A 72089-nucleotide genomic window follows, 5' to 3' on the forward strand; every position below is an offset into this window, starting at 1 on the left:
GTCGGCGTGGAGTTGATTTTATAAAGTGTGGTGAGCGCAGCGAGCCACCGAGCCCGAAGCGTGGCGAGTGCAGCGAACCCCGCGAGGGACCGTGGAAAACGAGTCTGGAGTGTGGCAAGCGAATGCGATGCAATCTCATTACGCTGAATAGGGCACTAAGCTATTTGCTTAGTGGGCGCCGTAATCATACACGAGTACCATTTAGTTACTATAAAGGTTCTTGGTTACTAGGACAGAGAATAGAAATCATTCCATCAGACATTAATTATCAATAGCAAACAATCAGAACTGATCTATGCAGAGGTAATTGTCTGTGCAGAGAATACAGGCTCCCAGCTGGCAGGTAACAGAATGATACATGAGCACTGGGTCCGTGTGTGGTGCAGGGAACCCAGACTAATCTTGCCTGTCACTCATCCGCCATGTGGGCAATGCACAGTGTATGAGGTGCAATGCTCTGTATAGGCTCAGTGTATGAGGTGCAATGCTCTGTATAGGCTTAGGGGGTTATTTTGCATTGCAAGTCCACCAAACCCCGCCTTGCGAATGGTGGCCAGCCGCCATCCATTCGCAATGCAAATTTGCTGTAACATTAATTCGCTGTAACATTAATGCTGCCTCATAGCCACCTGCCCTACCGCCTCATAGCCACCTGCCCTACCGCCTCATAGTCACCTGCACTACCACCTCACAGCAGCCTGCATTTCCACTTCATAGCTACCTGTGCTGCTACTTCATAGCCACCTGCCCTGCTGCTTCATAGCCAGCTGCCCTGCTGCTTCATAGCCAGCTGCCCTGCTGCTTCATAGCCAGCTGCCATGCCGCCTCAAAGCCACCTGCCCTGCTGCTTCATAGCCAGCTGCCCTGCTGCTTCATAGCCAGCTGCCATGCTGCCTCATAGCCACCTGCCCTGCCACCCTATAGCCACCTGCCCTGCCACCTCATAGCCACCTGCCATGCTGCCTCATAGCCACCTGCCCTACTGCCTCATAGCCACCTGCCCTGCCGCTTCATAGCCATCTTTCCTTACCACCATATAGCAGCCTGCCCTGCTGCCTCATACTCATCTGCCCTGCTGTCTTATAGCCACCTGCCATGCTGCCTCATAGCCACCTGCCCTACCGCCTCATAGCCACCTGCCCTGCCGCTTCATAGCAACTTGCCCTGTCATCTCATAGACACCTGCCCTGTTGCTTCATAACCATCTTTCCTACCATCAGTAGCCATCTGCCCTACCGCCTCATAGCCACCTGCCCAACTACCTCATAGCCACCTGCCCTACTGCCTCATAGCCACCTGCCCAACTACCTCATAGCCACCTGCCCAACTACCTCATAGCCACCTGCCCTTCTGCCTCATAGTCACCTGTACTACCACCTCATAGCCACCTGCCCTGCCGCCTCATAGTCACCTGTACTACCACCTCATAGCCACCTTCCCTACCGCCTCATAGTCACCTGTACTACCACCTCATAGCCACCTTCCCTACCGCCTCATAGTCACCTGTACTACCACCTCATAGCCACCTTCCCTACCGCCTCATAGTCACCTGTACTACCACCTCATAGCCACCTGCCCAACTACCTCATAGCCACCTTCCCTACCGCCTCATAGTCACCTGTACTACCACCTCATAGCCACCTTCCCTACCGCCTCATAGTCACCTGTACTACCACCTCATAGCCACCTTCCCTACTGCCTCATAGTCACCTGTGCTACCACCTCATAGTCACCTGTACTACCACCTCATAGCCACCTTCCCTACCGCCTCATAGTCACCTGTACTACCAACTCATAGCAACCTACCCTGCCGCCTCATAGTCACCTGTACTACCACCTCATAGCCACCTACCGTACCGCCTCATAGTCACCTGTACTACCACCTCATAGCCACCTGCCCTGCCGCCTCATAGCCACCTGTACTACCACCTCATAGCCACCTGTACTACCACCTCATAGCCACCTTCCCTACCACCTCATAGTCACCTGTACTACCACCTCATAGCCACCTTCCCTACTGCCTCATAGTCACCTGTGCTACCACCTCATAGTCACCTGTACTACCACCTCATAGCCACCTTCCCTACCGCCTCATAGTCACCTGTACTACCAACTCATAGCAACCTACCCTGCCGCCTCATAGTCACCTGTACTACCACCTCATAGCCACCTACCGTACCGCCTCATAGTCACCTGTACTACCACCTCATAGCCACCTACCGTACCGCCTCATAGTCACCTGTACTACCACCTCATAGCCACCTGCCCTGCCGCCTCATAGCCACCTGTACTACCACCTCATAGTCACCTTCCCTACCGCCTCATAGTCACCTGTACTACCACCTCATAGCCACCTTCCCTACCGCCTCATAGTCACCTGTACTACAAACTCATAGCAACCTGTACTACCACCTCATAGCCACCTTCCCTACCGCCTCATAGTCACCTGTACTACCAACTCATAGCCACCTGCCCTGCCGCCTCATAGTCACCTGTGCTACCGCCTCATAGTCACCTGTACTACCACCTCATAGTCACCTGTACTACCACCTCATAGCCACCTTCCCTACCGCCTCATAGTCACCTGTACTACCAACTCATAGCCACCTGCCCTGCCGCCTCATAGTCACCTGTGCTACCGCCTCATAGTCACCTGTACTACCACCTCATAGTCACCTGTACTACCACCTCATAGCCACCTACCGTACCGCCTCATAGTCACCTGTACTACCACCTCATAGCCACCTTCCCTACCGCCTCATAGTCACCTGTACTACCAACTCATAGCCACCTGCCCAGCCGCCTCATAGTCACCTGTGCTACCGCCTCATAGTCACCTGTGCTACCACCTCATAGCCACCTTCCCTACTGCCTCATAGTCACCTGTACTACCGCCTCATAGTCACCTGTACTACCGCCTCATAGTCACCTGTACTACCACCTCATAGCAACCTTCCCTACTGCCTCATAGTCACCTGTACTACCAATTCATAGCAACCTACCCTGCCGCCTCATAGCCACAAGAATCACCTTGAGATATATGTAACTTATAGACTGTACGTACCCTGAATGAGGACACTGTGAGCCTTTACATTCAGCAACCATGGAATTACCACCACAATGTACTAGACAGGAGGAATATCCCTATTACCCTCATTGATTTTCTGTTGTCTGACATCTTGACATCGTCCCCGGTTGTTCTGTGAGTACCGATGTTGATCCCCCAGAGCATTGAGGTGTACGGCCCCTAACTAATTATCTCTGCACTCTCGCCAATCGCTCGGAGGGGCTCTGTAATCAGTCAGTGTCCTCCGATGTGAACTTTCTGGCCTTATGCTGATGTGATCAATTCATCTAATGTAGACATGCAGTCAGTGTATGGGTAACAGAAGACCTTACCCAGAGAGACTCCTATTCCTCATCCCCCACAGTCCTGGCAATCCGCCCGCAGAGACAGTCATGTTATATTGTGTAATATGTGGCTTAGTATGTGTGTTGTTTTCATGCTGTATATATAACACCTGTAAGACAGTGACAGGGAAAGTCATAGATGGCAGGTACTTTTCCCCTAGAATCCTGTCTTATGGCATATAGACTGCAGGCTATTTCAATCTGTGTGGTAAGCTCCAGCTTACAAAGGGTGTTCTGTCCTGGGCTGGTAATCAGGAGAGCACCTGATTCTTTTAAAAAGGAGTCAGCCCTTTCCATAGTGCTCTCTCTCTCTCCCTGGGTGTTGGAGGCAGTAAGCTGCTGCTAGAGAGAGACAAGGCTGTAAGTACTGCATTACTGGATCTATATCTGCTGTATGTGTCCAGTGTCACATAGTGTGGCCCTGGTATAGAGAGGGACGTTTATTCTGTTTAGTTAGAGCTCAGACGAGCAGGGTTTTGTTTTCTGTTTTGCCTGAAGTGTAAAGGCTGTTGTTAGTTTCTTGCTCTGAGTGCTGCAATAAAACTCAGGCAAGCCCTGTTTTGGACCCAAGCCGTGATGTCACTGTCTAAGTTTGTGCCAAATCCTCACCTGTGCCTAACCGTTTGATGCTAAAACCCCACATATGGTGGAGAATGCGAGCAAGCATCTCACTTAAAGAGACATACATCGAACTATAGGACTTTTGCTACAGCAAGCTGGAAGTTGTTGCTAAAGGCAACCAGCCACAAGTGAGTGTCTGGAGTGCACTGATACTTGCATGTCCTGGCTGAAGGCTGCTGTAACACTGCAACAGGAGACTGATAAAATGGAGGACCTTTTAAAACACTTGGTGCAGGCAAACGCATGTCAGCAAAAGGTGCATGAGGAGGCCATGCGTGCACAGGCTGAAACCAATGTTTTGCTGCTTGAATCTAACAGACTAGCCTTAAAGGAACAGCAGCAAATTAATCTGCAATTACAAGAGCAAATACAGAATGTGGCTAAGAGTGTGGCGCAGAGTGTGCAAACACCCCAACCCTTGCTTCCAACCACACGGGCTGCAGTACAGAAATCTCTGCAAAAGATGACTCTCACGGATGATGTAGAGGCCTTTCTTGCGGTGTTTGAACGTGTAGCAGAGCGTGAACAGTTACCCGTGGATCAATGGGCAGGTGTGGTAGCACCTTTTCTAACTGGAGAACCACAAAAGGCGTATTTTGATCTGAGTGAGCAGGATGCTAACGACTACGCGAAACTCAAGGGAGAGATCCTTGCTCGCTTGGGCGTAAACATGAGTGTGCGTGCCCGGAAGGTGCATAACTGGACTTTTTCTGAACAGTTACCTGCGCGGTCCCAAATGTATGACCTGGTCCACCTGGTAAGGAAATGGCTACAGCCAGAGGAGTCTACACCAGCGCAGATCGTGGAAAGAGTCGTGCTGGACAAGTATCTTTGTTCCTTACCTCCAAAGGTTCAGCGCTGGGTCGGTCACGGCGACCCTAATGATGCCGAGGGGCTTGTCAACTTGGTTGAGAGGTACAGAGCTACTGAAAATCTAATCCAAGAAGTGCCTCCTGGACATTCCACCCTCAAGAACAGCAAATCGGCCGGATCATCTGGTAAGACTGTTCCGTTTACTAGAGGGGTGAATAATGTTGTAAAGGGAGGTGGCCTAGATGGGGAACAAACAGTGGAGAGGCGTTCCCAAGGGACAGTAGGGTCCAAACCTGGGTCGCAAAAAGACTGGGGCCGCATACAGTGTTGGCGTTGTCATGGACCTGGGCATATTGCTGCCAATTGCCCCCTTACTTCTGAGCCAATGGAGTGTGATACAGCCTGGCGAAGCTCTTTATATGCACGTTCTGTTTTCTCTGCTGAGACTGTGTCAGAAACTGGACAGCAAATATGTCATGTAAAGGTGGATGGTTATCCCGGGAGGGCTCTACTGGACTCTGGGAGTTTAGTTACTCTCATCCATGCCAGCTTGGTAGACCCTGGGACACTCACAGGACGTTACATAGGGGTCTTCTGCATACATGGGGACACCAAGGAGTATCCCACAGCTTTAGTCCAGCTAAAGAGTACTTGTGGAACTGTGTCCCATGAAGTGGGCGTGGTAAAGACCCTGATGCATAGTGTGATCCTGGGAAGAGACTTCCCATTGTTCTGGGACTTGTGGAAACAGAGTGTACACTGCACTAGAAATGCTGTTAATAATGAGAATGTGTGCCCTGTGATTAGTCCTGAGCCTTTTGATCAGGATACTGAGGTTCAAACGGTAGGGGTGACCACTATTGAATCTGACCGTTTTCCCCTAGCTGTTCTTGCAGGTGAAGCTGAGGAGCAGGAAGAAGCGGGTGACATGCCTGAGCTAGAGATGTCACGTGATAATTTTGGGACTGCTCAACTTAGAGATCCCACCTTATTAAGAGCTAGGGAAAATCCTAAAGTCATAAATGGTGAGCCCCAATACCCCAATACTGACAAAGAGTTCCCAAAGATGGCCATTAACCAGGATCTACGGTATCGGGTAGATAAAAAAGTGGGAAGTGTAAATTATAAAGTGTATCAACCAGGTAAACGGAAGCCAGAACAGTTGTACCATGTGAACTTAATTAAACCCGGGAAAGACAGAGAGACTCTGACAGCTGTAAGTGCCCCCTCTAGTGATAGCCCAGAGGTGCGGGTGTCAGAGACCCTATCCAAATCCCAGAAGCAGGAAACTAAAGAGTTAGTACAAAGGAATTATGATGTGTTCTCAGAACTTCCAGGGCGCACCACAGCCATAAAACATGACATTGTCACCGAACCTGGAGTTCGGGTACGCTTAAAACCCTATAGAGTACCAGAAGCGCGTAGACAGGCCATATCTGGGGAGGTCCAAAAACGTTACCTGGGGTATGTTATCGGGAGAGGTATAATAAAGCCACAAATAAATAAAGTGGAGGCTATCCAAGACTGGCCTCGTCCTTCGACAAAAAAACAAGTCAGGGTTTTTTTGGGAATTCTGGGGTATTACCGTAGGTTCATTCCCCAGTTTGCAACCATGGCAGCGCCCCTAACCGATCTTACCAAAGGAGGTAGGGCAGTTATGGTCAGCTGGAACCCAGAGGCTGAAAGGGCATTCCAAGAATTAAAAGTGGCCCTTTGTAATCAACCAGTCCTGATCACTCCAGATTTTAAAAAAGAGTTTGTCGTACAGACTGATGCTTCTGATGTGGGACTAGGTGCTGTCCTCTCCCAAGAAGTTGGTGGAGAGGAACACCCGGTAACATATTTGAGCAGGAAGCTCACACCTGCGGAGAGAAACTACAGTATAGTTGAGCGGGAGTGCTTAGCAATCAAGTGGGCCCTTGAATCCCTAAAGTACTATCTCTTAGGACGCTCCTTTAGATTAATCACTGACCACTCCCCACTTACATGGATGTACCAAGCCAAAGAGAGAAATGCAAGGGTCATGAGGTGGTTTCTCAATTTGCAAAATTTCAAATTTACAGTGGAACACAGAGCAGGAAGGCTTCAGGGTAATGCCGATGCCCTATCCCGAACATACTGCCAGTTGGCAGACAGTGTCCGACCCCACAGGTTCGAACAGAGGGGGAGGGTATGTAAGACAGTGACAGGGAAAGTCATAGATGGCAGGTACTTTTCCCCTAGAATCCTGTCTTATGGCATATAGACTGCAGGCTATTTCAATCTGTGTGGTAAGCTCCAGCTTACAAAGGGTGTTCTGTCCTGGGCTGGTAATCAGGAGAGCACCTGATTCTTTTAAAAAGGAGTCAGCCCTTTCCATAGTGCTCTCTCTCTCTCCCTGGGTGTTGGAGGCAGTAAGCTGCTGCTAGAGAGAGACAAGGCTGTAAGTACTGCATTACTGGATCTATATCTGCTGTATGTGTCCAGTGTCACATAGTGTGGCCCTGGTATAGAGAGGGACGTTTATTCTGTTTAGTTAGAGCTCAGACGAGCAGGGTTTTGTTTTCTGTTTTGCCTGAAGTGTAAAGGCTGTTGTTAGTTTCTTGCTCTGAGTGCTGCAATAAAACTCAGGCAAGCCCTGTTTTGGACCCAAGCCGTGATGTCACTGTCTAAGTTTGTGCCAAATCCTCACCTGTGCCTAACCGTTTGATGCTAAAACCCCACACACCCTATAATCAAGATGCCGCTGCATGTATGTCCACTGTGCTGCTGTGCTATGGGCAAGGTTCAGGTTAGGGATGCCAATCCCGTGGCATTTCTTCAATCCTGTGTTTTAGTCTTGAAAAATACTCAATCCTAGGTGCCCCGTACATCCGCAAATGGTGCGACCAGGAGCAGGGGTGCGGACAGGGCCGGCGTCATCACTAGGCAGCTTTAGGCATTTGCCTAGGGCGCCGGCCACTGGAGGGCGGTACTGAGCCGCCACAGAGATGTGCCGTAGAAAGCTGAGGAAGCTGCTAAGTAAGTAGCAGCGCCGGAAGTCATCCCAGCAGGGTGCAGGGTCAGGGAGTGGGGAGCAGGTGAGTGATACACCACATGCCTGTTGATTATTATCAGCGGGTGGCGGCCGCCCTCTCCCCCAGCTAGTCATCGGAATCTCTGTGCGTGGCTTCCCACCGGCAATCCCCATGCACGCCCCCCCCCCCCCCCCCCTCCCCGCAATATCCCAGTGCGGCACATCCCGGCAATAACCGTGCAGGGATTTGCCTGGGGCGCTGATGGGGCTTGCACCGGCCCTGGGTGCGGACAATCGGCAGGAGTGGCTGTCGATCGGTGCAGGAGGCAGGGGTGTTCAGTGGTGTGGGCACGGGGTTGCTACCTAAAGCGGATAGCCTCCGAGTGCAGGGGTTAAGCCAGAAGGGGGTCGGTCAGCAGTGGTGCAGCCTGCGCTGCATGCCAGGAATCGGGAACAGCCGGGCAGCCAAATCCCGGCCAAATCCCAGGATCCTGCAGATCCCAATTCCAGGATTGGTTCCTGCAGAGGACACAGGCACTGGCAGAGGTAATTTTTCTAGGGTTTTCTACTTCCTGCGCCCAATATTATGCACTGCCAGTATATAGACACCTGTCACTGCATGTGCTTACTCCACAATCTGTCATATATGTACACACTGTCTGATGCGGCAGATCTTTTTCACGTAGGACAAATATCATATCATAAGCCCTGCGATTATCAATAGATTCCAGCGCATCAGGCTGAGAAATCAGGTGAAATGGGCCCAAATTGCATGTTTATGATATCCGATCCGATGCGCGGTCCCGTGCACATCGGAATCAGGACGGGCTGTACATAAGATAAATCTTATGTGCGGCCATCAGCGGCACATCGCGGGTGCTTTTTATCCAATACTGTCTGTGTAGGTGTGTGCCAGCGGTGCCACACAATCCAAACTATCACAGAGGTATACATAAGGTTGCCACACCCCAGTGCGATTACGTGAGATATTTAAATAACGGATGTGGGGGTACGGCGGCGTTCCCAGATGATTCCTTCCATCTCCCTCTGAGGCGGCCGAACTTTAGTTTGTCGGAGAAATTACATGTTTATATTCAAAAATCTGAATGCACTAAAACAAATTAAATTCTAGAAATAAAACGCATGATCCAAATTCTGTCCCAGTTTCCCCTCTCTGTTATTATTTATTTAAGACATAATTGAGCCCCGAAGGAGCATATTCCGCCTTTGAGTATTTTAGAAGAACAACATAAAAGTTGACGTTAATTAAGATGGTGTGAAATAGTTCTAGACTACTAGCCCTGGGCGTGAACGTTACTCTCCACCATCTGGGGCGGCAGTCCTGCAGGAATCACGCAGAGGAACTTCTGAAATGGAACCTTGCTACATACCAGGAGGAAAATATATGGAAATGTCATTCCCTGCACATCTGCTAATATACCTCAGCTTCTTATACGTGAAGGCGTAGGGTTTGGTTCATTAGGTCAACAGTGAAAAGGTCCACCCCAAAATGTCAACATGGAAAAAAAAGTTGACACAAGCAACATGTTGACATAGAAATGGTCAGCACATGAAAATGTTTTTTTTTAAGGTTTTCGTGTTGTAAATTTTTACCTTGTAGCACATGGGGTTATGGTATAGCGCAGGGGTGGCCAACCCGCGGCTCGCGATCCGCATGCAGCTCTCCCCCTTGTAAGGTGCGGCTCCTGCTCCCACTGCTGCCCGCCGCCTGTCACCATTCCCGTCCCCCCGCTGCCGGTTCCCCGAATCCATATTTCTTCTGAGCATGTCCTTGTCTACCTTCTGCTTGCGTCAATCTTCTATTAATATTGATCTAGACACTGCCGCCCATTTTTAGGCATCTAATTAGACGCGTACAACCATTTGTGGTGTTCTGACCTGCTCTATTACCATCTCAAGCTTACTGCCTTCTGTTCGAGTTCGGCTTTAATATATGCAAACAAAACATAATCCTTACATATATGACTACTGTACATACAGTTAGGTCCACATATAATTGGACACCATTCCCTAATTATAGCTTTATACACCATCACAATTGATTTGACATTAAACAATTAAGATGCAGACTTCCAGCTTTTATTCCTTTGATAAAGCCGTTTGACACGGCGAAACGCGTCAGTAGCATTAACACTTTCTGCCAAACACCTGGTTGCACTAAATACTTCAATCTCAAGCCTTGGACCTATGCGAACCAGCCCTTATGCTTCACCACCCATCTCCACCAGCACAGAAGCCTTCCATTGGAGCCTAACACCGCCAGATATCCTCCATCGGTGGACTGGACTCCCTTTATTCGGACCAGGACATTTACACCTGCCTAGGAGGAAAACATCAGAGCGGGACTGTGCTACATTCATGGTGGATGGTAACTATATACCTATTTTTCCTTATTATTAAAAAGCTTACCAAGGACAAAATAGGAACAGACAGGAACTAATCATCAACCAGGAAAGTTTTTATTAGTCTAGTGCACTTCCAATTTTTATTTTTATTTCACATCTTTCTTTCATTTGATACTGGGATACTAAACCCATTTAATACTAAACCCATTTAATTTTTAGCTTATAATTAATTTTACAATTGTTACTATCTCCATACTATTGGTCACATATCTGTAGAATAAATGTTTTCATATTTGTAAAATCAGTCCAATTGGTTTCTTGTGTTCACAAAATATTCAAGCGCTGCTATCCGCTTGTTGTCTATTTCATCTTTTATTCAAGTCTGGAACCCATGGATATCGCCGCTTCTGTCTTGTCACATCATCAATAAGCACTAGTGACCCAGGGCCATTGGATGCCCATGCGATGACACTGCTTCCACCTGCATATGCTGAGGACCATGAGCCATTCCAAGCCTTCTACATCAAATAATGCTGTTCCAGAACTGGCCTCTTTAGATGCTATTCTTAAAGCTTATAAATGGTTTGAACCTTGCGGTGAAGCCTCTGTATTTGCTCTTGAGTCTTTTCGTTATGATACACTTGGATAATGAAATACCTACCTCCTGGATAGTGTTCTTCTCTAGGCTGGATGTCGTGAAGCGTGTTTTTCCTTTACAGTTTAAAGGATCCTGCGATCATCCGCCACTGCTGTCTTCTATGGATGTCCAGGCCTCTCTGTGTTACCAAGCTCAGCAGTGTGTTCTGTTTTTCCCAGAATGCATTAAACTGGACATATGACCGCTCCAATGGTTCCCACTATCTCTCTTATGGATTTGTTTTTGAAGGATGACCTGTGTCACTTGCATTGAGAACTAATGTTTCACTTGAGAGAGGGGGGGTTATGTTCCAATACCCAGGCCTTTCGGAAGGCCTCAGTAGGGCTTTTTCCTTAGCAACAGAGTCTTGTGTGGTGAGCATGCATACTGCCATGCTGGTTACTTGCTGTTTTCTTTTAAACCATTGTATAAATCCTTCTGTACCCAATGCCAATTTAAGACAAGACTGGCGACCTTTTACTTTCCCCAATGTGAATTTCGGCCTCAGGTCTAACAATATCATTCAATATGATTAATATAAATATAAATTTTACACAAAAACCACCCTTCCTCCATTCCCACCTTTGTGCTGTGAAGTGCAGAACTCGCTTTGTACTTTTATGGACAGATTTAGTTTTTTAGAACACGGCGGGATTATTGTATTACTACTATATGTGCAATGCAACAGCTTAAAATGCGCTGCGTAATGGGTTATAAAATAAATGTATCGTTCCCCATAATGTCCTTTAGAAAAATAACAAGTAGCTATAAAATGCATCTGCTATCTGCATTATATCTATTACTCGCCCGTCCTTTCACCCTCTCCTTAAGAACCGCTTGGATTTAACATCCGTTTATGTTCAGCTCACAGCAGCGATGATGTCTCCCCTCAGAGTAATGAAATTCAGATACAGTCGCTGTGTGGAGAGAGGAGAAGATCAGTGAATCTTCTAATCTGATGGGTTGAATACACAGAATCCATGCGGGATCTACTGTTCTTTTGTGTCAAGAGTTGCTGTGGAAGCCGGAGGGACTGGGGGATAGACGGAATCAGGCCTCATTGCAAGACTACAGTACATGAAGAAGAAACTATATGTATATATGTATGTATGTATGTATGTACACACGTACGTGTGTGTACATTTGAATTAAATTATATATAATATAGCTCACAGCAAAGCCTGTCATCTTTACAACGGAATTAAAAATATTTTTGTGGAGAAAAATAAAATAAAAATTTTGATGATGATGATAATAATATTACAGTAATTAGCTGATTAGCTGTAATTAGTAATTCAACCGGTTACAGTATCGCTGGGCGGAACATTCATCTATTTAGGAGTGGAATAAAAAAAAAAAAAAAGAACATGCTTAGTGGGCAGCTGCAAATAACTGTCACAGTTTGCTGACATGTCACATGTTCCAGGTCACATGTTCCAGGTCATCCAGCAGGTACACCGAAAGAGTTCACCAACTGTCACATTTCCGGTTATTACAGATAGTAGATAATAAGATTTTTTATTTTTTTTTCAGAATGTTCATTAGGGTTCAAGTCCAATGTGTATTTATTTTTTTCCTGTGGGGCCAGATTTGTGGTTTTTTTTCCCCATGGCCTATGGGGTCAATGTTATTATTATTATATATTTTTCCTGTGGAGGCTGAGTGTATGTTTTTTTTTTTTTCCTGTGGGACATTGTTCAATTTACCTGTTTCCTGCGGGAGCCAATTTGTGTGTGTTTTATTTCCTGTTGCGGTCAATGTGCATTTTAATTTTTTTTATGTGGGGTTCATTTCTGCTTTATTTTCCTGTGGAGGCCAGCGTGTGTTTGATTTTTCCTGTATAAAGTAGTATTCAAAAAGTACTTGTCACTTGTAAAATGTATCTTTATGGTTTGATTCCATTCTGTGGTTATGCATTCTTGCAGTGTGTTTATGAGAACGCGTCGGAAGCGTTAAACCTTCTACTGGAAGACTGGCAGTCTGATTGGTCATTTAATCCTGCATGGTGATGATGAGCGAGGTGCCTGGGCCAGCAGTCAATCATTGGGTGACTAGCGCCCTGCTCGTAGATTATTAGAAACCAGACCGGCTCAACGTGTTCCGCTGTCACTCTGGATTCCAATCTAAAGAGTGAGTCACTGGGACCTAAGCAAATCGTCAAGGGCACAGAAGATAAGGGGAAACAATCCCATAATCCATGGAATACATAACAGCTCCAGATCTATTACTTTAGCTGGAGAAATTCTGTTTCTTTCATTCATCAAAATGACCTCGATTTGTCTGGATATTAGCAAAATCCGACGTCTAAGAAAAGGAAAAAAACACTTGGAAAATACCAATGACTGGGACAGAGGATAAGTCACATATGGGGTGTTTGTGGGATTTAATAAAGCACCATTCATCATCCCCATTCTAGTCATGTCTTTTGGCCTGCAGTTTGAAACTGATTTATGAATTCATTTTTTTTTTTTTTTGGTTAAATATGAAGTTCTGACATATTACGCAGCGCTGTACGTTGGTGAGACACTGACACATAGTAACCTAGAAGGTGATGGCAGAGAAGAACCACTTGGATTCTGCCAAGCAAGTTTATATTGCTCTGCTGTCTTAGTGGAGGGTTGTTCTCCATACTTCCATCGAACCGGAGATAGCGTTCAGTTTTGTGTAAAACTAGACGGTTTAAGGGGAGTTTCTTGCCAGTGGCAATTCGCACTTTAAATAAATAGAGGGATTACTGGTGGTAATGAAGTGCAGTTTTATATCCTGATGTTGTCTTATTCCTTTTGCTTCTGTCTATGCTGCTGTTTACACTGGAATTTTGTTAATTGTTCATATTTTATGCATACTTGCCTACTTTTGAAAACTAGTATCAGGGAGATTATAGTTGGTAGTAGAATTTTGCAAAGCATCCTATTGAGGGGGCCTGTCATGCTCCACCCAAAGGGCGTGTCTAGTTCCATATATGGAGAGAATGTGAAAAGTGGCATGCAATGCGATGCGATTATACCCGATATTACATTGTACAGGCACCCTGATGCCTGATTACAATGTTAAATGCACCCCCAGACCCGATTTTTAATTGTACACACACCCTGATGGGTGATTACTATGTGAAATGCCCCCCCCCCCATTGTTAACGCCACCCCAGTATCAACGCCAACCCGAAGCGTGGCGAGCAAAGCGAGGCCGCGAGGGGCGGCGGTACGCGTCCTCCGACCTTTTCATACCCCACTATCCACGTCGGCGTGGAGTTGATTTTATATAGTGTGGCGAGCGCAGCGAGCCACCGAGCCCAAAGCGTGGCGAGGGGATGCGTATTACTTCACATGTATTCCACGTCCGCTCGCCACGCTTTGGGCTCGTAACAAGCGAGGGGATGTAATCGAACACATCCCCTCACATGCGGACAAAGTTGATAGAAAGCCTTCATTGGTCGCCTTCGGAAATCAAAGTCAGTGTAAACTGACTTTTATTTCCACCGGAGTCTGACGAAAAGAGGGGCGGCAGTCCCGGCAAGCATCGACCTGCCTGCGTTCCCAGGGGTACACCCGTAAAATGCTGCCCATTCCTCTATTCCGGCAACATCAAACACCCACCCCTCCCGCCCCTTCCTGTGCGAATACCTCTGCGACTGTAATAGTCAATGAAGCATCCGCACAGTAGCCCTGCATATGAGTATAATTGGCCATCCAGAGACGCACCATGAATCTCCGGCGCAGATACGCTGGGGACTGAGTGCTACTGAATCAGGCCCTTATCTTCTACCAACTCTGATCAGAGGTTATAAACACACTGACATCACACAGGACGTCTCTGGCCAAATGAGCTTACAATCTAAGCTCCTTCGGTCCAAGCTATACAGCCGTATACTAACACAATAATGCTATCTTAGGATGCGGATGTGTTGTGATAACATCGGCTCAACTCGCAATGCGATAATTGACTACATCGTACAGATGGCATACAGGGACAGAGACTGCGATAAAGCTCTGTTCCTGAGATAAGTCTCCGCCGCCATCAACATCCTCGCTAGTGCGGCCTTTGGCACCCCCAGAGAAAGCTGTGCATGGGTACGGGAATCGCAGTGAGCCCTGTGATTCACCAGCTGCAGCTGGTGTTATTATCACAGGGCTCACTGCAATAATTTTTTTTTATTCTTTTTATTTTTACTACATTTGTCCAGACCGCATTTCCCATTAAAAGAAAGGGAAATGCGATCTGTTTATTTAAAAAAAAAAAGCTTTTTAATAAATTCAGTTGATACTAAAATAATGCTAAAAGGGTGTGAAACCCCCCCTTTTAACATTATTTAATTCCTCAACACCCGCATCTCAGGATGTGGATGTGCTGTGATAACATCAGTCCATCCCACAATGTGATAATTGACTTCATCGCATGGATGTATCAATTATAGTTTCTGATAAAGCTCTGTTCCTGCGATAAGTCTCCACCGCCACTGACATCCTCGCTACCGCCGCTGTTGGCCCCCCCTAGAGAAAGCTATGGTCTGGGTATGGGATTTGCACCTGATTCGCCAACTAAAGCTGGCATTAATATCACAGGGCTCACTTATTATTTTGTTTTACTTTTTTTTAGTACATTTATCCAGATCGCATTTCCCATTAAAAGTATGGGAAATGCAATCTGCTAACTAAAAAAAAGTTTTGGAGCCGTTTTTTATGAATATTTCTCTAAAAGCCCTTTAGTACATTCAGGTGATAATAAAATAATGCAAAAACCTCCTTTTTCACATTCTTTTAGTAAAAATAATAATAAATGGCCCTCTAAAAATAAAACGCTAGTTTAAATGTATGAACATAGATATTCTAAAGATAAAATACAACAGCAGAGTTAACCCCTGCCATCAGGGGCGGATTGGTCCACCGGTAAACCGGGCCATTTCCCGGTGGGCCGGCCCAAAACTCATTAAAAGGTCCCCCCTGGGCTGGCCGGGCCGCAGACAGTGGCCGCAGCACTTTGCCCAAAACAAAAATGGCCGCGGGAGCGCTGCTGCGCATGTGCGCGCGGTACCTCCCAGGCTCCTTGCTCCCGCTTCCTCCTCCGCCCGGCAGCTGAAGAAAAGCCGGCAGCTGAAGAAAAGCAGCAGCACAGCAGGTAAGCCCCCCCCCCCTCCCCCGACATACCGCCACCGCCAGCACTCCACTCCTAACCCGCCCCGACAGTTTCAGATACGCTGCACTATGTATAGGGTTACCACCTCGTCCCTTTAATTCCGGACACATGTTAATTATACAGCTTCTGTGGCAGTTTAAAATCAGGTGAAGTGGAGTCTTGAAGTCAGCCAGCCACAGAACCTGTGTAATTAATATGTGTCCGGAATTAAAGGAGCTAGGTGGTAACCCTAACTATGTAGCAAGGAGAAGCGGTCTCCCTGCTCTTCATCCCCGCTGCTGTAATTGCCGACTGCCTACATACCTCCCAACATGACCCTCTCCAGGAGGGACACATTGCTCTGTTTCTGGGCTTTTCCTTAATTTATGATTGCTATCACCTGTGGTGAAATGCCTTTCTTGTCCATTAACCTGTGTGAAACAGGTGATGGTAATCATACATTAAGAGGAAAGTGCAGGAGCAGAGCATTGTGTCCCTCCTGGAGAGGGTCATGTTGGGAGGTATGTGCCTGCGCTCACACATCAGGGAACAGCAGCGCCGGCACAGTGCAGCCTCAGCTAGTCTGTGTCAGGGCCCTCCCCCTTTCCTTACGTCTCCTCTCAGTAATGATCACAGACAGACCCCCCCCCCCTCCCGTCTTTCCCACGTTCAGATCAGTCATCAGTGGCAGAGTGGGGGGGTCGCAATACGACCCCGCTCCCCTAGGCCAGTAGATATGGAGGACATTAAAATGATCTAGTTAATGCTTGGAATCAGTCAATGGGATGCCTATGTTGTGTAAAGGTCCCTAGCAGTGACAGATTTTACCTATGGGCCAATCTCCCTGCAAAATCTGCCACCCATGCGGCATATGTATAATGGAGCATCACACTGTGTGGTATATGTATAATGGGCATCACGGTGTGTGGCATATGTATAATGGGCATCACGGTGTGCGGCATATGTATAATGGGCATCTGTGTGTGACATATGTATAATGGGCATCTGGGTGTGCAGCATATGTATAATGGGCATCAGGGTGTGCGGCATATGTATAATGGGCATCAGGGTGTGCGGCATATGTATAATAGGCATCAGGGTGTGCGGCATATGTATAATGGGCATCAGGGTGTGCGGCATATGTATAATGGGCATCTGTGTGTGACATTTGTATAATGGGCATCTGGGTGTGCGGCATATGTATAATGGAGCATCACGTGTGCGGCATATGTATAATGGTCATCACGGTGTGTGGCAAATGTATAATGGGCATGACGGTGTGGGGCATATGTATAATGGGCATGACGGTGTGGGGCATATGTATAATGGGCATCACGGTGTGCGGCATATGTATAATGGGCATCACAGTGTGGCATATGTATAATGGAGCATCACGGTGTGCGGAATATGTATAATGGAGTGTCCCCCCTCCCATGCACCTATTCTGCAGCCTGAGGGGCTGGGGACATAGCCAGCAGTTCAGAGAGCCACTAGCCATGCCCCCACAGCGGCAAAAATGGGGCGTGGCCTTGTTGAAATAGACCACACCCCCATATCACTAGGTCACACCCCCCAAAAAAATATCGGCCGCGCCTACGGCGCGCAACAGGCACCCCCTCCGCCAGGGCTGCTTCGACATATTTCCCGGGCCGCTTTAAATTCCCAATCTGCCCCTGCCTGCCATCTTGTACCGTCATCACTAACATGGATTTCTCTTTACATGCTACACTATATGAATGCTGAATTTCATAGGGCAGTATTCAATGAAGATATGTCACGCTAGGGGTACCTTGTGGATCTGTCTGAGGCCTGGAGGTTGGGTGTTTGCGGCTTGAAGGAGACTGGAGAATAGCAGGTTTGATATAACTCTTTATTGTAGCACCAACATGAGAAGGCAAGACCATATATGAAACTGTAGATCGGAAAACCCAGTGAAGTACCTGGGCAACAACTGAAAGTCCAGAATGATGGGAGAGATCCCAGAGTCTCTGTTAGCTTACTGGGGAACACAAAGACTGACTGTGGGGGCAGACGGCAATGGGCAGTAGACGCCGGAAGTCAGCGACATCCGATGACTGACAGCAGGTGCAGATGCAGACAGCAGGATGGAGAAGCGTCAGCGGGCACGGAGGGCTGGCAGTAGATGCAGGTGCTGACAGCAGGATAGTGGGGCGTCAGCAGGCACAGAAGACTGGCAGTAGGTGCGGAGGCAGACAGCAGGATGGTGAGGCGTCAGCAGGCACGGAAGACTGGCAGTAGGTGCGGAGGCAGACAGCAGGATGGTGAGGCGTCCGCAGGCACAGAAGACTGGCAGTAGGTGCGGAGGCAGACAGCAGGATGGTGAGGCGTCCGCAGGCACGGAAGACTGGCAGTAGGTGCAACTTGGACCACAGGCAGACGTGATGATGTGTCAACAGACACGCAGGACTGACGACAGGAGCAGCGGGTCGACAGCAGGAGTGGAGATGTGACAACAGGCACGCAGGGCTGGCAGCAGGTGCAACTGGTCGACAGCAGGAGTGGAGATGTGTCAACAGGCACGCAGGGCTGGCAGCAGGTGCAACTGGTCGACAGCAGGAGTGGAGATGTGTCAACAGACACGCAGGGCTGGCAGCAGGTGCAGCTGGTCGACAGCAGGAGTGGAGATGTGTCAACAGACACGCAGGGCTGGCAGCAGGTGCAGCTGGTCGACAGCAGGAGTGGAGATGTGTCAACAGACACGCAGGGCTGGCAACAGGTGCAGCTGGTCGACAGCAGGAGTGGAGATGTGTCAACAGACACGCAGGGCTGGCAACAGGTGCAGCTGGTCGACAGCAGGAGTGGAGATGTGTCAACAGACACGCAGGACTGCAGCATGTGCAGAGGCTTGAGAGACTGTAGCAAACCTGAAAGGGCTGGAGGCAGAGTGCAATTGCAAAGTCCAGGGAACAGGTGTGACGCTGTAAGGGCTGGGAGCAGAATGCAAATGCAGGTATCCAGATATCAGGTGTTGAACTGCAGGTAACGAAGACAGGGATCAGGGATATCACAGGGCAAGGACAGGAGCACAGGCTGAAGCTTCCTCCACAGGGATTGACAACAAAGCACTGGCGCTTGTATGCCCCAGAGGGCTCTGCTTTATCCCCCAGGGCAGATCTTGATTGGAGGAGCTGAACTGGGGTTCTGAACCATTGGCTGGCTACGACAACATGGCGGCGCCCGGACTGGAGACAAACAACTTTGGCTAGCTCTTATGCTGGACGCGTGTGCCGCAGGCCCCAGAAGGATGGTCGCGGCCGGAAGACCTAGACGCCGCGCTCCCCGCACCCGGACGGATGGCCCGCAGGCCCCGCCGCCGGAGATGAACAGGTGAGCGGCGCGTCCTAACCGCGGCCGTGACAAGATAATCGCGGCGTGTAGCAAATCCTGTTTAGGATTCGCTGCACTGTCGCCGTGTTCCGGATCCTCGCTGTCCCCCTGCTATCCCCGTATTCAACGCCGCAGGGTCTCGCTGCCCCTGACAGCGAATCTTTTCCCTGCGGCGTCCCACAGGGAGCCGGGGGACGGCGGCAGGTAGGGAGATGGAAGTCTCCCTGCCTGCCCCAGAATGTATGTGGGGGGTAGGAGAGCTCCCTGTGACTCAGGCAGCACAAGCTGCCCCCCGGAAGAGCCAGCAGGGGACCGGGTATTCACTGCTCCTCATCATGCATATGTAATGATCGGGAGCAGTGAATATATGAATATCTAATGAGCGGCTCTCGGCTTCCGGCCCCCTGTTGGCTGTTATGTGTTAAAAAAAAAAAAATGAAATTAAATATATATATTCACGTGCTATAAACACATGAATAAAAATAACATGCCCATTCACAGAATAAAATTCCTGATTTTTTTACACCAAATGTAAAAAAACCCCTTTATTTTAAAAGTTCACATTCCACTTCACCATGAAAAAATGGCGATTTGCTACACGGTGACACACGGTGAAAATAACTTAGAAAGACGGCAAAAGTGCACGTTGAATAGGGTGATTCACTTTCTGACACAAAAAATCACCTTCCAACGTGAAAATAGCACAAATTTGCCATAAAACATGGCAAATTGGCCTCATTGAATACTGCCCATAGTCTAGGATGACCACTATTGGTCAAAAGGCAGTATGTCGACACATGAAAAAAGGTTGAAATGCGTTAGGTCAACATGGTCAAGAGGTCAATATAATCAATATGTCGACATGTGAAAGGTCAACATGAAAATGGTTGACAATCGTTTTTCAAATTTTTTGGGGGCTCAACCTAACAAACCATACTCCTACACCAATTTTTTTTCTATTTCATCCTGTGTTTGCAGTGATTTCAGGGGGGCAAGAACCTGCTACACAAAGTTCTCAGATTCAATGTTGGATGCCAAAGGTCTCCCCCTTCCATAAAAATGGTCCAGGACTCCCAGGTCTGGACAAGTATATCACGATCAGCCAATCACCAGACATACTGTCACCTGACTGCAGGTATCGCTTGTCAGCACCATCTCTGGGCTCTGATTGAGTCTCTCATCCAATCCCCTACTGACATCCGAAAGACCGTTTCTTTATTTCCCTACAGTAACATTGTTTATTCGCACCTCTGTGCAGAGTGTAAGTGGAGTCTATAAATCTGTGTGGATTCCAGCCAGGAGCCTTCTCTATGATCCCCTCCATCCCTCATGTCTAATGGCCTCTTTTCTGTACTGGTGGGAGCTCAGCGGACTTAGTGGTATCTTGTGTACTGTTCCTCCATCTCCCCGCTCTGTCTCCGCACAGACGTGATCTGTCTCTTTCCACGGAGAGGGGCTCGGATCTGAAGCTCATCTTATCTCCACTATGAAAAATTATTTACTGAAGAGAAAAGTTTCACTAGTGTACAGACCTTTTTCAGAAATAGAGTAGAGGAAAAGTAATGTGACATACAGTGTATCCCCAATATGTCACTGCACGGAACTATAACAAAATATCTAGCTTATACATGTTACATAATGTGTTCAGATCATATGTCATAGGATAGTCATAGAGAAACAACTGCCAGGGTCTGTGATCTCACCTGGCTCCCGTGTCTGGGCCCTGTTCTCACCTGGCTCCCGTGTCTGGGCCTGATCTCACCTGGCTCCTGTGTCTGGCCCTGATCTCACCTGGCTCCTGTGTCTGGGCCTGATCTCACCTGGCTCCTGTGTCTGGGCCTGATCTCACCTGTCTCCCGTGTCTGGGCTTGATCTCACCTGGCTCCTGTGTCTGGGCCTGATCTCACCTGGCTCCCGTGTCTGGGCCTGATCTCACCTGGCTCCTGTGTCTGGCCCTGATCTCACCTGGCTCCTGTGTCTGGGCCTGATCTCATCTGGCTCCTGTGTCTGGGCCTGATCTCACCTGTCTCCCGTGTCTGGGCTTGATCTCACCTGGCTCCTGTGTCTGGGCCTGATCTCACCTGGCTCCTGTTTCTGGCTCTGGTCTCATCTGGCTCCTGTGTCTGGGCCTGATCTCACCTGGCTCCTGTGTCTGGGCCTGATCTCACCTGACTCCTGTTTCTGGCCCTGATCTCATCTGGCTCCTGTGTCTGGGCCTGATCTCACCTGGCTCCTGTGTCTGGGCCTGATCTCACCTGACTCCTGTTTCTGGCCCTGATCTCATCTGGCTCCTGTGTCTGGGCCTGATCTCACCTGTCTCCTGTTTCTGGCCCTGATCTCATCTGGCTCCTGTTTCTGGCCCTGATCTCATCTGGCTCCTGTGTCTGGGCCTGATCTCACCTGGCTCCTGTTTCTGGCCCTGATCTCACCTGACTCCTGTTTCTGGCCCTGATCTCATCTGGCTCCTGTTTCTGGGCCTGATCTCATCTGGCTCCTGTGTCTGGGCCTGATCTCATCTGGCTCCTGTGTCTGGGCCTGATCTCACCTGGCTCCTGTGTCTGGGCCTGATCTCACCTGGCTCCTGTGTCTGGGCCTGATCTCACCTGACTCCTGTTTCTGGCCCTGATCTCATCTGGCTCCTGGTTCTGGGCCTGATCTTACCTGGCTCCTGTTTCTGGTCCCCTTTCTCACCTGGCTCCTGTGTCTGGTCCCCTTTCTCACCTGGTTACCGTGTCTGGTCCCCGTTCTCACCTGGCTCCCGTGTCTGGGCCCTGATCCATAGTTGCCTACCCTCCTGCATTCTGCAGGAGACTCCCAGAAATAGCAGCAATCTCCCTATCTCCCTCATTAGTCTACCAATCTCCCTCATTTCACCTAGCCCACATTACACTGTTACATTTTTTTTGGGAAAAGGGAGATAGATACATTTTACATTGAATCATCAGCACCATTTCCCAGCACTTTATAGTATAGTAGCTCTTACTAACTGCTTTGGGGCTCATCTACATTTGGATATAAGTCATTTTACAAGATTCCTCTCAGATGTAGCGGCACACACCCACGCTTCTAGGTGCCATGTTCACAATCTCTTTTCACAATCTCTCCATATATGGAACTAGACACGCCCTTTGGGTGGAGCATGACACGCCCCCTCAGTGGGGCACTGTGCACGGTTCTACTACCAACTATCTATAAAGTATGCCCTGATCTCTCCTGGCTCCCGTGTCTGGACCTGATCTCACCTGGCCCCAGAACTCGCCTGGTTTTTGTGTCGGAGCCCAGAACTCACCTGGCTCCTGTCATGACTAGGGTTGTCACCTCACTGTACATGGATTCCTGGAGATCCCCCCCCCCCATGAGTAATGATGCGTGTGGTGAAGTCGTCGTTGTGGGTGGGCCAGGGCCTGACACCAGCAGGCGGACACAGCAGCAGCCAGCAACGCAGGGAGCGCCCAGGCAGCGCACACACTAAAAGGAAGCCTGGGCGCGGGCGGAGGCAGCAGGGCGGAGGCAGAGCATGCTGGGACTCGAGTCTCACGTGCACTGACTGTGCCAAGTGCACGTGGGTTTCTGACTCCAAGTCCTAGGAGCACAGGCAGCAGCGGGCAGAGTCAGCGCGCCGAGGCAGGAGACAGGCGCTTGAGTATCTACACACGTCGCAGGCAGGCAGGGCCGGCAGCTGGCTCTGCAGTTACTCACGAGATGATGACATCATCGTCTCGCGAGTGCGCCTATCAGGCTGCAGAGGCATGCCTTACAGGCGCAATGAGCGCCATGACATCGGCTGGCATCTGGGGACGGGGGAGAGCCGGCGAATAGGCCAGGAGGCTTTTCCAGACACCTGGATTCCAGGTGAGTCACGGAATCCGGGAGACTGGAAAAGTCTCCTGGAGGTTTGCCACCAATTCCGGGAGAATCCCTAGACATGACCCTGACTTTAGTTCACATTTGTTTTCTCAGTTTCCCAGTGTTTCAAGGCTTGTCTGTATTTATTCTGCTGCGGCAGCTTCATATTCCTGGCTAATTATTTACCTGTGACTATTCCTGACACTCTGACTCCAGCACAGGTCACATGATCCAGGTATATATTGAAAGTTCCACTTTCTGGTTTTGACCTAAATGCTGCTGCAGCCAGGAGTCAATCACCAGCTAGCTTGGGGGACATAAGGAGTCACTTTAAAACAGCTCAGGGCCTTGAACAACTTGTATTCCTCCTGAGAGTTTCCAAGAGGCTGATTCCAAGGCTCCAGGTTACATCATCATCATCCTGTTGCTGTTACCTTGCCTGGTTTATTCCACCTGCTATTGCTACTGTTAATACCATCTCCAGCATAGAGAGTACAGTCAGCTTCCAGAGTGCAGCAAAGGACCATCGACTGCCAGGTCAATGCAGCCTGCACGTCACAAGGCGACGCTGACCCTCGGCTCCCAGGCCCACGCAGACCCTCGGCTCCCAGGCCACTGCAGCCGCCTCAGCTCCCAGCTCTTAGGCCACTCCTTTGGTTCCATAATGACAGCGATACCAGTGATACCCAGACTATTACCAGTATCACCTACCTGCTATACTCCTTCCCAGTGAGTAAAGACCTTCAGTCACACACAGGTGGGATAAGGGGACCAGGACAGAGGGCCGCAACCTGCTCGCCGGATGCAGCAAAGACCAAGGGGGAGATTCTCTAAGCTAAAAATGCGGTAAAAACCCTGTTATCAGGGTTTTTACCGCATTTTGGGATGCCCGGCGGGGGGAAGGGGGGGGGGGGGCATCGCCAGAAAAATCTGATGATGCCCCATAGAAGCCAATGGGCTTCTACCGCATCCCACCGCCGCGCCGCAATGACCCCCGCCGCCCAGCACGGACCAGCGCATCGCCGCCTCCCCCCTCACCTGTGTCCGGGCAGCACAGAACTGTGCTGCCCGGACCTGTGACCTCCTCCCTGCACTGATCCTTTTCCGGGTGCAGGGAGGAGGAGAGCCCGGCACAGCAGCAGTGCCGGGTGTGGGAGGGAGGGGGGAGCCGCTGGGACCTGCTGGGACCCGGCGACTCTCACCGCAAAGGACAGCTCTTAACGCAAGAGCTGTCCTTTGCCTTAATTATCGCATATGTTAGAACATATGCGATAATTATAATTGCGAAGGGGGGCGGAGATTCTTAGAGAATCTCCCCCCAAAGCCCCTTGCGGGTTTCCCTGGCGAAGACCACTGGCGGGTTAGACTCTGCTCCTGGTATTTGCCAATACTCTGTCCCAGCTGTGCCCTTGTGTCCAGCTTACCGTCCAGTCCAGTGCATGTATCCCGGTTACCCAGAAACCCCAAGTTTCTGTTTCCAGCACCCTCCACTGGACCACTAAGGTCACAGCCGGGACCACAAACGACCCTGGGTCCTGACTAGGGATGGCCATTGACAATCGATGAGTCGAAATCATCGATGGTTCATGGCCGATACTTTTGCCATCGATGGGGGGAGAACCAGATGGAACAGCAAAACGATGTTTTGCTGTTTTTTTTTATTCTTTTAAAGTGCTGGGACACTGAGCATAGCTCCGCCCCGACTCCCATGAAGCCCCGCCCCCATAAAAATATCGATGGTCATCCATTGCATAGTTTAGCACTATTGATGGCCAGTTGCAGAATTGGCATCAATGGCAACAATTGATGGCAATAGCAACGATGGCCATCCCTAACTTCTGACAGCTCCCTTATATGGGCTATGATCTCATCTGGCTCCTGTGTCTGGACCCTGATCTCCCCTGGCCCCTGAACTAGTCTATCTTTTGTATCTGTGCCCTGGTCTCACCTGGCCCCTGACATCATATCTTTTGATAGTGCTGCGGAGACCCAACGCATGGACGGAGCTTAATCGTAAGTACTACATGTGATAATACATGTGATAATACTACATGTGATAATCAATACAACCTTGTGATTTAGTCAATCATCGCATTGCGAGCTGGGACAAGGATTTAACATCACATCCTCAGATGCAGATAGTGATAAATTGGCCCCTATGTCACCCCAGGCCACCCCTCTTTCCCTGGACTGCCCTGTGGAAATTGGGATTCTTATATTTGTTGGTTTTCTGGGAAAGTAAGGCAGCCCTGTGCATGCTGGGACATTCCGGAGCTGCGTCTATCCTGTTGTTCTGTCATCCCAGCATAAATATCCCCCCATAGATTTGCAGAGTTTAATATAAGAGGCTTTATACACTGCCTGTACTAACTGCACTGTGGATCAAGCTGGCAATAATACTGGCTTACATTGGCTGTACAGGAACATAACTATTAGCCACCCGGGCCATAAAACGGGTCTATAGAAAGATTCACTCTCAGGCAACGGGATAGTTTTACATATCATTCTCTTCTGAAATTCATCCCTTTAATTATCTGCAGCTGAGCACAGAAATGTTAATAACAATCCGCAGATAAATTCCCCTGCATCTATAGGCAGACGCAGGCTTGTTCCTCTCCCCCACGTGCCGTTACAGGGAGTAGATTGTGTGCAAATATTATTACAAAACAAATGATCCTTATTTAAAACACAACCCAGCACCCAAATAATGCTGGGCTGTATGTGGTGGATTAAGTAATTGGTTTTTAATTACCCAATTTGAATTAGCTAAGGCAGCATTGTACAAGCATTAATACTGCTGATTCAGCCCGTTCTTGTTTCCCCTGTGTTTATTCCTTATTAGTGCTGCTCCAGCAATGTGGAGGAGAGGGCGCAATGAGGATACAGAAAACGTATCTATCTACAGTATCTATCTATCTATCTATCTATCTATCTATATATATATATATAGGCCAGCCCTCTGACGAAGTCGATGACGAAGCACGTTGGGGCGTGGCCTAGCGACGTCAGTAAGAACTAAGGAACCTTGGTGTAAGCAGCGCCTAGGATTACACAGTGCTGGGCACCTATTCATGCTGATTGTGTCTGCGGTACCCTATACCGCCTGTCTTGGTACGTGATCCTAACCTACCCTACCCTTGTTACCTGTTTTCAATAAATTTACATCTTTTATCTGCACTATGGAGCGCCTGTTCTTATTCTGCTTTTATATATATATATATATATATATATATATATATATATATATATATATATATATATATATATATATATATATATATATATATAGTACGAACACATACAGTGTGTTATGGTATTTATTTTTGACCTTTGAGTTCCACCGTGAGAGTGATATATATATATATATATATATATATATATATATATATATATATATATATATATATATCTATATATAGATATATATCTATATATATATATATATATATATATAGATATATATATCTATATATATAGATAGATATATATATCTATATATAGGAGTAGGCAAAGAAGCAGACAGCGGCACTCTGGGAATTTTCAAAAACGTATATTAGTGCAAAAATAGCATACCAATGTTTCGGGGCATAAGGTACCCCTTTGTCAAGGTGAACAGTGCAGTAACGAGTTCACCTTGACAAAGGGGTACCTTATGCCCCGAAACGTTGGTATGCTATTTTTGCACTAATATACGTTTTTGAAAATTCCCAGAGTGCCGCTGTCTGCTTCTTTGCCTACTCCTGCACAACTGTTCCGGAAGGCACCTGGGTCCCTGACCAGCTGGGGGAGTGCCAGGTCAACACACACCTTGCTATATCTATATATATATATATATATATATATATATACAGTATATACTGTATATAGTAGTGTTGGTTGGCACTCAGGACAAGACCACAATGCGGTAGTGCCTTCCAAGTCGATAATATACACTGACTCTCCCACGCAATACCAGACAGAAATAGGCGGCACTCTTCGGACTTTGAAAAATGAGCTTGTATTAGTACAATTAGCAGTTTTACATGACGACGTTTCAAGACCAATCCGGTCTTTTCATCAGGTCATTACATATGGCATAAATAGTGCAGAAAAGCGAATAAAAAAAAAAACAACAACAACAATATCTTACCTCCTGGGAAACTTACATCTGATACAGTAAGTGCAACGCGCGAACAGAAGCCGTTGACCGGCACACAAGACGTCCAGGAGGCTGGTCATACCGACACCCCCCCCCCCCCGGTGGGTGTATTCCATAAATATAGATAACTATAGATGAAAAAAATATATGTAGAATAATAAAAAAATAATAATAAAAAAGGACATTTCCCTAAGATAATCAATATAATAATTGTATATCTCTATAGAAAATAAATCGACGGTAATAATACGATCCAGCTCCTCATATTATAGAATGATAAGAAAAAACTTCCTATATTCGAGTTACTATATATTAATTCATGTTCATAACTACAGGATGTCCCATATATATTTCAAGATTACATCAAGAATCCAATTAAATAAATATATTACAGGTAAACTTCTCTGTTAACCCCTTAGGCGCAAGTATGTTTAAAGTGTGGATCCATTTTGATTCACATTGTGAAAGATTTTTTAAACTGTCTCCACCCCTTTGTAATCGGGGTACATGATCAATGATTTTGAATTGTAAGCTTGCCAGGGAATGCCTATACAGTGTTTAGCAACGGGCTGCTCCATACTTTTTCCTTCTTTTCCTTCTAGTGCCACTCGTATTGCGGATCGATGGAAAGCAGTACGATCTCAAAGATTATATATATATATATATATTTATATATATAGATATAAAGTCCAATAACGGAGGCACACAGGAGGTAAATTGCAAAAACTTGTGTATTCAGCAAATGATCAAGCGCTTTCGGGGCTCTCCCCCTTCCTCAGGATCACAGCCCTTAACAGTCCACTGTTAAGGGCTGTGATCCTGAGGAAGGGGGAGAGCCCCGAAAGCGCTTGATCATTTGCTGAATACACAAGTTTTTGCAATTTACCTCCTGTGTGCCTCCGTTATTGGACTTTGTATACTTATGGATGGGAGTGCACCCAAGCTGTTATATATTTGACGGGGAGTGCCGGCAAACAAGGAACTGTATATATAGATATAGATAGATAGATATGGTAGTAATGGCATGGCTGCATAAGAAAATACATGGCGATACCAAGCTATGACCAGGGACAGAGACAGAACTTTGTGGTCAAGCAGGATCCTGGCCTCCAGAATTCGGGCAGTGGGGGAGCGCATCTAGATCCCTTGGTGGCACGGTGGTTCGCTTCGCTAGCTACAAGGTTCTATTCCCTGTCTATAGGGGTAGTGGACCCCATGAGGGAATATAGACACTGTGCGCCGGTAATGTCGGCAGTTGTGATCTGTGTCAGCATCCTGACCGCCGGTATCCCAACTGTTGCCATTTTAACTGCATCCCCCTTTCCCGATGCTTATAGAGAGATAGCTCTCCACAGCTGTTTTTTTTTTTTTTTTTAAATTAAATTTTTATTGAAGTTATATTAGAAACGCAAGACAAATAGATATTTATGCAAACATGTCAATATCAATTATGAACAGATCAAGAAATAAAATCATAAGATAGGCAAGTAAATAAAATAAAACATACAAAAAAAAAAAAGAAAAGGGGGAGAAAAAAGAATAGCAACCCCAAAAAGGGGAAAGTGTACATAAATCATATGCGAAATATGTCAGGCGTATCCTAAAGTCTACATGTCCATTGATGAACAGTACAGGCTTTGTGCACAAATTAAGACAATGTTATCTCTGTGGTATTGGTTGTGTGATATTGCTAGGTGAGTATAAAACTGAAAGATCATTAGGGGTGTTGCGGCCACATGGATGACCCTCCACTTCCCTATATTCCATCCACCTGAGCCATTTGATGTGGATTGAGGATGCTTTAGGGGAATAATCTACATCAGATGTCTCAAATAGGAAATGCCTATGTATCTTATTTTCAATCATGTGGATACTAGGAAGATCCGGGGACTTCCATAATTGGGCGATGGCAGCTTTAGCCGCCAGTAGGATATGTCCGAGGAGGTATCTGTCGCTAGCTGGTAGCATCCCTGGATAGAAGTGGAAGAGTGCAACGAGAGGGTTCATAGGTATGGGTTGATGAAGTACTTTGGTTAGAAGATGAAAAACCTCCCTCCATAGGGGGCTTAGGGCCGGGCAGGACCAGAAGATGTGTAAGATAGAGCCCACCTCACCGCATTGCCTCCAGCATAGCGAAGAGACAGAGGGATAAAACTTATGGAGACGATCTGGAGTAAGGTACGCCCTGTGGACTAGCTTAAAATACATTTCCGAATGGTTGACACATTTTGAAACTTTGAAACAGGAGCGAAAAACGAATTTCCATACCTCTTCTGAGAATACATTTGGCAAATCTCTTTCCCATAGGTGTTGAGACGGAAACTTGTGATTCGAGCTAGTAGAGATCAAATGTTTATACCAGCGGGAGATACCTCCCCTTGCGGTTGTGGCATCGAAGAATGACGATAATATTCGAGGTATGCCGAGCTTGCCTAAGGGTTTAGGGAGGAAACTGCTAAGCCAGTGTCTTATCTGTAAATATTTGTAGAAATCTCGTTTTGGAACCTTATTCTGTTGTTGGAGTTGGGAGAAAGGCACCACGGTTCCATCTGAGAGGATATCTTGTAACGTCTCAACACCTAGGGGAACCCAGGAGTCTACATTCAAGTCAGGGATTAGGGCCGCTATGGATGTTAGGGTAAGTTGAGGTGAAGGTAGACAAATGTCTTTATCGATAGAGACCAACCTATGCCACACCATAAGAGTTGTGCGTACCGCCTTACAGGTTGAGGTATGGGAAAGGGTAGCTGCAGGTGGTAGTCTAAGTAAATCTGGGAGGAGGAGGGGGGACATTAGGGCCTGTTCTATCGCAACCCAGGGTTTGTAATTATCCGTCGAGAACCAGTCTCTTGATTGGCTCAGGAGACAAGCTGAGTGGTATTTCTCCAAATTAGGGTATGCTACGCCACCCTCGTCTTTAGCACAAGTGAGGGTGGTTCTTGCTATTTTAGGTCTGGCGCCCCTCCATATGTAGGAGGTCAATAGCTTATTAAATTTGTTACATGTACCAGATGGGAGTGTTCGAGGGATAGTACGGAAAATGTACATCAGCTTGGGCAGAAGTACCATTTTCGCTGCTGCTATGCGCCCAACCCATGACACTTCCTGTAACAGCCAGTCCTTAGTGAGAACCTTGAAGGCACGCAGCAGAGGGTCATAATTTGCATCTAGGATGTCGCTGTCTCTAGCTAAGTTAATACCTAGGTATTTAATTGTCTTGGTCTTCCATGAATATTTATATTCCTCCTTCAACCAGGCTAGTGTACTATTTGGTATGTCTAATGGTAGAGCTTCTGTTTTAGTGGTATTCAGCTTGTAGTACGAAATTTTAGAATAAGTATCTAGAATCGTATGTAGATGGGGAAGGGATGTTGCCGGGTCTTCAAGGCATAATAGGACATCATCCGCGAATAAACTAATCTTGTGTGATATTCCCCCTATAACCGGACCCTGGACGAGTGCTTGTGCACGAATGGTCTCTGCGAGGGGCACAATCGCCAGTGCAAAAATCAGGGGTGAAAGGGGGCAGCCCTGTCGAGTGCCGTTTGTAATATCAAAATGTGAAGATGAACACCCGTTCGTAAATACTCTTGCGCCCGGGGAAGAATAGAGGGCCAGGATAGAGCTGAGCATCCTTCCACAAAAGCCAAAGCGCTGTAAGGTGGAGCGCAGGTACCCCCAGTGGAGTCTGTCGAACGCTTTTTCAGCATCGAGTGACAAGACCAACAGGGGGTGCCCACGTAACTGACAGTATTCTATGATATCGATAATTCTGCGTGTATTATCAGATGCTTGTCTGCCCAATACGAAGCCGACTTGATCGGGATTGATTAGTTTCGGTAGTAGGGGAGATATCCTATTAGCAATCATTTTGGCATATAGTTTAATATCCACATTAAGGAGGGCAATGGGGCGATAGTTTTGGACACTAGAAGGGGGTTTACCGGGTTTGGGGATGGTAATTATGCGGGCCTCTAACATTTCTTTAGGAAAGTTAGTAGTTGTGGAAGCTTCATTAAAAACTGACACTAATATAGGAGCTACCTTGGCTTTAAATTGCTTATAGAAATTGGAGGGATAGCCATCGGGGCCAGGGGCTTTGTCTGGGGGTAAGGAATCAATAGCCGACTCAACTTCGCTCAGCGACCATGGTCTGTTAAGGAGGTCGCAGGCGGCCGGATCGAGAGAGGGGAGGGACTGTGCTTGTAGGAACTCATTAATGTCAGCCAGGGATGGCTGGGGTGTGTTGGAGTCATTTTTTAAGTTATAAAGATGGGAGTAGTATTCAGCGAAGGCCTCAGCTATTTCTGTGGGATCGGTGACCTTGACTCCTCTAGAGGTATGTATGGCATGAATGCGTTCAGCTACTCTTCGCCCTCTTAGTTTGCGAGCCAGGAGGCGCCCCGCCCTATTTCCAAGCAGATAGTACCTCTGATTTAGTCTATGCAGGTTGCGCTGGACCTCAGCCAGAGCGAAGGAGTTAAACCTGTCTCTGGCGGCTAACAGTTTGTTATATAAGGCTTTGTTGGAGGGATCAGATTTATGGGCAGTCTCTAGTGTGGTCACCTCAAGTTCTGCTTCCGCAAACCTCTGTTTATATTGTTTTTTGAGCCTAGCTGCTATTTGTATCGAAGAGCCCCTTAGGACGGCTTTTAGGGCACTCCACAGCTGTTTTTAATGTTATTCCTCATAGGGAAATTTACTAAGATGAGAGTTCCTTGGTTACTCTCATTCCCCATAGCAGTGTCTTGTGTAATGTTATGTCCCATAGTAGGGCCTTGGGTAATGTTAATCCCCATAGTAGTGCCATGGGTAATGTTTTAACCTATAGTTGTGCCTTGTGTAATGTTATGCCCCATAGTAGTGCCTTGGGTAATATTATGTCCCATAGTAGTACCTTGGGTAATGTTATGCCCCATAGTAGTGCCTCAAGTAATGGTATGCCCCATAGTAGTGCCTTAGATAATGTTATGTCCCATAGTAGTGCCTTGGGTAATGTTATGCCCCATAGTAGTGCCTTAGATAATGTTATGTCCCATAGTAGTGCCTTGGGTAATATCATGCCCCATAGTAGTGCCATGGGTAATGTTATGTCCCATAGTAGAGCCTTGGGTAATGTTATGCCCCATAGTAGTGCCTTAGGTAATGTTATGCCCCATAGTAGTGCCTTAGGTAATGTTATGCCCCATAGTAGTGCCTTAGGTAATGTTATGCCCCATAGTAGTGCCTTAGTAAATTTACCTATGGGGCATAACATTACCTAAAGCACTACTATAGGGGCATAACATTACCTGAAGCACTACTATGAGGCATAACATTACCTAAAGCACTATTATAGGGGCATAACATTACCTAAGGCACTACTATGGGGCATACCATAACCTGAGGCACTACTATGGGGAATAACATTACCTGAGGCACTACTATGGGGCATAACATTACCTAAGGCACTACTATGGGGCATAACATTACCTAAGGCACTACTATGGGGCAGAACATTACCTGAGGCACTACTATGGGGCATAATATTACCCAAGGCACTACCTTGAGGTATACCATTACCTAAGACACTACTATGGGGCATAACATTACCTAAGACACTACTATGGGGAATGAGAGTAACCAAGGAACTCCCATCTTAGTAAATTTACCTATGGGGCATAACATTACCTAAGATGGGAGTTCCTTGGTTACTCTCATTCCCCATAGTAGTGTCTTAGGTAATGTTATGCCCCATAGTAGTGTCTTAGGTAATGGTATACCTCAAGGTAGTGCCTTGGGTAATATTATGCCCCATAGTAGTGCCTCAGGTAATGTTCTGCCCCATAGTAGTGCCTTAGGTAATGTTATGCCCCATAGTAGTGCCTTAGGTAATGTTATGCCCCATAGTAGTGCCTCAGGTAATGTTATTCCCCATAGTAGTGCCTCAGGTTATGGTATGCCCCATAGTAGTGCCTTAGGTAATGTTATGCCCCTATAATAGTGCTTTAGGTAATGTTATGCCTCATAGTAGTGCTTCAGGTAATGTTATGCCCCTATAGTAGTGCTTTAGGTAATGTTATGCCTCATAGTAGTGCCATAGTTTAATTTGAACTTTAGTTTGTACTTTATACTATTATATAGAACTTTACTGTTTTACTTGTTTTCTTCTCGTCTCCCATCTGCCTCTATCAGATATATTTCCCGGCTCTGTGCAGAATAATCACAGTTACATTCAGACCTGAAGTAAACATGAAGACAGTGTTTCTAATACGTCTGCAATAAACATAAAATTCTGCCAGATAAATCTGCCTGCGGCGTGTACTCAGCCGACAGTAATGGGCCCGCTGCATTGCTCTCTCCAGAGTCTCCGCACAGGGAACCAGCGCCAAGCCCACATCCTCAGTGTCCACCCCTCTCAGAATGGAAATTAAGTGATTGGAGCAATAGATTTATACCGGAGGAAGAAGCATACATATGTCTGCTTATCATGTTTATCAACCTTTTTCCCTATGATGAAATAGGTAATTTTCAGATTTTATGTCTCTTCCTTGGCACATTAGGCAGTGATTTGTCTTTGGTCTTCAAATGGCTGAGCGCTGTATTTTGTGATACTTTGTGTATCTCGCCTGCATGATTAATCCTCACACATAGAGCTGAGCGAGTTCACAGCCTCCTCTCATAAATCTGACCCAAATTCACATCCCCCTCTCACAGATCTGACCCATACACACATATCCCCTTCTCACAGATCTGACCTATACATACATCCAGTGGCGTAACTACATTTTGGGCGCCTCCCCGCCGTTAAAGGGAGGGCGCCCAGCCACTCACCCACCCCTCCGCCCGCCTGCCGCCCCCCCCCCCCGCCTGCCGCTCCCCCAGGTAGCCGTCAATGCAGGTGGGGGGGGACACAGAGGCGGCAATTACTTACAGCTGAGCCGGGCAGGGGGAGCCGGGAGCTGTCACTGTCAGTACGTAAGGAGAAAAAAAAAGCCCATACAATGAATCGGCAGCCTGTGATTGGCTGAGCGCTCTCTCAGCCAGTCAGCAATTGGCTGAGAGAGCGCTCAGCAGCCAATCACAGGCTGCCCATTCATTGTATGGGATTTTTTTTTTCTTCTTCAGTACAGACAGCTCCCGGCTCCCCCTGCCCGGCTCAGCTGTAAGTAATTGCCGCAGCTGTGTCCCCCGCAGCGTCCGTCACCCCAGCCGCCTCGCAGCGTCCCCCCCACCTGCACAGGTAAAGACTGGGGATGGTGCGGCGGGCGGCGGGGTGTAACGTAACTATAGCACTGCAGCCCCCGGCGCCCGCACATGCATAGCGCCCCCCCCGCGGTCGCGGGGGCTGCGGTGCTATAGTTACGCCCCTGCATACATCCCCCTCTCACAGAGCTGACTCATACACCCCCCTCTCATAGATCTGACCCATACACACATCCCATAGATCTGACAAATACACACATCCCATAGATCTGACCCATACACACATCTCCCTCTCACAGATCTTTGGACTCGTATTCTGCATCCCCTCGTGGGGTTTGCTGCGCTCGCCATGCTTCAGGCTTGGTGGCTGGCTGCACTCGCCACACTATCTAAAATCAACTCCACGCCGACGTGGATAGTGGGGGTATGAAAAGGTTGGAGGACGCGTACCGTCGCTGCGCTTGCCACGCTTCGGGTTGGCGTTGATAGTGGGGGTGGCGTTGACAATGGGGGTGCATTTAACATTGTAAGCACCCATTAGGGTGCTTGTACAATTAAAAGTCGCATTGCATGCATTCAACGGGAATATCGCATCGCACGCATCGCACTCCACTAAGTATGGTATGCGATGGGCGCCGTGCTAGGAAACAAGTATCAATCTGACCCATACACACATCCCCCCTAATAGATCTGACCCATACACACATCCCTCCTCTCACAGAGCTGACCCATACACACATCCCCCCTCTCATAGATCTGACACATACACACATCCCCCCTCTCATAGATCTGACCCATACACACATCCTCCTCTCATAGATCTGACCCATACACACATCCTCCTCTCATAGATCTGACACATACACACATACTCTTTCTCATAGATCTGACCCATACACACATGCTTCCTCTCACAGATCTGACCCATATACACATCCCCCTCTCATAGATCTGACTCATACACACATGCTTCCTCTCACAGATCTGACCCATACACACATCTCCCCTCTCTCATAGATCTGACCCATACACACATCCCCCCTCTCATAGTTCTGACCCACACACACACACACACATGCCTCCTCTCACAGATCTGACCCACACACACATCCCCCTCTCATAGATCTAACCCATACACACATCCCCTCTCTCATAGATCTGACCCATACACACATCCCCTCTCTCATAGATCTGACCCATACACACATCCCCCTCTCATAGATCTGACCCACACACACACATCCCTCCTCTCACAGATCTGACTCATACACACATCCCCCCTCTCATAGATGTAAACCATACACACAGTGGTGTACCTAGATATTCATAGGCCCCATAGCAAAAGTTTGTATGGGCCTCCTATTTAACAACTGATGGTGATAAATGTATGTAAAACATATTACTTAGACAGCAAAGATGGGCCCACTTCAGCTCTGGACCCCATAGCAGCTGCATCCCTTGCATCTATGGTAGTTACGCCCTTGCATACACACATGCCTCCTCTCACAGATCTGACCCATACACACATCCCCATCTCACAGATCTGACCCAAACACACATATCCTTCCTTTCATAGATCTGACCATTACACTCTTCCCTCCTTTCATACATCTGATCGATACACACATCCCTCCTCTCACAGATCTGACCCAAATACACATCCCCCTCACACACACATCCCCCTCTCACAGATCTGACCCAAATACACATCCCCCTCTCACAGATCTGACCCAAATACACATCCCCCTTACACACACATCCCCCTCTCACAGATCTGACCCATACACACATCCCCCTCTCACAGATCTGACCCATACACACATCCCCCTTTCACAGATCTCCCCCAATTTCACATCCCTTTCCTTGAACGGGTACCGCAGTGTGACTTTATCCTGCAGTGCAGGGGCATCCATGCTGCCACTGCAAAGAGCTGGTTTAAGATACAATGGTGCAACTGATATTGGCGCATATGAAGTTAAAGTGGGCATCCCTTCAGCTATTGCCAATGGACCCTGCTGTGTGCGACTGGGAATCAGGCTCATACCCACCACAAAGGTGCCTGGGAAAAGAGAACATTGTGAATGACAATGATGTAAATTCTGATTGCAGAATTACTCATGGCTTCATAGACTGACAAGAGCACAATTGTGCGGGGGTGTCCTGCGGGGTCAGCGAGTCCCTTACATCCCTCTGTGCAGTCTATGTGCAGGCAGCAGTGGGGACATTACTCCGATGGGAATCAGACTACAGTCAGCGGTGACTTCAGGCAAGCCATTGAACTCCTGTCATATGCTAGTGATTTTCAGTCACTTTCACTCTCAGATGGGTACGAACCAACCTCTGCAAGATCTTAATTTCAATACTAATCAAAAAAATAGAAAGATTCAGAATGTGGGAAGCGACAGCTTGGGAGAATTAAAATAACTTTCAAAGGCGTTTGTGGCGCTCAGCCCTACAGCTTGAAGTGACAGTGATTGAGGTTGGTAGAACGCTTTCATTTACACTATAAAAGTATCACACTATGATATACAAAGCCCAGGTCTCTGCTATACCAGTCAGCATGTAACGCTACCCTGACTTTATCCTAATAGGATATTACCATTACTATTATTACTTCTAGCCTTATTATTTTTCCTTTTCCCCTCCTCTTTTTTGCTAATCATGTCAGCCCGACCCCTGTCCAGCATTACAGGTGCCACCACCTCTCCACCACACACCTGGCATTGCTAGTGCCACCACCGCCTCTGCTCTTCATCTGGTATTGCTGGTGCCACCAAATCCCCTTTGCCACCTGGCCTGGTATTGCTGGTGGCATAACCATCTCCCTGGCACTGCTGGTGCCGCTCAAAGCTCTCACTGGCTGCTTGTCTTGACACAGCCTCACTTCACCCACCCCCACTGCCATTCACAGCTCTCACTGGCTGCTTGACAAGACACAGCCTCACTTCTTCTGCCCCCACAGCTGTCACTGGCTGCTTGACATGACATAGGGGGTTATTCTAGTCCATTCTTTCTGACAAAATCCTTCTTAGATGGACAAAACCATGTGCACTGCAGGGGGGCAGATGTAACATGTGCAGAGAGAATTAGATTTGGGTGGGGTTTTACTTCAAAGTGAGATCTATATTGAAGTGTAAAATAAAGCAGCCAGTATTTACCCTGCACAGAAACAAAATAACTCACCCAAATCTAATTCTCTCTGCACATGTTACATCTGCCCCCCTGCAGTGCACATGGTTTTGTCCATCTAAGAAGGATTTTGTCAGAAAGAATGAACTAGAATAAACCCCATAGTCTCACTTCTCCTGCCCTCTCCACCACTCACAGGCTCACTTCTCCTGCCCCCACAGCTCCCACTGGCTGCTTGACATGACATAGCCTCACTTCTCACACCCCCTCTAACACACACAGCTCCCACTGGCTGCTTGACATGACATAGCCTCACTTCTCACACCCCTCTAACACACACAGCTCCCACTGGCTGCTTGACATGACATAGCCTCACTTCTCACACCCCTCTAACACACACAGCTCCCACTGGCTGCTTGACATGACACAATGTACCTTCTACCTCAACCAGCGGATTCAGCGCCTGCAATCCGTGCTTCCTACATTTTGCATCCTCTCATTACGGTGAACATGGGTCCAAAATACTAGTGTTATAATATTTAATAGCACATGGCTATAACAGAGGGGTTCATCTATTTCGTAAAAACTTAAAACAAGACAAATCGTCTTTTGAAGAAGTGAGGGATTCTTTCAGAGCGTGACACAATAAAAGCCTAATAGTTCAGTTTAGAGTTTCTTTCCTCCCCAAGATGCTAAGAGAAACTTGATGTCTCCACCCACAGGATTTTAGTTTCTAGAGACATTTAAATGTCTAACTATTTATGTGGAGTGTATCTGTGATATTATCATTACCATGAGGCAAGTGGCAGATTGTGGCAGGTGCTGATAAATAAGAAAATCATTGGGAATTATTCAGTCTGCAACAAGTTTTCTGTAATGAGCAGCTGACAAATTGCGCTGGTCTCCGGGCAGCAATCATTAGCCTGACTGACATGCTAAGGTGTGTAATGCCTGCGCTGAAAACATCCATCAATGACAGATTGTGTTCCTGAGACGCGTATGCTCCGGAATAGGAACAGGTTTACCTCCCTGCTGGGATATCGGATTCATCTTCTCATCAAGTGAAGAACCAATTTATATTAAGTGGTGAGTAGCACCAGCGCTCATGGCTTGTAAAACCAGCACTCATGGTCAGTAGCACCAGTGCTCATGGTCAGTAAAACCAGCACTCATGGCTAATAACACCAGATCTAATGGCTAGTAGAACCAGCGCTAAAGCCAGTAGAACCAGTGCTCATGGTCAGTAGCACTCGCACTTATGGTTAATAGCACCAGATCTCATGGCCAGTAGAACCAGCGTTCATGCCTGTAGAACCAGCACTCACTATCAGTAGCACCAGGGCTCACGGCCAGTAGCACCAGTGCTCATGGTCAGTAGTACCAGCACTCATGGCTAATAACACCATATCTCATGGCAAGTAGAACCAGCGCTCAAGCCAGTAGAACCAGTGCTTATGGTCAGTAGCACTCGCACTTATGGCTAATAACACCAAATCTCATGGCCAGTAGAACCAGCGCTCAAGCCAGTAGAACCAGTGCTCATGCCCGTAGAACCAGCACTCACTATCAGTAGCACCAGTGCTCATGGTCAGTAGCACTCGCACTTATGGCTAATAGCACCAGATGGCCAGTAGAACCAACACTCATGCCTGTAGAACCAGCGCTCACAATCAGTAGCACCAGCGCTCATGGCCAGTAGCACCAGTGCTCATGGTCAGTAGTACCACCACTCATGGTTTAGGTTTGTAGCTGCAGAACCAGGGGAGGCCAGTACAGAAGGAGAGCTGGGGCACTTTCTGCACTTCTACTGTTGTACGGGTGGTATAATAAAATGGTTAAAAAAATTAATGTTTTGTTTTGCTGGTGAACTCCAGGTCCCAGCAAGCCCTGGCGGTATTAGGGAATGCTGGTGCTGGTGCTGGCAGAATGCCTCTGAGCATTTGGTGTCCTGTCCCAATGTCTCCTAGTCCTAGCGTCATCTCCAGGCACAGCAGATGCCACTTTCTCCTCGTTACACTTCATTGAACATCTCAGAGACAGAGGGCCTTATTCTGGTTAGGTCGGTGCAACGTACGTACGGTCCGTTTCACCGTACGTTTCCCGTACGCGGATGGTGAGCGAAAGTCCGCCCACAGAACGGGTCTCGTCCATTTTCACACCATTTTCACACCGACATCTTCCGTATATCGGAGCGTACGCCACAGTGCATGGACGGGTCTCGCCTTTTTTCAATGGAAAACTCAGTGTGTGTCACCGATCGTGAGAGTGAGCGTACGTCCGTGCACGGTGGCATACCCCTCACATATATTGCACTGCAAATCTTGCCTTTGAACTATAATTAAGACAATTAATTAATTATTCTAACTGTTATTCAATAATTGTTTTCTATTAACTCAATTGTCTACCTTAATAAACACCCTAATAAAACAACATTTTAACCCTCATTACATGTATATTTATTATGTTCTAATGTTGCATTTTAATCACTATCTATGTGTCCTCACATTGGTTTTACTTTTAAATAAAGTTATGTTGGTGTTACAGTGAAAAAGTTGACACATGTCGACTTCTGTGAATTGAGTGTCCTGCTTTTTAAAGTATACAAAAACACTTACTGAATGGGTGTAGATCAGGGGTGTCAAACTCAAATTCATCGGGGGCCGCATCAGCAGTTTGGTCACCCTCAAAGGGCCGGTTGTATCTGTAGGACTATGTGTCCACTCTTTATTATCATAAATTATTGTCACTGCATTCAATTATTACTGTTTTTTGTAATAATGTAAGTAATAACTAGAAGGGAGATTGGCTGGGGGCCTGGGACAGGGCACAGTGACGTGACGTCAGATCGCCCAGCAGGTGACCTGGGCCTCTGGGTTCGCAGGACTCTCGCTAGAGTTCTGGACTGGTGGTGACAGTGGGACAGATAATGATAATGACCCTGGACACAGGCAGCCGCACTGCAGATTTGTGCTGCTGGCCTGGCTCTCTGCCTGCCCGGCCACGGACTCTGGACTGGACAGACTGGTCTGGACAACAAGAGACAACACAACTGTGCCCACCCCACTGCCGAACTTACAGTAAATATACTGAACCAACTGATGCCACTGCTGCGCAGCGCGGCACCACAGGCAGGAGGCAGCTCACCGACGGGCCGGCATAAAGTCCGACAGGCAGCCGCAGCAGCATGCACGTCACAGTGTCACTGGCACTGCTGTCAGGCGGGCGTGTGTCACACATGGCAGCACCGTAGCCGCTGCCCGCAGGAGGAGCCAGGGAGGAGTCGGGCACGTCACACAGTGACACTAACAAGTCTGTGTCCACTGTCCTGCCTCCCTCCTCCTCCCAGCGAGCGCCGCGGCGGAGTGACTGTGTCACCCGGCTTCCTCACGTTGTTAGGTATGTCTCTCAGTCTCGAGTCGTCATGTGAGTGTCACTGATTGTGATGTGACACTCACACTGTGATGGCTTCCCGCAGTAATGTAATCGGCGCCAGGCGGGGGTGGGTGGCGGCGGCTGCGCGGGCCACATGACGAGGTCTGGCGGGCCGGTTTTGGCCTGCGGGCCTTGTGTTTGACACCCGTGGTGTAGATGGTTATAAAATAACTACCTTGACATATGTAAGCAGGTCTTAGTTAGAATGAATCTTACCTAAAATTTAACCAACCTTTACATGTAGAGAAGTGTAGAAAGATAAGGTTCCAATGTGTTTGAGGGCTGTGTGTGGCTTGCAGGTAGTGAAATCATGGTTTTCACTTAATAGGCTGCAGCATTGCTTATTACATTCAGGTGTATGTGTTTCAGTAGTAATCCGCGTTAATTAGCAGACCCAGGCGTCCGCTCTCATGCGGTATCTCTAGGGGTGGTCTGGAGCTATCTTTGGCGTCTGCCTGTTTTTGGCCCAAAATGCACGGTGCGTTCGCCGATCGAGTGGTTGTAGCACCGTACATTTTTGTAAGCACATGTTTATGCCCAGTTTTCCTCATTATTCCGTCCGCTCCCCATAAAAACGCCCCCATGCCGCCCACAATGACCGTACTCTTGCGGACAGGTTTTTTCGCACGGAGAGACCCGTCCGTGAGCGGTGTGAGGTCGCCGCACATGCGCATAGCGAAAGCTACGCATGCGCAGATGAAAAAAAAACCCGATACGCCCGTATACGGTCCCACCGTACCGAGCAGAATAAGGCCCAGAGTCACTACAGCTGCTCTACCCAGTCCCCTCATCCTACTCCCCCCAGCTCCCGGCTTCTCTCACTTTCCTCCATTATATAAGCAATTCTATGGGGGAAATTTACTAAGATGGGCATTCTATCTCACATGGGATGTTGCCTAATCAGAATCTATTTCTTATTTATTTAGAACCTTCTAGAATATAAAAGTTAGGATCTGATTGGTTGCCCATAGCAATATCACATGTGACTTAGAACTCCCACCTTAGTGAATTTCTCCATATATGGTACATTCAGTATAGGGAATTGTTTATGTTTTGCACAGCTCAAAGTGGTTTACAGTTATGTGATCCAACCTTGAAATGTAAACATTGTATTTATTTCAGATGCCACTTGACTTTCTTCACAATATCTTGTGATTAAAGCATGGGTTTTGAAAAGGTTGTGACTAGGTCGACAGAGTTTTTTACTTAATGTTTTGGCGTCAACAACGACAACTGAGGATGTGGCCCCCCAATCAATGTACCGCATATACTTGCATGGCTTGCTGGAATCCTGCTCTAAAGAAGGGGAGTTAAACTCAGCAAAAGGGGGCGTGACATTGCAGCAATTCTGTAATCACAAGCCACATCCCCCATTTTCTGTCATTATGGAGACATGCCCAGTGCTCTGCTGGCGTGCCCCCTGTGAATAGAATAGATGCTGTGTGCATGCAACAAGTAGAGACAGAGGTCTCCCAGCTGCCTGCAGGTGGGAGCGTGTCCCAAAAAAGTGACTATCCCATAATAATCGGGACAGGTATGTATATGGTGTCTGATGACCTAGACACCATCTGCCAGCAATCCGTATACCCTCACATTATGAGCCTCTCCCTCTCGTCTATTTCCTGTTGGTGATTGGATCAGGTAATAGGTATATGTATTCGGCTGGATCAGTGGCGTAAGTTCCTCCCAGGTGCCTGGAGGCAATATAAATGTTGGTGCCCCCCCCCCCAATATATCCTCACAATATATACACAAAAACACATTGAAAACACATTGAAAACACACACCGCTGTAGTACAGGGGTGGATTTGGAACAAAACAGGGGTGGACCATGACAGGGGGAGGGGTTATTTTTGCATGCTCCCAAAACAATGGGCGTGGCATCACAACAATTTCTTGGCCTCTAAGGTATGATGAGGAGAAGCAGTGGTGGAAAGTGAAAAGGTGACAGGGGGGGCAGAGAAGGAAGGGAGGGTGTGTGAGAGAGAGAGGGGTGAGAGAGCTATTGAGAGAAGACAGAGGAAGGAGTGTGAAAAAGGTAGTCAAGAGAGATACGGGCGAGAGTGGGAGTAATTGTGAGAAAGAGATAGGGAGGAGAGAGGTGTGGGAGAGAGATGGGTGAGAGTAAGGGAGGGGGAGTGAGTGTGAGAGGGGGAGAAGAGAGGATGGAGTGAGAGGGGGAGAGAAGAGATGGGTGAAAGAGGGGGAGTGAGTGTGAGAAAGAGAAAGAGAGCGATATGGGGGTTAGAGAGAGGGGGGGTGAGTGTGAAAAAGAACAATATGAAAGAGGGGGGAGAAAGTGTGAGAAAGAGGGAGAGAAGAGAGAGAGCATTGGTACAAGTGCGCAGGGGAGCAGCGTACAGATCCACATTACCTTCTCTCTGTCACTGGATCCCCTTACTCCTGAGGGGGGAAGGTGCCCAATGTCCCATGGAGGTGTCGCAGCTCCCAGTGTGTGTAGCATGCAGGTCGGCTGGCTCCTGTGAGAGGTGGTATGCGGGTCGGCTGTTTAAAATGTAAAAAAAAAATCACATAAACGACAAGGGGCGGGGGCGCATGCCTTGGTGACCCCCCTCAAATCTGCCACTTCCTCTGTCACTTAACACACACCTGTTTCACTCAAACATGCACATCTCTTTCAGTTAACACACACACACTTTACACACACATCTCTATCACATCACACACACACACACACTTATTTCACTAATAATAACACATATACACACACCTCCCACTTAACATATACTTTCACTGACACTTTAAAAAAAATCACACATACACTTCATTCACTTATAAACATCCATGCACTCAGACTGCTTAGGTCTTAAAAACGCCTCCCGGCACATGGGCCTGCGACCAGTCACTAGAGCCCCAACAGTCTGCGTCAAGGAGCATCACACTGAATGGCGCTCTGCGACTCACAATCAATGCTAAATAACACTGCAGTACATGGAGGTGGACTCCGGAGACAATAGAGAAGTGCCCCCTTCGGGACAGAAACCCGGTGGAAGGCGACTCTATTGTTTCCAGCAGTTTTGTCCATCACCCTGTCTGCATTTGTGTAACTGTAAATGTATGCAAATAATCTCACACACGCAAACTAATTTGAGCTGCAGATAAAGAAAAAATAAAATAATATAATAATAAAATAATAAAAAATGACCTATACACACATATACCTACATAAAATCACACACCTATACACATGCATACTGTATATACAGTCACACACATACTGTATATACATGCTGTCATACACATCCATACCCTCCAACATTTGAAGATAAAAAAATCGGTACACATTCGGGAAGGGGGCGTGGTCATTAACAAAGGGGCGTGGCCACTGGAAAAAAAGGGTGTAACCACGTCCCCCGTATTGTACTATGCACCAACTACTACACACATCCTGCAGCTCATGTCACATGGTGGTTTGGTGGGCTGCTGGCTATTAAATAAGTATATTAAATATACTTATTTAATATGCCAGCAGCCTACCAAGCCACCATGTGACATGAGCTGCAGGCAAACAGGTGTGATAGGGTGCTGGATAGAAGAAGAAAGATGTAGTGATTTAGTGCAGCCTGGCAGGCTGAGCACCTACTTGCTGCACTGTAATGACTGCTGCAAAGACGTCCAGGAGATTATCCCTCACGCCCGCCGGGGCATGAGAGCCGCCTGGGATCTCCTGCCGTAGCACACCCCGTACACTGTACAGGACAGCGATAACTGAGAGGGAAGCACGCACAGCCGCCAGCTCTCCCCTGTGCATCCTCTACTCCCGGAGAAGAAGAGGTAGCCGCAGCAGCTCAGCTCCATAGCACTGCCGCCAGCCAATCACATCGCTGCACTGCCGCCAGCCAATCACATCGCTGCAGCATCAGCCAGCCAGCCAATAACAATGCTGCACAACTAACAAACGGAGAACCAGCCAATAACATCGCACCCACAGATGGCAGCTGATGAATCACGTCTTATGATATGGTACAGGTTAGAGTAGTAGTGAAGCTGTGAAATCGGTACATTCGGTACAAACTGTATTTGCCGGTACAGACTGTTAAAAAACGGTACTGTACCGGCAAATTCGGTACAGTTGGAGGGTATGCACATACATACCTACACTTATGCATACATAATTTAATCACACCCATGTACACATTCATACAGTACAATAATTATACACACACACACACACACAAACACACACACACACAAACACACACAAATAAAAACATACAGTACATAATAGTTATACACACACACACATAAATACATAAAGTGCACCTTCCTGAGACACACTCACCATGCTGCTGGAGGGCCTGGGCTGGCACTGACTTCACTGTACACTATACCAGCACTGTCCATGCTGCTGGAGGGCCTGGGCTGGCACTGACTTCACTGTACACTATACCAGCACTGTCCATGCTGCTGGAGGGCCTGGCTGGCACTGAATGACTGACTGTACAGTCTATCTAGTTCCGTGTAGCCCCGCCCCCTTTTCAGCTGCCTGCTCCTTCGGAGCAACTAGCTCCCTCTTGCTCTGGGGCTGCAGGGCGAAACTGAAAGTAAACTTAAGCCCCAGCAGCCCTGAGCTTCCTGCAGCAAGGTCTGCTAGGAACTGTAGTTCATATTCCCTGATTACTGCGGTGCACCCGGTTATAGATGTATTTATCTATAACCTCAGATGCTTGGTGCCGGCTCCTCTGTGCCCCCCCTAGTGGCTAACGCCCGGCGGCCAATGTCTCCATTGCCTCCGGGAGTTACGCCACTGGGCTGGATAAAAGCCTTAATTCCTTCTATTTCTATGTCCCTGTGTCTAAAGGTGCCCACACGCTAGACAGGGTTGCCGACCCTCCTGGAATTACCGGGAGGATCCCAAAAATCGGGTCCTCCTCCCGGCCCCCCGGAAAGGTGGGAAACCCTCCCGGATTCCGGGGGACCCCCACGCCACCCCCCGATTGCGGCGTCTTCCCCATAGTCATACCTTTTGGATTGAAATCGTCAATCCGTGGGTCTCAGAGGAGGGGGCGGAGCTAAAATCGCATCATTTTAGCCCCGCCCCCTCCACGGAGATCCGTGAATTGGGAGTTTTAACATCCTGGGGGTGGGGCTTAATGATGTAAAGCTCAAGCCCCGCCCCCCGACCTGCAGCTGGAAGTCTCCTCTCCGGGCTTCTCCCGGAGAGGCGACAGAAAAAGTCGGCAACCCTGCGCTAGAACCATTTTTTTGACGAATGTCCGATTTCCGAAAAATCATCCAATATATCGCCTGATGTTTACCGATAATCGGTCGAAAATCGGTCGATAACGGTCCATAATAATGTGTGCTCCCGTGGACGTTTTGCTAAATCTTGTGATCTTTCATGCTGCACAAAAGATCATAAGATGTAACAAAAGATCCATAGTTCATGGGATCTGAAGAAAAATCTTTGGTAAAGACGTGCGCTTGCCGGAAATCTTTTGTCCAGGACGGACAGAAGATTTCAAGGCTAATTTATGCGCACATCTTAAGATCACAGATCTTTCTAGTGTGTGGGCACCTTTACTGAGTTTAAATACACCAATCCGCACTCAGCGTTTATGTTACTTAAGAGCCAAGACAATTACCCAAACAGATGAGGGATGCAGTTGAAATCCCTGCGGTCGGAATCCCGGCGTTCAAAATCCGGACGCCGGAATCCCGACACTTTCTCCCTCCGTGGGTGTCCACGACACCTATAGAGGGAGAATAAATGAGTGTGCCGAGCTTAGCGAGGCACCGGGCCCGCTGCGTGGCGAGCACAGCGAGCCCGCAAGGGGGGGCGATCCACGTCCCCCCCTTGTCGGGATTTTGGCGGTTGGGATTCTGGCGGTGGGATTCTGACTGCCGGGATTCCGTATGTATTCCACAGATGAAGCCTCCTCTCCCCCACCCTTATCACCACATCTGATGGAGCTGCATGGTGATATCCAGCCTCCAACCTTCTGTACTACTGATCTACACTTGAGTACAGAAGGTTGGAGGCTGGATATCCTCCGCATACATTTACACAGCACTAATAAATTCACCTTTTGTTCAGAACCGGCCATCTATTTATTAACTTGCTTCTTTGCAGAACTCGTCCACAGCACAAGCTAAAGGGCCTAATTCAGCCGGGCTCACTATGCTGAGAAGTTGCAGATGACTGCGAGTAGTTAGCCGCTGCCCAGGCTAGAAATAAAAAATGTCCCGTGCAATGAATGAAAACATTCCCAATCGCTAATCCACAGGCAGATCCATACGCAAATCCCAATCCATGAAAAGAGCTTTGCAGTCTATGACTGTCATTGATCTGTGACCGAGACAGGGTGAACATGGCCTGCACTGAAGTCAGAGACCCACCCTTGGCACGTCTGCGGTTTTTCTGACACATCCAGAAAACGGACAGTTTCATCCCATAAATGCCGGCTTCCTGTCAGTCATATTGCTCACTTCCTACATACAATCAGTGGCGTGTGGGCGCCGGGGCTACTTCTAGAACTACCTGGATTGCCGCAGTGGCCATTTTGGGGAGGGATTTTTAACAGGAGCAAAAGTGAGAGACCTGCGGCGGCCTGAGGACAGGAGCAGGTACAATGAAGGAGGATGTGGCCTGGCTTGCTGGTGACCAGTTTTGGGGTGGGGGGAGGTGTCAGCTCAGCTGTTGGGGGATGAGCGGGGGAGGAAGGAAAGCTTTCTGAGGCGGGTGGGTGCAATATTTATAGGTTATACAGTTGTTGGGTCGACACATATAAGCAGGGCCGGCGCCACCACTAGGCAGCTCTAGGCCAGGGTTGCCGACCCTCCCGGAATTTGCGGGAGTCTCCCGAAAATCGGGTCCTTCCTCCCGGCCCCCCGGAGGGGTGGGCAACCCTCCCGGAATCAGGGGGACCCACACTGAGCCCCCCGATCGCGGCATTTATATGCCGCAATCCGCGGGTCTCAGGGGAGGGGGCGGAGCTAAAACGGCACAATCGTGTCATTTTAACCCCGCCCCCTCCATGGATATCAGTTATTTCGGCTATTTGCCGTAATGGGGGCGGGGCTTAATGACATCGCAGTTAAGCTCCGCCCCCAAAACCCGTAATGCAAGATTCCTCTCCGGGCTTCTCCCGGAGAGGATTTTTTGAAAGTCGGCAACCCTGCTCTAGGCATTTGCCTAGGGCGCCGGCACCTGGAGGGTTGCAGTTCGCCCCTCACCATGCTCACCCGCAGCATGGAGGGTTAGCGCACTGTGCAAAAAACTGGCGGTGGCGGCGTCCCTGCAGTGCTGGAGTGGGCAGGTGCTGGAGCGGGCAGGGGTGTCCGTGCCGCGGGGGTACCTGCGGCGCTGTCACTGTGTATAAAGCTGGCGGCGGGGTCCCTGCAGTGAATAGAAAATAACTAGCGCTATGCGGCGGCGTGGGAATCGCTTCTGGGTTTGAAAACACTTGCCGCACGCTGATTGGCTGAGTTTATACACAGTGACAGCGCCGCAGGTACCCCCGCGGCACGGACACCCCCTGCCCGCTCCAGCACTGCAGGGACGCCGACAGCTTTATAACACAGTTACCAGGTCCCCCCCCCCCGGGCACCGGGGCGCCCCCACCCCGACTCGCCTGGCACCTGCCCTGCATATAAGGTTGACGTATATTGGAATGACCACTGAAGGTCGACATGGCTTAGTTTGACACGTCTAATGTCAACATGGTTGAAAGGTCAACACAAGTATTAGGTCGACGATGGCTAGGTCGACAGTGAAGGTCGACACGTGTTTTACACTTTTTTTGGGGGTATTTGATGCCCTACTATCCATAGGCCGAAACGGTATCCATGTTGACCAGGTCGACACTTTAAATAAAAAAAAACATTGTTGACCTTTTTACTGTCGACCTAGCCAATAACGCCGTAATGCTTGTGTCGACCTTCCAACCATGTTGACCTTAGGCATGTTGACATATTTAAGGTGTCCACCTTCAGTGGTTGACCCAATGACCCATACTCATCTATAGTTGTGCCATTTCCTGCAATATACAAATGATCTACTTTAATGGAACCGGGATGTGTTGTATGTGGTTTTATGATTTACGCACGGTCCTCATGGGTGATTGTGGCTAAGCCGCCGTCTCCTTACATACCGGGTTCTATCTCTCAGAACAATATTTCTTAGACTGTGAGATCTGCACTGAACTGAAGCAGGGTCAGGTTTTCTATATTCTCCCATTTATTACATACACTGCGAGGGGACGGCGCTGCTGTGTTTATTCCCTGTACGCCTGGTTCCTATTCCTTATGAGGTCACAAAGTGCATATGCCTCTGCCTGATTCACCATATGTTCTGCAGCGACTGCTGTGCGCAGCCCGTAAAATGCTATTTTCAGACACTGTTTGTCGGAGCGGACATTAAGCAGGAACTTTCGCTTGTTATACAGTTATTTCAAAATATTCCTCTTGAAGAAAAATCAATCAGAAAAGAATTTGCAGAAGGCTCCAAATAGCTTTTTATATGTTATTTGTAATTGTGTTTTTCTTTGGAAACACCTATCAGAAAACGTGTATTATTCCCCCAGACAGGATAAGAAGGCGAGCGTAGGGCAGGTTATCAGCTCTCTGGGCATTGGGTCAACTACAGAAGGACGACACATTAAATAGGCCGACATGTTTATTAGAGATGTGCGGGCTCGGATTTCAGAGATCCGAGCCCCCACGGACGTCATCATTCCGAGCCCGATTCCGAGCAGCGCTCGGAGATTCCCGCCTGACTCGGTCCGTCCGCGTGATTAGAACGTCATCTCCCGGCGTCGGATTTCGTGAGGTTTTATAAGCAGCTGCCGCGCCCCGCCATCTTCACTCCAGTCAAGTAGTGGGTTGGGAGAGGGTGTGTTGGTGCTGCTGCTGGGGCTTAAACTTGAGCTTGACCTTGAGCTTTTGCAATCGCTGGTGCTGTCTCTCAGTGCTGCTGTGTAGTAGTCTAACTGTGTACTTGTAGTACTACTGTCTCCTCTGTGCGGTCTACCTCTGGTGTGCTGTGCTGCCTGTAATTGATTATTTTATTTGCTGGGGCTGTCTCCCTCAGTGCTGCTGTGTACTCTGTTCTCAGCTTAGGACAACAGTCTAACTGTGTACTTGTACAGTACTACTGTCTCCTCTGTGCGGTCTACCTCTGGTGACCTGTGCTGTAATTAATTATTTTATTTGTTAGGGCTGTCTCCCTCAGTGCTGCTGTGTACTATGTTCTCCTCTGCTTAGGAGAACAGTCTAACTGTGTACCTGCCTGTAGTACTACTGTCTCCTCTGTGCTGGGGCATACCTCTGGTGCTGTGCTGTGCCATTTATTATATATAATTATTAATTATATTAAATATAAATATATATAGTCCACTGGTGCTGCACTGCTGCCTGCACTGAATCTGCCAGTCTGGCGGTCTGTGGTCTGGGGCTCACTGGCTAATAAATAATTAAATACTGCCTGCCTAATAAATAATTAAATTCTGCCGTATATCTCTACCTTTGTGGTCTGGGGCTCACTGGCTATACTGCCGTATGTACCGTCTGGTCTGGGGCTCACTGGCTAATAAATAATTAAATACTGCCTGCCTAATAAATAATTAAATTCTGCCGTATATCTCTACCTTTGTGGTCTGGGGATTACTGGCTATACTGCCGTATGTACCGTCTGGTCAGGGGCTCACTGACTAATAAATAATTAAATACTGCCTGCCTAATAAATAATTAAATACTGCCGTATATCTCTACCTTTGTGGTCTGGGGCTCACTGGCTATACTGCCGTATGTACCGTCTGGTCTGGGGCTCACTGGCTAATAAATAATTAAATACTAGTGTGACAGTGCCCCTGTACGGTGTGGTGCAAGATGGCGTACCTTAATCTGGAGCTGGTGACTGCGGCGGCTTCTGGATTCTTCGCGGTTTCTGCTAGAGAACCTGTGGCAGGGAACGGCACAACCCAAGGGACCCACAAAAGACAACGCTACTTCGGGAAACAGCAACAAATATTTATTAAAGAAAAACAACTGCACTAGTCGCTGTGATATACTCCTACACATATGCAAACATCAATAACCAAGACAAAGACATTTAAAGAAAATACTATTAAAGAGAGAAATATTAAAGACAATAATATGACACTAAAATGCTTAACTACACCTGTACTGCTATAAATCAGATTGTCCACTGGGTGGCGCTGCACACCCGGTAACTTCAGTCTCAGATACCATACAGAGTTCCTGAGGGCAATAACGGTCCCACGACGCACAAATCCTCACTCTGAATTAGGCCCTAACAGTGTGCACACTTATCTACATAGACCCACAACAGGGTAACTCACAAAACAATCCTCATGAAAGAGGGGCAGGCAGATTCCCGTTTCCTGGGGTAACCTCCTGTACTCAGGTAACAACAGGCTTTGGAAGCTCTATGCAAAATAGGGAGCTTTCACCAAGGGAGTCTTTTAAGGGGCCTCCTCTCCAGGTGCTGGGTAGGGGTGTCCCTGGAACTGGGCCTCAGCTGGGTTCTACGCAGGTTGGCACATGGGTGGGTTAGCCAAGGGGGACTGGGTACCTGTGATTACTGCTGCTGATGCTGGCTCCAGCCAGTAACGATTGCTTCCTCTCAGCAGCTGTCTCTAGCATCCAGGGTCTGTGGGGTCACTGCTCTGCTTTGATGCTTGTCTCTCTCTCTCTCTCTTCCCCTTCCAGCCGGGCACTGGCTATCAATCACTGCCTTGGGTCTGTGGCTGTGTGCTGCAGCTCCTCTCTTAGTCTCTCCTGGCTGCTGCACTTCACGCTGCCCAGCTCTGGCTACTCGACACACACTACACAGCGTTTCCTCTCTGGCAGCACGTGTATCTCTTCCCTCTCATGCTGCTGAAGACTTCTCTCTCTCATCAGTTCCTGCACAGCTGACCTCTGACCTCCTCTTCACGCTCCCTCAGCCAGCTAATCAGGGGGGTGTCAGGTTCTCTGCACGTGGATGTGAGCTGGGTCTGTTAACCCCTCACATCCCTGCAGTGTCTATGAAGCTGCAGTCTTTCCTAATAGCAGCATTGGCTGCCATTAAACCTTTTTGAGGGCACAGGGGCACTCAGAGTGGATTGCCACATACCTCCCTGCTGGAAATTTGCCTGTCCGCAGGCAACTGTACCAGGACCAATAAGTTCCGGGCAAAGTCCTGTCAATGTCCATGACAAAGTATTTAAACGCTAAATGAAAACAGGTGTGAACAATTATACATTACATAACCATTACAAGTATCACTACCTTCCTATCTAATGTGGGCTCCCCGGGTCAACCATCCCTCCGCCACAGGACTCCATCCCTCTGCGGTCCAGCTTCTCCACTGCTGTCAACGGATGGCGCCCACTCTCACGACTTGCACTCAGCTTTAGGCACTTCTCGCCTCTCGATCTTGCCTCTTCGACCTCTGTATTGCTTGCTGGATTCTGAAGGCGAATTCTTCTCCAGAGATGGTCGTGTACTCGCCGTCCGTTGCAGGCTTCCCATTGATGAAACAGGTCTCGGCCTTTTCATCTCTCTCTGCTGGTTCTATCTTGGCCTTGGGTTCAGGCAACGGTATAGCTGGTTCCACTTCTGATGGCTCCACGGTCTCTGTCACGGCCATATGGACCACAAATTTGGAGTTTCTCTCTGGTTCAGCCATTCTGATATTTCTTGGCCCTAGGTTCGCCGCTCGGTAATTGGCATAGTCCATCCTGGGCACATACTCCCGCGTCGGCTCCGGAAGTTGAGGCCTGGTCACTTCTTGCCGATTCTGATGGACTGCCTCACTCCACACGACCGGTTTCTCGCTTGACCTCGTGATGTCAGGTTCTGGTGGGCGGGGCATCTGTCCTGGTCGAGGAGGGTTGGTGTTGACCCTTTCGTTCTCCTGCTTGACCTCTCTCGGTTCAACTCTGCTTCCGCTATATTGGTGGTAGGGTGGAGGCTCTTTACGGTGCGGGTAGTGCCACTGTTGTTCCGGGGCATGTCTATTGCGTAGCACCGGCGTTCCATTCGGCCCAGTCACTTTTGCGGCCTTGGTGCCTTTCTTCCCGCTTGTTAATTCAAATTCGACGGTTTCACCATCGCTAAGGCTCCGGAAACAATTCTGGGGGTCTTCGTTCTGTATGGCGGTGTAATGGACATAGACGCTACGCCCGTTGTCTGCACGTCTAATGTATCCATATCCGCGTGGCACATCAAACCACAGGACACGACCTGTGATCCTTCTTGGGCCGGTTCGCGGCCTATTGGTCATCTGAGTTACACCGGATGCTCTTGACGCGTTCTGGAACACTGCCAGTGGACCTCTTCTCCCGTGCCTTCTCACAGTGTGTGGGCATACATTGGCTCGGTCACTGTGTAGTCGTTCCGACCTCCATTGGTGATTCTGTTGCCATCTATGCCTTCTGCCACCTTCACGTCGCTGTCTTTCCTTTTCATCCTCCGCCCATTCCTGACGCATCTCACGGATCATCCTGGTCATTTCGGTCATCGCTTCGATGATGGCCCCAATCGAGTTCTGATTGGCTTGGGCTGGTGGAGTGGCGGTTCTTCGCATCTCCAGCGGTTCTATGTACTGCGATCGCCACATCTTGCCGTTCACAGGGGTCTTGTGCAATCCTGTTCGTGACGCCAAGTGTGACAGTGCCCCTGTACGGTGTGGTGCAAGATGGCGTACCTTAGTCTGGAGCTGGTGACTGCGGCGGCTTCTGGATTCTTCGCGGTTTCTGCTAGAGAACCTGTGGCAGGGAACGGCACAACCCAAGGGACCCACAAAAGACAACGCTACTTCGGGAAACAGCTTTCACCAAGGGAGTCTTTTAAGGGGCCTCCTCTCCAGGTGCTGGGTAGGGGTGTCCCTGGAACTGGGCCTCAGCTGGGTTCTACGCAGGTTGGCACATGGGTGGGTTAGCCAAGGGGGACTGGGTACCTGTGATTACTGCTGCTGATGCTGGCTCCAGCCAGTAACGATTGCTTCCTCTCAGCAGCTGTCTCTAGCATCCAGGGTCTGTGGGGTCACTGCTCTGCTTTGATGCTTGTCTCTCTCTCTCTCTCTTCCCCTTCCAGCCGGGCACTGGCTATCAATCACTGCCTTGGGTCTGTGGCTGTGTGCTGCAGCTCCTCTCTTAGTCTCTCCTGGCTGCTGCACTTCACGCTGCCCAGCTCTGGCTACTCGACACACACTACACAGCGTTTCCTCTCTGGCAGCATGTGTATCTCTTCCCTCTCATGCTGCTGAAGACTTCTCTCTCTCATCAGTTCCTGCACAGCTGACCTCTGACCTCCTCTTCACGCTCCCTCAGCCAGCTAATCAGGGGGGTGTCAGGTTCTCTGCACGTGGATGTGAGCTGGGTCTGTTAACCCCTCACATCCCTGCAGTGTCTATGAAGCTGCAGTCTTTCCTAATAGCAGCATTGGCTGCCATTAAACCTTTTTGAGGGCACAGGGGCACTCAGAGTGGATTGCCACACTGCCATATATCTCTACCTTTGTGGTCTGGGGCTCACTGGCTATACTGCCGTATGTACCGTCTGGTCTGGGGCTCACTGGCTAATAAATAATTAAATACTGCTGTATATCTCTACCTTTGTGGTCTGGGGCTCACTGGCTATACTGCGGTATGTACCGTCTGGTCAGGGGCTCACTGGCTAATAAATAATTAAATACTGCCTGCCTAATACATAATTAAATACTGCCGTATATCTCTACCTTTGTGGTCTGGGGCTCACTGGCTATACTGCCGTATGTACCGTCTGGTCTGGGGCTCTCTGGCTAATAAATAATTAAATACTGCCGTATATCTCTACCTTTGTGGTCTGGGGCTCACTGGCTATACTGCCTTATGTACCGTCTGGTCAGGGGCTCACTGGCTAATAAATAATTAAATACTGCCTGCCTAATAAATAATTAAATACTGCCGTATATCTCTACCTTTGTGGTCTGGGGCTCACTGGCTATACTGCCGTATGTACCGTCTGGTCTGGGGCTCACTGGCTAATAAATAATTAAATACTGCTGTATATCTCTACCTTTGTGGTCTGGGGCTCACTGGGTATACTGCCGTATGTACCGTCTGGTCAGGGGCTCACTGGCTAATAAATAATTAAATACTGCCTGCCTAATAAATAATTAAATACTGCCGTATATCTCTACCTTTGTGGTCTGGGGCTCACTGGCTATACTGCCGTATGTACCGTCTGGTCTGGGGCTCTCTGGCTAATAAATAATTAAATACTGCCGTATATCTCTACCTTTGTGGTCTGGGGCTCACTGGCTATACTGCCGTATGTACCGTCTGGTCAGGGGCTCACTGGCTAATAAATAATTAAATACTGCCTGCCTAATAAATAATTAAATACTGCCGTATATCTCTACCTTTGTGGTCTGGGGCTCACTGGCTATACTGCCGTATGTACCGTCTGGTCTGGGGCTCACTGGCTAATAAATAATTAAATACTGCCGTATATCTCTACCTTTGTGGTCTGGGGCTCACTGGCTATACTGCTGTATGTACCGTCTGGTCTGGGGCTCACTGGCTAATAAATAATTAAATACTGCCGTATATCTCTACCTTTGTGGTCTGGGGCTCACTGGCTATACTGCCGTATGTACCGTCTGGTCTGGGGCTCACTGCCTAATAAATAAATACTGCCGTAAATCTCTACCTTTGTGGTCTGGGGCTCACTGCCTAATACTGCCGTACCTGTCTGGTCTGGGGCTCTCTGCCTAATACTGCCGTACCTGTGTGGTCTGTGGCTCACTGCCCAATACTGCCGTATCTACCCTCTGGTCTGGGGCTCACTGCCTAAATACTGCCGTATATCATTATCTACCTGTCTGGTCTGGGGCTCTCTGCCTAATACTGCCGTACCTGTCTGGTGTGTGGCTCACTGCCTAATACTGCTGTATATACAGGTTGAGTATCCCGTATCCGAGTATCCGTTATCCGAATTATTCCGAAAACCATACATTCCAGAAAGTGAAAAAAAAAATTTTTTTTTGCTAAAAACTCACTGGGGACATTTGTAACATCACTACTGGTGACATGATATGTAACTGGCACTATATATGTGCAAGAAAATGATTGCTTGGCATTCAAATTCAATATCTGAGATAGTACACAAATTTTGTTTCATGTTTTAAATCCTTGTTTTTTGAACAAATAAAATATATTTGTGTATTTTATGTGGTAATAAAATATATTTGTGTGTATTTTATGTGTTTATACAGCATACATGCAAGATACTTCAAAATACATAATTGAAATATTAAAATATTCCGAAATACGGAATAATCCGTTATCCAAAATTCTCCTGGTCCCGAGAATTTTGGATACGGGATACTCAACCTGTAATACATATATAACATATGTACATATATAATTGCACTCCAGTGGCGCTGTTCTGTGACATAACTCCACAATAATAATGGAGGTTAACAAACAAAGGAAAGATGAAGATGCACTTCCTCATAGTTCTGAAGCTGCTGCCACTAGTCATGACATAGACGATGAAATGCCAACAACGTCGTCTGCCACGGCCGATGCCCAGTGTGAAAGCAGAGGGCATGTACAATTGAAACCAAACTTCCGTAAAAGGAATAAAAATATGAAAGAAACTTAAACTTGGCAATATGCCATTTACGACACGGAGTGGCAAGGAACGGCTAAGGCCATGGCCTAACTTCATGACTAGTGGTGCAGCTTCAGATGACGAGGAAAGTCCTCCTCCTCCTCTCTCCCCGCCCAATAGGAAATCAAAGAGAGTTAGGCTGACACCGACTCAAAAAAGTCTGAAAAAATTTCAGAAAAAAAACCCAAAAAAATTCAGAAAATAAATCTGGAAAAAACTCATCCTTCTAAAGACATATCCCAAATCCCCACGGAGAGTCCGAGGGTGGCAGTGGTTGTGATGCCGGACCTTCCCATCACTGTACGTGAAGAGGTGGCTCCTTCCACCATTTGCAGTACGCCCTCTGCATATGCTGGAAGGATCACCCACAGTCTAGTTCCAGATTTTATTAGTGAAGGTGATGTTGTACACCAGGAGGAGGATATTGATGTAGCTGGCACTGAGGAGGAAGTTGTTGAGGAGGATGGAGACTTGGTTTGCTTAAATGACGCACCAGGGGGGAATGAGGCACCTGTGGGGGAAAAAGTTGTTGTCCATGGGATGAAAAAGCCCATCGTCATGCCTGGACAAAGGACCAATAAATCCACCTCTGCGGTCTGGAATATTTTTTTATCCGCATCCGGACAACAAAAGTATTGCCATTTGTAGCTTATGTAAAACTCCAATAAGCAGGGGTAAGGATCTTGCCCACCTAGGGACAACCTTCCTTCAACGTCACCTAAAGACGGCTAGCAGTCCAGCGACACCTAAATCACTTGGTACTCCTTTTGGAGCCAAATGCCTGAAAAGCACACCACCAACTCCCTCCTTGACAAATTCCTCCTCGATCCGGATAGGGGGGAGTCCTGCAGTCCATCTCACCTGCATGAATGACTCCATAGATTCCTCCGGAGGATCCTGCAGCACTACGCCTACTACTACTACTACTGCCGCTGCTGCTGCTGCTCCTGGAAGTCAGTCATCATCCCAGAGGGGAAGTCAGTCATCATCCCAGAGGGGAAGTCGTAAGACCGCTACGTCTTTCACTAACAGTCATTTTCCATGAGGATGAATTACGACAGCAGTCATCCTATGGCAAAGCGGATAACTGCGGCCTTGACAGCTATGTTGGTGTTAGACGTGCGTCTGGTGTCCGCCATCAATGGAGTGGGATTTAAACGGTTGATGCAGGTATTGTGTCCCCGGTACCAAATCCCGTCTAGATTCCACTTCACTAGGCAGGCGATACCCGCGATGTACAGGGAGGTCAGAAAAAGTGTCCTCAGTGCCCTGAAAAATGCGGCTGTACCCACTGTACACTTAACTACAGACATGTGGACAAGTGGATCAGGGCAAACTAAGGACTATATGACTGTGACAGCCCACTGGGTAGATGCATCGCCTTCCGCAGCAGCAGCAGCAGCAGCAGCATCTCCTGCATGCCAGCTCCTTCTTAGGCAGGCTACGCTGTGTATCATCGGTTTCAAGAAGAGGCACAACGCCGACAACCTCTTAGAGAAACTGAGGGAAATCATCTCCCTGTGGCTTACCCCTCTTAGACTCTCCTGGGGATTTGTGGTGTCGGACAACGCCAGTAACATTGTGCGGGCATTAAACATGGGCAATTTCCAGCACGTGCCATGTTTTGCCCACACAATAAATTTGGTGGTGCAGCATTTCATAAAAAATGACAGGAGTGTGCAGGAGATGCTTGCGGTGGCACGCAAAATTTGCGGACACTTTCGGCATTCTGCCACAGCCTGCCGAAGGCTGGAGCGGGAGCAAAAACTCCGCAACCTGCCCTGCCATCAGCTGAAACAAGAGGTGGTGACGCGCTGGAACTCCACCCTCTATATGCTGCAGAGGATGGAGGAGCAGCAAAAGGCCATTCAAGCCTACACAGACACCTATGACATAGGCAGAGGAGCGGGGCTGCACCTGACTCAAGCACAGTGGAGGCTGATTTCCGTGTTGTGCAAGGTTCTCCAGCCGTTTGAAGTAGCCACACGTGAAGTCAGTTCCGACACTGCCTGCATTAGTCAGGTGATTCCCCTGATCAGGCTGTCACAAAAGCAGCTGGAGAAAGTGAAGGAGGAGCTAAAGCGGAGCGATTCCGCAAAGCATGTCGCTATTGTGGATGAAGCCCTCCATACGCTTTGCCAGGATACGAGGGTGGTCAGTCTGTTAAAGTCGGAGGAATACATTTTGGCCACAGTGCTCGATCCTCGGTTTAGAGCGTATGTTGTGTCTGTTTCCGGCGGACACAAGTCTACAAAGGTGCAAAGACCTGCTGGTCAGGAGATTGTCATCTGAAGGGGACCGTGACACGGCCCCAGCTCCTCCTTCATTTTCTCCCACACCTGTGCCTGTGAGGAAACAGCTGCGATTTCCCACACAACACGCTGGCGGGGATGCAGGGCAGGCAGGAGGGAGTTTGGACATCTGGTCCGGACTCAAGGACCTGCCAACGATTGCTGACATGTCTACTGTCGGTGCATTGGATGCTGTCAACATTGAAAAAATGGTGGATGATTACTTTGGTGACAGCATCCAAGTAGACATGTCAGACAGTCCTTACCTGTACTGGCAGGAAAAAAAGGCAGTTTGGAAACCCCTGTACAAACTTGCTCTATTTTACCTGAGTTGTCCCCCCTCCAGTGTGTACTCCGAAAGAGTATTCAGTGCAGCGGGGAACCTGGTCAGTGAGCGGCGAAGGAGGTTGCTCCCGAAAAATGTGGAGAAAATGATGTTTATAAAAATGAATTATCACTTATTCAATGAACACCAGGAATTGCCTCCAGAGATTATAACTGGACCTGTGATTGTGGAGTCCAGCGGGGACGAATTGATAATCTCTGAGAATGAGGAAGTACACACTGAAGGGGGCGAGGAATCAGAGGAGGAGGAGGAGGAGGATGATGATGATGAGTGACTATGACATCTTGTTGCTGTAGAGCCAGTTTATACAGGGAGATATTATGAATTGGTTTATTTTTTGTGGGGGCCCAAACAAACCAATCATTTCAGCCACAGTTTTTTAGGCCCTGTCGCTGAAATGTTTGGTTTGTTAAAGTGTGCATGTCCTATTTTCGCAACATAAGGGTGGGTGGGAGGGCCCAAGGACCATTCCATCTTGCATCACCATTCATTATTCCTACTGCTGAGAGTCATTCATATGTGGGACTTTTCTTTTTAATGCATACAACTGTTTGCATTCCACTTGATTGCTGCACCTTCATGGGTCAGAATGTGATCTCCCTGACCAGGGGGAGTCAGGGCTGGGGCAGGAAGGCTCAATTACACTTCTTTTTTTGGGCTGCTAAACTTTTTTGTGGGCGGCTGCAATTACACTTTTTTTTGGGCGGCTGCAATTACACTTCTTTTTGGGCGGCTGCAATTACACTTCTTTTTGGGCGGCTGCAATTACACTTCTTTTTGGGCGGCTGCAATTACACTTCTTTGGGGGCGGCTGCAATTACACTTCTTTGGGGGCACAGGGGCACTCCAGGGGCACAGGGGGTATCCTGTATTGGGCTGCCACACATTTTTTTAAATATGGCTATCCACAGATTGTTCAGCCTGCCATTTGAGATTGGGATCTTTTATCACAGAGACCAACTGCACATCAGGGTCAGGATCAGCCAGGTTGTTAAACGGGGTTTCGACCATGAATCAATCACATCATAAAATGAATTAATAATCAATCAATCAATCAATCATAACCAGAATCAAGCCAGATAGGGGTCTTGTTAAATATTAAACTGACCAAAACAGATACACACACAACTAGTACTGCCTCATCTACCTGTCTGGTCTGGTGCCCACTGCTGAGAGGCAATTAAACTTCTTTGGGGGCGGCTGCAATTACACTTCTTTGGGGGCGGCTGCAATTACACTTCTTTTTGGGTGGCTAAACTTTTCTTTACCTGTCTGGTCTGGTGCCCACTGCTGGGAGTCATTCGTATGAGGGACTTGTCTTTTAAATGCATACAACTGTTTGCATTCCACTTGATTGCTGCACCAATCGCCCACTGCTGGTTGCAGCTCTCACCCTGCATTAATTTGGGAGTCTGCCACTGCAGTCTTTTTTTTTGGAGCCTTGAAACTTTTAGGCATGCTGTACTAGCCGACACCTTTAGGTGGACTCTGGTCTGTCTTGTATCCAGCACAGTGGTCTCGTGTGCAAGAGATTGTTCTCTGTCCTCTTTTGGATTTGTGTCACCATCACCATCTTCATGGGTGAGAATGTTATCTCCCTGACCTGGGGGAGTCAGGGCTGGTGCAGGAAGGCTGCAATTACACTTCTTTTTGGGCGGCTAAACTTTTTTGTGGGCGGCTGCAATGAAACTTCTTATTGTGCGGCTACAATTAAACTTCTTTGGGGGCGGCTAAACTTTTTTGAAGGCGGCTGCAATGAAAATTCTTTGGGGACGGCTGCAATTACACTTCTTTTTGGGTGGCTGCAATTAAACTTCTTTGGGGGCGGCTGCAATTAAACTTCTTTGGGGGCGGCTAAACTTTTTTGAGGGAGGCTGCAATGAAAATTATTTTTGTGCAGCTGCAATTAAACTTCTTTGGGGGCGGCTAAACTTTTTTGAGGGCGGCTGCAATTAAGCTTCTTTGGGGACGGCTGCAATTACACTTCTTTTTGGGCGGCTAAATTTTTTTTTACCTGTCTGGTCTGGTGCCCACTGCTGTGAGTCATTTGTATGAGGGACTTGTCTTTGAAATGCATATAACTCTTTGTATTTCACTGATTGCTTCACCAATCGCCCACTGCTCCTCGGCTGCACTGTGTAAACAGTGCACAATCAAGCCAGATAGGGGTCTTGGTGCTTGTTTTGAGGTTGTAGCAGGGGAGTGCAGCTACGAGTCGTAACACCTTGAGAGAAGATCAGTACTTCTCTACCGGCAAAGGACATCCTCCTCGACAGAGCGTGCAGCTTCACGAGGGACGCATGTGAAGCAGTGAGCAAAGGGAACACCCGCCTAGCGAGCCAGATCACCTGAATCCACCCTAGCGATCAATAGAGTTACAGAAGTCGCAGCCAGATAGAACTCTTCCAGCTGCCACCTAGTCATTGATTAGCCCCCTCCCCTCCACCCATTAGGCAATGATTGACGAGACGAATGGTAATAATAAATAATAAATGAATAATATTACTAATCACCAAATTAAAAATCAGATGAAATTAATTATAAATAATCATAATCACAATCAAGACAGATAGGGGTCTTATGAAATATTAAACTGACCAAAACAGATACTCACTCTGCACCATCGAGCAGGTGATCACTGACATGCCAGGTGCAACGGTCTTTAGCACCCTGAATGCCAAGTGTGGGTTTTGGCAGATCCCTCTGGACAGAGCCTCTTCCATGCTTACTGCCTTCATGACCCCTATTGGGTGCTACGTCTTCCTACGCATGCCCTATGGCATCACCACGGGCAGCGAAGTTTTCCAGCGCTGCATGGAGCAACAGTTCGCTGGCTCTCCCTTTGACATCATCGCTGTCAGCATCCTCCTTATCTGCACAGCCGGGTCCATCAGTTACTGCCACTGCTGCAACCAATGCTAGTGATGGTTTACATTACATTACATCTTCCATCTGCCACCTTAAAATTGATTAGCCCACTCCCCTACACCCATTAGGCAATGATTTAAGAGACGACTGGTAATAATAAATGAATAATAATCACAAAATTAAACAATCAGATTACATTATCACACAATCAAGCCAGATAGGGGTCTTGTTGGATGTTAAAGTGATCAAAACAGTAACACACTTGCAGACAAACTCTGTGCTGCACAAAATGCCCACAGCTCCTTGGCTGCACATGGTAAACAGTGCATGATCAAGCCAGATAGGTATCTTTTATAGGCCTATTTTTTTAAACTGCCATCATGTCTGCCACTGCAGTGCCACTCTTACATGAGCCACGTGTTTGTGCCGCACACTTGTGTGGCTTAGCATAGTTATCCAGCTACCTCAGTGCAAACTTTGGCAATAAAAACAATATTGTGAGGTGTCAGGTGTTCAGAATACACTGGAAATGAGTGTAAATGAATGTTATTGAGGTCAATATAGCGTAGGAGCAAAAAAACCCACCAAATTCTGCGATTTTAGCTGTTTTTATGCATTTTTAACAAAAAAATCAGAACCCAAAACCCCAAAAAATCCAAACACAAAACACTTAGGAGGTGTTTTGCCAAAACCCATTAGAACCCAAAACCTCAAGGTAATCAGAACCCAAAACCCAAAACCCGAAAAGTGGCCGGTGCACATCTCTAATGTTTATGGGCGACAGGGTTGGAAGGTTGACACAAGCATTAGGTCGACAATGGCTAGGTCGACAGTCAAAAGGTCGACATGGACATCAAAAGTGTACCGCGTTCCCTCGCATGGCTCGCTATTCTCCCACCACCCCCTAGTGGATGGTAGGGCATGAAATGCCGCCTGTTGGCACGTCGGCTCAAAAACAATGAAAAACTCATGTCAACCTTTTCACTGTCAAGCTAGCCATTGTCAACCTAATGCTTGTGTCGACGTTCCAACCATGTCAACCTTAGCCATGTTGACCTTCAGTGGTCAACCCAATGCATGTTGACTTACTATGGGTCGACCTCATGACCTTACACCGCTGTAACAGGGTCTGAGTTTGCCTGAGGTGCAGAAGGCCGGATGACGTTGGATGTTTTTTAAAGCATCATCAGGGAAAGCAATACCTTGCAAATGATTGTACTTTATAAGAAACCCCCCGAGATCGCCTGAGATTGCAAGTTGCCAAAACCTTTTGCAAATCCTGTGCAGAGATTTCTGTTCATATCTGTAACAAAGGACCTAATCCTTCTTAGATGGACAAAACCATGTGCACTGCAGGTGGGGCAGATGTTACTTGTGCAGAGATAATTAGATTTGGGTGGGGTTTTACTTCAAAGTGAGATCTATATTGCAGTGTAAAAATAGAGCAGTCAGTATTTACCCTGCACAGAAACAAAATAACTCACCCAAATCTAATACTATCTGCACAAGTTACATCTGCCCCACCTGCAGTGCACATGGTTTTGTCCATCTAAGAAGGATTTTGTCAGAAAGAGTGAAGTAGAATAAGGCCCAAAGTGTTTTACCGTGCCCCTGTACATTCTCCCAACTGTTCTGCATACAGGACAGGGGGACCAGATACTGGGGGAAATTTACTAAGATGTGAGTTCTATTTCACATGTGATGTTGCTATGGACAACCAATCAGAATCCACTTATTTATTTAGCACCTTCTAGTAGATAATAGACTTTATCTGATTGGTTGCCCATAGCAACATCACATGTGAAATAGAAGTCCCATCTTAGTAAATTTCCCCCACTGATTTTACTATCAGAGGTGCTTCCACAGTTCCTGGATTATTCTGCACAACTGTATCCTCTGTCTGGGACATCTAGCCAAAGAAGCAAGGGGACTGCGCAAAGGGGGTGATTCTAATTTATCCGCACCGGTGAACGAATCGCCATGTCCGCTTGCTCAGATGGCCTGCACATGTGCATAAGTGAATATATTCGCATGGGCAGTACATCACCATCGCTCGCCGCTGCGAATTCGCAATGGTGAGTATGAATCAGAATGACCTCCCATATCTAAGTCACCAGAGAGTGACTTCGATTAGCGAAATGCCTTAGAAATCATTCGGCCATCCAATGATTTTGTCCACGCACGCAATCAAGCGGCGAATGGGTGTTTATGCAAAACATCCATTTGCATGTGTGCGGGTGAAATAGGTGTGCATGCGGCAGACGGGCAGCATTTTAGCTTTAGCAGATGTCGCAGCTTTGCGGGTCAATAAGAATGACCTCCAAAGTCTGCACCATGTAACTGACATGGAAGTAGGGTGACCACCTCATCCCTTTAATTCCGGACACATATTAATTACACAGGTTCTGTGGCTGGCTGACTTCAAGACTCCATTTCACCTGGTTTTAAACTGCCACAGACCCTGTGTAATTAATGTGTCTGGAATTAAAGGAATGAGTTGGTAACCCTACACGGATGAACCCCCCGCCGTGCTGGTGTAGAGATTAACAGAGAAATGTCCCAGACAGACCTTATATACACCCTAGGCTCCTTCCCTCCCAGTGTGACAGGCAAAGGACACGCCCACCTTGACAGGTGCTCTGTTTGGATTACTCACATGCCCTCAGCTGTGCCAGGCTGGAGGGTGAAAAGACTGAAATAAACAAGCAGGTAAAACACACTTTTATCCTCCAACTGCAGGAACACCCTGGTAATAGCTAAACAACCCTGGTTCCTTTTTAGCACAATGACACTTTTACATCTATATAATACTGGCTTTCATGCTCACTGCTTGCCCCGTACATCAAAGTTTTTTATACGGTAATATCATATGTAAAGTGTCTAAACGCCAGTTGTTAATATTAAAGATTTTCAGCAGCATAATAGGAGAATAAATGTATTTTCTGCCACAAATGGAAGATCCCACGTGTCTCAGAGCTGACCTCACACGTTGTGCAGCGAGTTCTAGCTGCTGAATCTTTTTCCTTTTTAGCTCATTTAAATGAGAATAGCGTAGGGGATTTAGGCAGATGGAGGCGTCTCCACTTCTCAACACCATCTTGTTAGGCCTTGCAGGCAATGTCTGGGCAGCAGAAGAGACCGTATCACCAGAGGACTGCTCTCTGCCACTGTGCGGTGTGAAACCTCTCACCAGCCAGTGCCACAGGGACAGTTGACTGACAGATGCTTCATCTCTCACAAAGGTTCATAGAACAATGATTTCACTTACAGGAGGACTGGAGTCGGACTGTCACTCAAATTATTCATTAACAATCTGACACGTCGACAGGAAATGTTTTCGGGAGAAGAATGATGGAAGTGATAATAGCAGAAGAGTAATGGGTCGTTTAAATATTAAACTGTGGAAGACTTCACTAAATAACTTTTTAATACACATTTTGTTTGGCAGAAGGAATGCTAGCTCTCTGTTAGGATGTGTGGGCTTGGGGCGCAAGCAGGGGAACGACCAGCGTTTTATGAGCGCGCCCATAGACATGCTGGGCGTACCCCCTGAAAATAGGGCCAGATTAATCCCGAGTCACTTTAGACAGGGGGCCCCTCCCACTTGTCATTACTGGCCGCAAACTTGTCAAAACACAGAGTAAAAGTCAGTATACACTTGGCCAATGGGTAACTGCAGGGGGGGGGGGATTAATATAAATTATACCACATGAAAAGCCTGTGTTTGTTCCTCTGTACCTTGCACTGTAGGAGCCCTGACAGGCTCAGCATTAAAAACCCTCCCATGACGAGGCCGCTGCTGCTGTCCTCCATGGGCGTGTGATGAGCTCCACCAAGTAGAGCTCAGTACAAGCCTCTCAGCCTCTGATCTCTCGTGCAAAGTCTCATGGGACTTAGTCAACTCCCAGTAATGTGATGCACACTTGTGCAGTCGCGATAGAGTCAATGGGTCTACAGAAAGTTGGTCAATAAGCATTGGGTCAACACCGTTAGGTCAACATGGGGATAGGTCGACATGGGTCTAGGTCAACATAGGTCAAGGTCGCCATGGGTCTGTGTCGACATGGGTTTAGGTCGACAGGTCATTAGGTTGACACAAGCATTAGGTCGACAGGGTCTAGGTCGGCAATCAAAAGGTCGACATGGGGTTTTTCACTATTTTTTGTGCCAACAGGTGGTATTTCATGCCCTACCATCCACTAGGGCGTTGTGGGAGAAAAAATAGTGCCCGTAGCATCGCGAATGACTGTGTCGACATTCAGGTAAAAAAACTGAAAAAACCCATGTCAACCTTTTGACTGTCAACCTAGACCCTGTCGACCTAATGCTTGGGTCAACCTATTAACCTGTCGAACTATAAACCCATGTCGACCTTGACCCATGTCAACCCATGTTGACATAACGGTGTCGACCTAATGCTTGTCGACCAACTTGCTGTAGACAAAACGATCCCAACCCATGCAGTCAGTGCGCCTCGGCTCCCGATGCTCAGCACCATTAATCATGGTCACATTGGCAGATAGGTGGCGCTGTAGCACTTCCCCTTTTCTTTATGAACAGTGGAAAAAATCATTTGATGGTGAGCAACCACTGAATGATTTACCTGCCATGAGGCTGCATGCGAACAGGGCTGAATCATGCCCCAAGTCTGTTACTGTTTTTTGGAATATATGAGGATTGGACTGTACACCTTAATTCTAAACATAGGCCTTTATTCAGATCTGATCGCAGTACAAATTTGTTTGGAAAATGGGCAAAACCATGTGCACTGCAGGTGGGGCAGATGTAACATGTGCAGAGAGAGTTAGATTTGTGTGAGTTATTTTGTTTCTGTGCAGGGTAAATACTGGCTGCAATTTTTTTACACTGCAAATTAGATTTCAGTTTCAACACACCCCACCCAAATGTAACTCTCTCTGCACATGTTACATCTGCCCCACCTGCAGTGCACATGGTTTTGCTCATTTTCCAAATAAATTTGTACTGTGATCAGATCTGAATAAGGGCCATAATGAGGGGCACCAACATCCTGAGACTTAAAGTCCCACATAAAAAAAAAAGGAAATGCAGACGCACTAATTACTCAGCAGAGGATGCAAAGCAGGTAGGCGCCGGGCAGGAGAGGCGCCCTCCCTGCTGTACATCCGTGCCTGCCGGCTGCTGCTGCGCCTGTCACACTTCATCACAGGCAGCAGCGCCGGAGGCACAGAGATCCCTCCTGGCTCATTACCAGCTGGTCATCGGCAGGGGCCGAAAGGGGGTGGGGCTACATGGACGGGAACGTGGCTACACGGACCAGAATGGGCGGAGCTACAAGGGAGCAAGACTGCCTGAAGACAACAGGAAACAGGACAGGATGAGCTGCCACCATTGTAAAGTGTGAGTGTACTAATGTCGGCAACTGATGTGGGCACGTGTGTAGGCAGCACTACTAATGTCGGCAACTGGTGTGGGCACGTATATAGGCAGCGCTGCTAATGTCGGCAACTGGTGTGGGCACATGTGTAGGCAGTGCTACTAATGCATAGTTGCCGACTTTCTGGCTGCTCTCTCCGGGAGAGAGCAGCCAGCTCAGTATGGCAGAAGGGGGCGGGACCAAAGCCGTGATGAAAAAGGGGCGGAGCCACGGCGAAGACAAGCAGTTTTGGGGCGTGGTTATATCGATCACGTAATTTTAGCCACGCCCCCGCCGTGCAATGCTTGTATTTTATGCATTGCACTGCGGGGAGCGGGATTTAAGTGACGCGATCACGTCATTACACCCATGGAACCCCCCACGGATTCCCCCTCCGCTGGAGATGCAGGACAATGCGGGAGGGTTGTCGTCCTTTCCGGGGGGCCGGGAGGGGGACCCGATTTCCGGGACCCTCCCGGCCATTCCGGGAGGGTAGGCAACCCTGTACTAATGTCGGCAACTGGTGTGGGCACGTATATAGGCAGCGCTGCTAATGTCGGCAACTGGTGTGGGCACGCATATAGGCATCGCTACTAATGTCGACAGCTGATGTTGTCACGTGTATAGGCAGCGCTACTGACGTCGGCAACTGGTGTGGGCACGTGTATAGGCAGCACTACTTATGTCGGCAACTGGTGTGGGCACGTGTATAGGCAACTCTACTAATGTCGGCAACTGGTGTGGGCACATCTATATGCAGCGCTACTAATATCGGCAACTGGTGTGGGCACGTGTGTAGGCAGCGGTACTACTGTCGGCAACTGGTGTGAGCACATGTGTAGGCAGCACTACTAATATCGGCAACTGGTGTGGGCACGTGTGTAGGCAGCACTACTAATGTCGGCAACTGGTGTGGGCACGTGTATAGACAGCACTACTAATGTCGGCAACTGGTGTAGGCAAGTGTAGAGGCAGCACTACTAATGTCGGCAACTGGTGTGGGCACGTGTATAGACAGCACTAATAATGTCGGCAACTGGTGTGGGCACGTGTAGAGGCAGCACTACTAATGTCTGCAACTGGTGTAGGCACGTGTAGAGGCAGCACTACTAATGTCGGCAACTGGTGTAGGCACGTGTAGAGGCAGCACTACTAATGTCAGCAACTGGTGTGGGCACTACTTGTAAGCAGAGCAACTAATGTGTTGTGGGCTTTGAGGTGTAAAGCATAATGTGTTATGGGGATTATGGTGTTATTGGTACTTTTATGTGACCACGCCAATTCCCCATGAAGCCACGCTTCTACAATTTTGCGCGCGCCTTCGGCGTTCTTCATGTTTTTTCACACATGGCACCAAAATGGCTAGTTACGGCACTGGTGCTGTGTTAGGTGAATAAGATTGTGCTACTGTGTGGTGTAATTTGGAGTGGGAGCATTATTGTGTGGTTTGTAAAGTTTGGGTGGGCGCAAATTTATAGTTTGCAGGAGGGCGCCGTACCCCCTAGCACCGGCCCTGGATGGATCCTATATATCGATGCAGGATTGATATTAGCGCATCGATCATAAAATCATTGATGTTTTGTGCTATTGATTTGTTGTTGAACATGTGCGCATAATACCCTTTAATTTGGTACCAGTGACGCATGGTGAGGTTAAAGGGGGTAGCTCTGCTCTTTCCCTGAAGGTAGTATTCCCAGCCTCACTTCTGCTCTCTCCCTGGCAGTCCCTGTATTCCCAGCTCACAGCCGCCGCACCTCTGCTCTCTCCCTGACAGGCCCTGTATTCCCAGCCTCACTTCAGCTCTCTCCCTGACAGTCCCTGTATTCCCAGCTCACAGCCGCCGCACCTCTGCTCTCTCCCTGACAGGCCCTGTATTCCCAGCCTCACTTCTGCTCTCTCCCTGACAGTCCCTGTATTCCCAGCCTCACCTCTGCTCTCTCCCTGACAGTCCCTATATTCCTAGCCTCACCTCTGCTCTCTTTCTCACAGTCCCTGTATTCCCAGCCTCACGCATACTTGCCGACTTTGGCATACTCCTTTCCGGGAGAAGCCCGGAGAGGAGTGAAAGGGGGCGGGTAGAGGCTTCGTTTTGGGGGCGGGGAACGGGTGATGTCAACAAGCCCCACCCCCATGACGGGCTGAAGCCTCAATTTGCGGGTCCGTGGGTGGGGGGAGGGGCTAAAATGACGCAAATTGCGTCATTTAGCCCCGCCCCCTCCCTGCGGACCCGCGAAAGTCATAGTTTTTAGACCGCGGGGAGAGGGGGAGCCGGGGCTGTAGGGAAATGCGGGAGACTCTCCCCCTTCCCGGGGGTCCGGGAGGGGGACCCGATTTGCGGGACCCTTCCGGCCATTCCGGGAGGGTAGGCAAGTATGGCCTCACCTCTATTCTCTCCCTGACATTCCCTGCATTCTCAGCCTCACCTCTGCTCGCTCCCTGAGAGTTCCTGTATTCCCAGCCAAGGGCGTAACTACCATAGGTGCAAGGGGTGCAGCTGCTATGGGGCCCAGAGCTGAAGGGGGCCCATCTTTGCTGTCTAAGTAATATGTTTTACATACATTTATCACCATCAGTTGCTAAATAGGGGGCCCTTACAAACTTTTGCTATGAGGCCTATGAATATCTAGTTACGCCCCTGTTCCCAGCCTCACCTCTACTCTCTCCCTGACAGTCCCTGTATTCACAGCTTACACCTGCCTCACCTCTGCTCTCTCCCTTACAGTCTCTGTATTCCAACTCACAGCTGCCTCACCTCTGCTCTCTTCCTGTATTTAGACCATTTCTACCTCAATCTCCAGCTGATTCCTGCATACATTTTCAGTAGTCCTTTCTTATACCCCTTTTACACCAAGACATAACCCAGGTTGGACCCAGGTCAGCGTTGGTGTAAAAGGGGACAACCCAGGTCCAGTAACACTGGTCTCCTACCCAGGTCCTGACCAGGGTTGAACACTGGTTGGACCTGGGTCGTGGGCGGTGTAAATGGTCCCAACCCAGGTTGGGACATCCGGGTAGTGCTGAAAGGATACCAGAAGTGCTGGACACCTTTCCACAGTGAGCTGCAGTGGCAAAAGACAGCAGCCAGGAAGAATATGGGCAGTGCACACATAAATCATAATTGGATGCAGTATCATTTATATTTTTTTGGGAGGTTGGGCTGGGTGGGGGGGGGGGGGGCACATGGGAGATTCGGTCTGCTGCTGCAGGGGAAGGGGGCTGGGGAGAACACATGGGTGATGCTGCACATTTATACTGCTATGTGTCCTTGAGCACTGAATAAAACTTTTTGAAAAATATTTTACCAAGTAAACAAACCAACATTTTTCAATGCTAACTTTTCATGTCTTTAAGTTTCATTTTATATCCTAGAGCAGTGGTTCCCAAACTGTGTCCCGTGGCTCCCTGGGGTGCCTCAGGACACTTGCAGCGGTGCCCTGGGTTGGTGGTCCAGGACCAATTCAAATTATCAATGGGTAATTATTTATGAGCAAAACCAGTGCTGGAGGCTGCCAATCATAAAATGTGTACAAACAGAAGCAAATCCTGCCCTTTACCACATAACTGACCCTAAGAATCAAATATAAACCCAATCTCATTTATTTTATTTTTTTTGGCCTAGGGGCGCCGCGAAAAAATTCTGATACTCTAGGGTGCCGTGATTCAGAAAAGATTGGGAACCCTTGTCCTAGAGGGAAGGTTGGATAGCAGTTTATCAGTCCTAAAATGGCCATTTTTAATGTCATCCATAGGGAAAAACAGGGCTGACCCAGGTTCACTGTAAACGGCGCAGACCTGGGTCCGACCTGGGTCTGAGTGCTGTGTAAATGGGGTATGAAGCTGGGTCCAACCCTGGAAACTCCCAGGTTAAAAGACCAGGGTCCAACCAGGGATTTTGGTGTAAAAGGGATATAAGTAGCCCTTACCTTGTGTACCTCAATAGCACTTCCCCCTTGTGCCTCAGTAGCACTTCCCTTGTGTGCCTCAGTAGCACTTCCCCCTTGTGCCTCAGTAGCAATTCCCACTTGTGCCTCAGCAGCACTTCCCCCGTGTGCCTCAGTAGCACTTCCCCCGTGTGCCTCAGTAGCACTTCCCCCGTGTGCCTCAGTAGCACTTCCCCCGTGTGCCTCAGTAGCACTTCCCCCGTGTGCCTCAGTAGCACTTCCCCCGTGTGCCTCAGTAGCACTTCCCCCGTGTGCCTCAGTAGCACTTCCCCCGTGTGCCTCAGTAGCACTTCCCCCGTGTGCCTCAGTAGCACTTACCTCGTGTGCCTCAGTAGCACTTCCCACGTGTGCCTCAGCAGCACTTCCCTCGTGTGCCTCAGTAGCACTTCCCACGTGTGCCTCAGTAGCACTTCCCACGTGTGCCTCAGTAGCACTTCCCCCGTGTGCCTCAGTAGCACTTCCCCCGTGTGCCTCAGTAGCACTTCCCCCGTGTGCCTCAGTAGCACTTCCCCCGTGTTCCTCACTAGCACTACATTGTAGACTTGTGCCTGCCCCTTGCCATAAATATACAGCTATAATTGGAAATAAC

The sequence above is a fragment of the Crinia signifera genome, chromosome 11, assembly GCF_055691185.1.
Source record: "Crinia signifera chromosome 11, ASM5569118v1, whole genome shotgun sequence".
Classification (NCBI taxonomy): Eukaryota; Metazoa; Chordata; class Amphibia; order Anura; family Myobatrachidae; genus Crinia; species Crinia signifera.